Consider the following 62,497-nt stretch of genomic DNA (forward strand, 5'->3'; position numbering starts at 1 on the left):
AAGAGGTGGTAGAAACACCACCAGAGGAGGTAGAGGACAACAAGCATTCACTCCTAGAGGAAGAGGAGGCGGTTACAATAACCGTGACAAGAGGAATATCCAATGTTATAGTTGCAATCAATTTGGGCACTATAGCACTGAATGCAGAAGGAAAGCTCCGTTGGAGATACGTGAGCAAGCCAACTATGCAGAGAAGGATGACAGAGAAGCTGCATTTCTTGTCCAACAAGAACTTGGCGAGAAACAGGAAAATATATGGTATCTAGATACTGGAGCCAGCAATCACATGTGTGGCTACCGAGAGTTATTTAGTGATCTAAATGAGACCAAGCAAGGTCTAGTTACTTTTGGAGATACCACAAAGGTTCCGTTCAAAGGTAAAGGCAGCATCCCAATCAAGTTGAAGAACGGCGATTCCAGCTACATCGCCAATGTCTATTATGTCCCAGCCATAAAGCAGAACCTGATCAGCTTAGGTCAACTTTTGGAGAGAGGATATACTTTTTACTCGAAGAATTGTCATCTGACAATTAGAGACAACAATTGGAGATTAATGGCCTATGTGAAAATGTCCAAGAATAGGATGTTTCCTTTGAACATCCAATATGATGCAGCAAGGTGTTTAAGTGCCATCACCAACAGTGAAGAATGGCTTTGGCACCTGAGGCTTGGACATCTGAATTTCACGAGCTTGAAGATGCTAGCAAGCAAGAAGATGGTCAAAGGTTTGCCTCACATTGATCATCCAGATGAAGTCTGTGAGAGTTGTGTCCTCAGCAAACATCACAGATCCAGTTTTGCCAAAGAAGTCAACTGGAAAGCAAAGAGGCCATTGGAGTTAGTACACACAGATGTGTGTGGCCCAATAACGCCTATGTCGACTGGAAAGAATAGGTACTTCCTCACTTTTATTGATGATTTTAGTAGAAAGACGTGGATATACTTTCTGAAGAGGAAGTCAGAAGTATTCAATTGTTTTAAAGATTTTAAAGCAATTGTGGAGAAGCAAAGTGGCTACATGATCAGAACAGTGAGATCTGATCAAGGTGGAGAATATACAGCAAATGATTTTGAAGCCTATTGTACACAACAAGGCATCAGACATCAGACAACACCAGCTTATACACCACAGCTGAATGGTGTAGCTGAAAGGAAGAATCGCACGATTCTTGACATGGCAAGAAGTCTGCTCAAAGCAAAGAAGTTGCCCAAGCAATACTGGGCTGAAGCTGTATCATGTGCAGTGTATCTACTGAATCGCTGCCCAACCAGAAGTTTGCAAGGAGTCACTCCAGAAGAAGCATGGAGTGGTCACAAACCAAGTGTTACTCATCTACGAGTCTTTGGTTGTGTGGCATATGCAAAGATCCCAGATGCAAGAAGGAGAAAACTCGATGATAAAAGCGAGAGATGCATCTTTGTGGGATATGGTGAGAGAAGGATGGGATACAAGCTGTATAATCCCATCACGAAGAAGGTGATTATGAGTAGAGATGTTATCTTTGAAGAAGATAAATCTTGGGAATGGACTGATGATAAAGAAGCAGTCAAATGGATCAACATTGATTTGATCCTTGAAGGTGAAGAAGTACCAACAGTACTTGTCGAAGAACCGATTGTGCCAGCAGCTGAACCACAAAGTCCGGTGATTATACCAGCAGCTGAACCACAAAGTCCGGTACACAGATTCCCTGTATTCAACAGGAGGAACACACCAGGAGCATCATCATCAACACCAGCAGCAACATCCTCATCAGAAGGACCAAGAAGGATGAGAAATCTTGACGAGTTGTACGATGCCACGCAAGTCATCGAAGATACAACTCTATTTTGTTTCTTTGCAGATAATGATCCACTTAGCTTCAACAAAGCTATCACAGAAGAGAAGATAGAAGCAATGGATGAAGAAATGCATGCCATTGAGAAGAATGATACCTGGAAGCTGACTTATCCACCAGAAAGCAAGAAAGCAATAGGTGTCAAATGGGTCTATAAGACAAAGAAGAATGCAAAAGAAAAAGTGCAAAAATACAAAGCCATTGAAGAGGGAAACATTTATCAGAATGAAGTTCATGCTTGGCATGACATCCCTCGATTGAGTTTAAAGGGGAGATTTGTTGTATTAAACTCAATCCATCCAGAAGGTCAAGGAAGGCAGCCACCAGCTGTCACCGCCCAGCCACCAACCGGCCAGCCGCCAGCCGCCAGCCACCAGCTGTTTGCCGCCACAGCCGCCAGCCGCCTTCACACTTGAAGGTTGAATTTTCTTGTTTTGAATTCGTGTATAAAGAGCAAGCTGAGCTTATGCTATTTTGTGTGGAGAGAGTAGAGAGAAACACTAGAGAGAAAGAGAGAGGGCGTGTATTGTTAAGCTTTTGTGTTAAGTGTTTGTAAGCTTTTGTTCTTGAAATAAAACAATTAATGTTTGCTTAGCCACCGAAGCACTAGAAGACTTATCAGCCATGCCTCCAGAACTTTCTTTTATATTGCAATCCAAAAGGGTATGTGTTTTTGGTTCTCCAGTACCCTTTTCACTCACCCTTCCTCTCTTCTTACCACTACAAACAGACACTCCCTCATCCTCCTCACCTGTTCCTTCAGGGACATTGCCAACCTTATCAAAAGCAATCAAAGAAAGCAAAGTTAGAGTTTTGCCCGTTCCATAATCATCAGCAAAAATCCCGCCATGCAAAGGCTCCGGTTTCCTATTCGTTCGATGCCTTGTTAAAACGTTCACATACAACCCATCTTTCATCTCCCAAAAAGGGGGCAACTCATCAGAGTTCGCTTTATTCACCAACCACCACAAACCCTCCTTTTGATGATCAAGAAGTTTAGCTTTAATCACCTCCTTTGGTGGCTCTAAAGTCCTCAATTTCTCTATCCTACCCTTTTCTTTACCCCCCTTACTCTCATTTGTCTCGGGATTTGTACGAGGCTCACCAGTTAAGCTCAAAGTATTTCCAAAAATCGATTGTCTAACATTCTCTAGATCAGTTGACTTTGAAAAGACTCTAACTAGACAAGGAACAGAGTACTTAACATCTCCATTTCTTGAATGAGTCACCTCACCTTCAAGATTAATCATTTGAGCATCAATTAAAGGAGAGAAAACAGCCGAAGCTTGATCATGAAGGTAACCCACTTCCATAGAAGTAGAATTGAAAACCTTTATAGCATACTTATCACGAGGGCATTGTGGATAACGTACAAGTGTAACCAATTCATGGTCACTGGATACTATAGCAGGGTGGCTTCTGAGGCCCACAATATGGGTTATAAAAGAACAAACATGGCTGGTTTCATACCGGGTTTGTTGTGAAGAAGAATATTTCCAATCTTCAAACGAAGAAGAATCTGGACGAGCATCAAGATTCATGTAAAGGCCCAGTGCGTCTTCTTGTTCTTCCTTTAATTCTGCTTCCATTAAAGAAAATGAAAGAAAGATTCACTCTTTTCTTTTTTCTTTCTTTAGTCCGTGAACAGAGGGAGAGAGAAAGCCAGAGAGAGAGATAGGTTTTGTGTGTAGAGAATGTGAGGGGAGGAGGTAGAGCCGTTACATTTGATAAAATAGAAGAGTAAAAGCGCGGGCTGGGAGAGAGTTAGTTAAAGACAATTGGGATGTGTAATGGGCTGGGCCTTTTGGGTCAGGGTCTGGGCTCTCCCTTGTTTATTTTTTTTATTCATTATATTTTCTTGTGCACTAAAAATTATACATATATAAGAAAAAAAAAAATATAGGGGATTAAAAATAGAATTTGGGAAATAATAAAATAAAATAAAATAAAATTTTATTTATATAAAACAATTAAGTATTTATGGAAGAAATTGAAATTAAAACAAATATGATAAATATGATATGGTAGGATAAAGTCAATGGACATGGAAACTTGGCTGGCACCTGCATGACACACATCATGGAGAATCTGTCATGTTCTAGCTGCGAGTGAAGATTCCTTCAACGAATGAACAATGAATCCCTTAGTGGCGTTGGAAGCGATGCAACCAAAGCTTTCATGCAAGTTAATGCTTGTTGGGAGAGGAGCTAGCAACAATGATACTTTGTTAGCATTTTTTTTCCTCTTCTAACTCTTCTTACCGTATTTTTTTTAATTGTTATTTATTTTTTATTTTGATTTTTTTTAAAATAAGTTTTTTTTTTTAATTTTATCCTTCAATATTAGATTGGTTAAGAATTAGACTTCATGATTTAATTTGATAGGAGGATTGTGGTCTCATGATTTGGGTCACGAGTTTAAAAAATTAACTCGGACTGACATATATCTTTTGTTTAGATCTTTTTTTATACAGATTTGTTTTCGATTTTATTCTTTAATATTGAGTTTGTTGGTAATTAGATTTTGTGATTTTCTTCACTTTTCTTTCTACTGGTTTTTTCTGATTTCATGACCTAGGTTGCAATTTTGACGGGTTAGTCTAGGTAAAACCAAGTTTTTTTTTGAATATTTTTTTTTCAATTTTATCTTTTCACATTTGATTGGTTTGATAATTGAGATTCATAATGTTTTTCATTTTACCTTCTATTAGATTATTCTGTTTGCACGATCTAGCTCACAAGGTTTGACAAACTTACCAGGTTTTGTTGGTGTTTTATTTTGTTAGGGTCCTTTTTGGTAATTGATTTTGGCTCACGGGGTTCGGCAAACTTAACGAGTTTGCTGGTGTTTTATTGTTGTTGGGGTCCTTTTTATTAATTGATTTCCTTTTCAATTCTGATCCTTTTATGCTTGGATTGTTAGGAATTGGGCATCATAATTTTATTTATTAGTTTTCTGTGAGGGTTATACTGGCCTCACGATTCGGATTGCTGTTTTAGCATACTAATAACTCGGGTTAAATTGGGTCCTTTTTCTAGGTCAATCCCCCCTCTCTAATTTTGTCTTTTAGCATTGGGTTGTCTAGGAGTTGAGTTTTATATTTTTTTTTGGCAAGCATTTTTTTTTTGCAGATTATCATGATCGCCTATTTATTTTAATTTGATCCATTTATTGTTGTTGATTTTTCTTATCATATATTTAAATGAATCTAGCTTGTTGGGCCTAATCAGGTCTATGACTTGAGTAATAATTTTTTCTTTTTTTTTTTCCTTAATTATTTTTTCTTTTTTTCTTAATTATTTTTTTGATTTGATCTTTTTACATTAGAATAATTTGGAATTGTTTTTTGTTATTTGTTTTGGTTGGCTTGGTATTGGCTACTAGCTCGAGTGTTGAGAAACAAATCAGATTTTTGATTGATGTTATATTTGGAAAAATTAAATGTAATTTTATCAATTTAAAATAATTAAAATTATAAGGATTAAATTTAAATAATATAAAATGTTCAACCCCTTTCTGTTTCCATTCCCAAATAGTTTTTGTTTTTGTAATAGTCTTCAATCCATAAACGTAAAGTCATAAATAGATTTTATTTTGGAATAATTAGGTTTAACATCACTATCAGAAAATTAAAAAATACTGATAAAATATTTTAGAATAATATTCCATCCGTATTTTAATTGCCGACAGATCTGCCAATGGAAACACGTCGTCGAACAGAAAATATGTCATCGGAGTTTTTCTTTCTGTCAACATTTCCATCAGCATTTGAATACCAATGAAATAGGCGACGAACTGTGCACAAATTGCAAGGAACAAACTAACTCCAACTAATTAATTTGACAAATTCAGATTTGTTCCAGTAGGTGATCTTACGTTGCATCTAGTTCGGGTAGGAGATGATATCCATTCAAGCTAGACTGAGGTCTGCATTTAGATTGTAGAAATATTCTTAGTGAATAAAGCCATGATCCAAGCCAATTCTTACATAGGATATTTCGGATTGTTCAGGCCTTGGATATTCGGCACTTTAAGTTGTATATACCTTGTTTGATCAGGTCCAGAAGGATAAGAGGCTACAGAGATCATCTATGCTAACCTCACGTCGTTCCTTCTGTCCTTGCCTTCTGAAAGCTTCACTTGCCAGTTTCTTCCTTTCTTGCATCTCCAATATCCTTTCTTCGATGCTATTTTGAGCAATTAATCTAACAATTCTTACATTCTCCTTCTGTCCATATCGGTGAACACAGTTTATTGCCCGTTCCTCATCAGCTGAGTTCCACCATGGCTCCAACAGGTAGACTTTGGAAGCAGCTGTGAGGTTTATGCCGAATACTGAAGTCTTGAGACTGGCAAGAAGAACCGTGCCTGGTCTTGCAGATCCAAATTCCTTGATTATTTCGGCTTGTCCTCTTTCATCCGTTGATGCATCCAACTGCAACGTATTGAAGCCAGCATCTTTCAGCGGCTCTTCCAGTAATACCAACATCTTATCGAACAGTGAAAAAACTACTGATTTACTGCTTGAGTTCACAACACTAGATTCCTTCAAGAGTTCTATGAGAGCTGAGACCTTGGAAGGAGTTGTTCTTGATGTTTTTTTAGTGTTTTCAGGATTGGAAGATTCTCGAGGGGCTGAGAACAGGCCAGACTTAGAAATAGGATCACCACAACTTGGGCAGCCTTTCTCGAATTCTTTACGTGGGAGGTAGTACCAAATGCATCTTTTGCAAAAAATATGCAAACATTTCGTGATTACAGCATCAGTTGGTGGACAACCGCAAATTGCACATACAAAATCTTCACCATCTTGAAGCATATCGATCATCTTTCCAAGCAATTCTGGATGTTTGGATGCATCTGCTTGGAATCAAGTTTTCAAATGGTAAGCGCTCTATGATCATACATACTCTATGACAGAAATTAAGCAAGAACTTCCATAATTTGAAATAACTGCAGAAGGTTTTCTGTGTGAAACTCTTTGGTGATATAACTGTCTATAAAAACCATCTTCCACATGATATCACAAGACTTTCACGTAAAACCAAAATGAAGAAAAATATGAACAAGAAGAAGTCTGCAATACCTCGAATGTTGTCAGAAGGGAGCAATGATGTGAGATCCAAAGAACACAGGGCCGAATCATCACATAACTTGCGAAGTCGTAAAACTAAAAAATGCACAAATGAATAGCGGCTGCGTAGTCTATCAGCAAAAATAAAGTAATCGACAAAATCCTTGGAACTTGATTCCATCCGATCATACAGTTCACGTTCTTCTCCAGAAAGTTTTAAGGAAACTGTCTCTACAGTCTTAGATGGCAATCCAATTAAAAGCTTGTCTTTTATTCTCCGCAGAGAAATGGTTGCCATTAAAACCTGAAATTGTTTTAAAGAAAATCGTAAAAATGTAAAAGAATCCAGATGAGTGGCACTACAAGAGATCCTGGATACTGTAATCCTAATATTGCAGAATGCATTTGTCTATTCCATTGTCAATACCTTAGGGTGGACACACAAAATTTCAGAGTGCAGGAATTGAATATAATCAGCCGCATGATATTACCTGCAGTAGGTTCTCATCCCCATCAGCAAGTGGTCTCTGCAACAGGCCTTGCCAGTAGCGTTTTATAGAGAGTGGATCTAACTGGAGAAACGCCATCAGGGAAAATAAATCAAACAATCCATTCTGGATATGTGTTCCTGTAACAGCCCACCTCCTCCTAGCAGTAAATTTAGTGACTGCCCGACTTTGCCTGGCATTTGCATTCTTAATCACATGAGCCTCGTCCAAAATGACTCGCCACCACTCGATCTTCATCAAAGGGCACCGCATGCATCGAAAGCACTCAGCAGTCAAGGTTCTATATGTGGTCAACACTATATCATATTTCTTAAGCTCCTCAACATCCTTTGTCCTGCTGTTTCCATAATACTTGTATAGCTTGAGGGATCCTTTATGAGTGTGTTCCTGTAGTTGGCTTTCCCATGTTGAACACACAACAGAAGGGCACACAATTAATGTTTGCTTAGTAACCGAAGCACTAGAAGACTCATCAGCCATGCCCAAAGAACTTTCTTTCGTATTGTTACCCAAAAGGGTATGTGTTTTTTGTCCTCCGGTGCCCTTTCCCCTCACTAGGCCACCCCTCTTCTTCCCACTAGAAACAGACATGACCATATCCCTCTTACCTGTTGCTTCAGGAAGGGTGCCGACCTTATCAAAAGAAATCAAAGAAAGAAAAGTGAGAGTCTTTCCCAATCCATGATCATCAGCAAAAATCCCACCATGAAAAGGCTCTGGTCTCCTATCCGTTTGATGCATTGTCAAAAGATTCAGATACAACCCATCTTTCACCTCCCAAAAAGGGGGCAGCTCATCAGACTTCTCTTTACTCACCAACCACCACAGCCCCTCCTTTTGATGATCAAGAAGTTTAGCTTTAATCACATTCTTTGGTGGCTCCAAAGTCCCCAATTTCTCTATCATATTCTTTTCTTGAACCCCCATGCCCTCGTATGCCCTGAAACTTGGACCAGGTTGATCACAAAAACACAAACTATTCTGCAAAATCCAATTTTGAACGTTCTGTGTATCATCTGACTTCGAAAAGATTTTAACTAGACAAGGCATAGAACTATCATATCGATTTCTTGAATTAGTCACCTCACCTTCAAGATTAATTTTTTGAAGATCGACTAAAGGAGATAAAACGTTAGCAACTGGAATATGAAGGTAACCCACTTCCACAGAACTAGAATTAAAAACCTTAATAGCTGACTTATCATAAGGGCTTTGTGGATAACGTACCAATTCAAGCAATTCGTGGTCATTGAATTCTATAGCTCCGAGGCCTACAATTTTGGTGGTAATAGAACAAACAAAGATGGTATCATGCAAGCTTTGTTGTGAAGAAGAATATCGCCGATCTTCAAAAGTAAACGAATCTTTCCAAGCATCAAGAATCATGTTCAGGCTTTCATTTTTCTGTTCACCTTCTCGATTTTCTTCTTGTGAAGTACTCTGACTATCATCAGAAGTAAATGAAACTGGCTCCTTTTGACCTTCTTCCATTAGAGAAAATGTAAGAAAGATTCAGTCTTTTCTTGTTTCTTCTTTAGTCTGTGAATACAGAGAGAGAGAGAGAGAGGGAGGGAGAGATCTTGTTGTTTTTTAGAGAATGTGAGGGAGGTGGAGCCGTTATATTTGATTGAATGGTAGGGCAAAAGCGCGGGAGAGAACGTATTTTTTAGTTTGCTTCCTTCTTTCTTGTTGTGCTCACTCTTATATTTTGTCTGTGATTAGCGATCACAGTTTAAAATATTTTTTATTTATAATATATTAAAATATTTTTTAATATTAACATATTAAAATTTTCTGAAAATATAATTTTTTTATTTTAAATAAAAAAATTTAAAATTTTTAAAAATACAATGCAAATCAGTTCCCAAACTCACCCTTAATAACTGTTGATAAAGCATAGGATGTGTAATGGATTGGGCTTATTTGGGTTGGGTTTTGGGCTCACTCATTTTAGACTGGGTTGGAGTTAGTCGAGAGAACGTCCTTTTGAGTTTGCTTCCTTCTACTCTCTTTTTATTATTATTATTTTTTTAATATTCATGATATCTTCATCTACAATTATATTATAAAAAAACTAAGCCATGACACTTTTACTGTTTAATGTGTAATGCACGCTATCTCACATCACACGTAGATTGAAATAATATTTTTTTAAAAATAAATTAATTTAATCCTCGAATATTTTTTCACAATAAACCATTTTAAACCAAAATTTATATCAAATTACTTTTTTTTATTGAAAAAAAAGCTAAATTAAAAGAAAAAAGATAAAAAAAAATAGAAAATAAATAGTAACTTCGAATTTCATGTGAAGACTTCATTTTAGTCCCCTTTCATTTTCAATTAATAGGTAATCGATCCATTTAGTTGTTGTAAATTTAATTTTAGTACAAAATTTTATTTTTCTCAATTTATATAATACGTAATCGATCCATTTAGTTGTTGTAAATTTAATTTTAGTATAAAATTTATTTTTTTTATTTTCCGGTCTCTGATTTGTTTAAGGAGAGAGAGAAAGTTGTCAGATTTCCGGTGTAAAAAAAAAGTCACCCTTAACACCTATTCTAACCACTAAAATAGCTGAAATTGGTGTCAACATGTTCCATTTAACGAATGAGGTTTTATAATGGTTGCTTTGAACCTCAATATTTTCTAAAAAAGACAGATATACATATTGAGAATGAAAAATTTTATTCGATTTGATTTTTTTGACTTGGACCGCTTTTTGGATTTATCAGGTTGAAAATTTGATTTGTAGATGTTTTAAGAGTGTTTGTATGATGTTTTTAGATTGAATCTGGATTGGCAGATAACATGTCATCTGCCACAGCAAGCGACATGTTGTTTGCTATAAAAAAAAATTGTCTATCCCTTTAAATGAGAACAAAATAGGTCCAAGCATAAGGGCATAGGCTTGAATGCCCCATGTGTCTAGGCTATTCCTTTCAAAAGCCTAGGGTGCTGGGCTATATATCTGCATGCCCAAGCTCTTTTTTGTTTTTATTTTTTAATATATATCCGGTTTAAAAAAAAATATTAAAAAAAAAAATATTGAACTCAGTTGAGTCCATAACCTAAATTGTAGGTTCAACAAGTTAAGCCACAACATTCGGGTTATTATTATTTTTTTGTTTAGTGCATGTTTTGCCCCTCAATTAAAAAAAAAAAGCAACCTCACCCTTTATTATTGGTGACATATTTTTTTATTTAAATTTAAATTAAAAAAATATAATTTCACCCTTGTTATCGATGATTTCTTTTTTTATTTTAGTCTCACATGCCTATCATGATTTTTTTTATAAAAAAAATTTCATACAAAAAAGATTTCATAAGTTTAATTGCCGTATAAATCTATTAAATAAAAAATAATATTTGGGATAAACAATTTATTGTCATATACCTATAGAAATAGTGCTAGCAAACATTACCAGCTTTAGATATGGATTCATCTAAAGTCTAAATCATGGCACAACCTAAGAAATTGCTTCTGTAGATGTAAATATTCAAGTCCAAGGGTTTTCCAAAAGCTCACATCACACAAAGCTTGACACATTAGCAGTTATTATGAAGATTTAAAAAGAAAACCTCAACCTCCCAGTTCAAAGTCAGTCAAAATCTGCCTAGATAAAAACAAATCATGTTTTCGTAAAAAAAAAAGGGAATAAATTAATTAAAAAAATGCAGATTAGACTAAAGAGATATAATTTTCCTACTTAATTTATTTTAAATTGTTGAATTAACTTTTATAAAGATAAATTTACACAATGAATTGGTATATAGATTTTATTTGTTTAATTATTATCGAAATTCTAATACGAATAATTAACTGATAAAATTACTGTTTAAATTAACCCTGTTTGATCCTGGACTAGATCTTTTTTAAAATATAATGTTTCAGAAGATCTTGGCTTAATCCATTACCTGTAACACATGCTGAACCAGCAAGTTCAGAAATTGCCTGTGAGCATCTTCATACATCATGAAATTTTGCCCAAAGGGGCTCATCATAGCAAGATTCACATAAGAGTAGCAGGAAAAAACAGATGGATTGCTACATCTCCATTACAAACTACAGATGTGATTGCTACATGTCCTTGGAAGAATCATGAAACAAAGATCAAGGCATGCTCACCAGAAGAAGAGGCGACAGAGATCATCTATGCTGGCCTCGTGTTGTTCATATGGCCGTTTCCTTCCAAAAGCTTCATTCGCTGCTTTCTTCCTTTCCTGCATCTCCAATATCCTTTCTTCAATGCTATTTTTAGCAATCAATCTAACAATTCTTACATTCTCCTTCTGTCCGTATTGATGAACACGGTTTATTGCCTGTTCCTCAGCCGCTGAATTCCACCATGGCTCCAACAAGTAGACTTTGGAAGCAGCTGTGAGGTTTATGCCGGTTCCTGAAGTCTTGAGACTCGCAAGCAGAACCGTGTCTGCTCCTGCTGATCCAAATTCCTTGATTATTTCAGCTTGCCTTATTTCATCTGTTGATGCATCCAACCGCAATGTATTGAAGCCAGCATCTTTCACTGCCTCTTCCATTAATGCCAACATCTTATCAAACAGTGAAAAAACTACTGATTTACTGATTGAGTTTACAACCCTAGATTCCTTCAAGAGTTTTATGAGAGCTGAGACTTTGGAAGGGGTTGTTCTTGACAGTTTTTTAGGGTTTTCAGGATTGGAAGATTCTGGAGGGGCTGAGAACAGGTCAGGCAGAGAAAGACGACGCCGACAATTTGGGCAGGTTTGTTCGGTTTCTTTGTGTTGCAGGTGATGGCAAATACATTTTTTGCAAAATATATGCTCACAGATTGTGATTGTAGCATCAGTTGGTGGATCAAGGCAAACCGAACAGACAATATCTTCACCATCTTGAAGCCCATCAATCATTTTTCGAAGCAATTCCGGATGTTTGGATGCATCTGCTTGGAAACAAGTTCAAATGGTAAGCACGCTATAATCATACTGTCAGGGAAAAAAATGTAGCAAGAACTTCCACAATTTGAAATAACTGCAGAAGTTTTGTGTGTAAGAGTACTCTTTGGTGATAGCGCTGTCTAAAAAACTATCTTCGAAATGATATCGCAAGAGTTTCTGGTGCTCTAAGCAATTGAAATTGCAAAAACCAAATTGAACAAAAATATGAACAGGCAGAACTCTCAAATACCTCCAATATTGTCAGAAGGGAGCAATGATCTGAGATCCATAGAGCATAAGGCCGAATCATTACATAACTGGCGAAGCTGTATAACTGAAAAAAGCACACATACATAGTGGCTGTGTAGAATATCAGCGGTAATAAAACATCCAATAACATCCTTGGAATCTGCTTCCATCTGATCATACAGTACACGTTCTTCTCCAGAAAGTTCAAAGGAAACTGTCTCTACAGTTTTGGATGGCAATCCAACTAAATCCTTGTCTTTTATTCTCCGCAAAGAAATTGTTGCCATTAATTTCTGAATTTTTAAAATGAAAATCACAAAAACATAAAACATTCAGTGGAGTGGGACAAGAGATCCTGCAACTGTAATCCTAAATATTACAGATTGCACATGTCAATTCGATTTTCAATACCTTAGGTGGACATAACATTTCACAGTACAGAAATTCATTATAATCAGCAGCATGATATTACCTGCAGCCGGGAGAACCCTTTCTCATCTCCATTAGCAAGTGGTTTCTGAAACAGTCGTTGCCAGTAGCATTCTGTGGAGAGTGGATCTAACCGGAAAAAGACCATCAGGGAAAATAAATCGAAAGATCCATTCTGGATGGGTGCTCCTGTAACAGCCCACCTCCTCCTAGCGGTCAATTTACTAAAATCCCGAATCTGCTTTGCATTTGCATTCTTAATCACGTGAGCCTCATCCAAAATGACTCGCCACCACTCGATCTTCATCAAAGGGCACCGTGTGGGTTCACAGCCTTCAGCAACCAAGGTACTATATGTGGTCAACACTATATCATATTTCATAAGCTCCTCTGCATCCTTCGTCCTGTTATCCCCATAATACTTGTATAGCTTGAGTGAACCATTTTGAGTGTGCTCCTGCAGTTGGTTTTCCCATGTCGAACACACAGCAGAAGGGCACACGACTAGTGTTTTCTTAGCAACCAAAGCACTAGAAGACTCCCCGGCCATGCGCACAGAACTTTCTTTTATATTACTATCCAAAAGGCTATGCATTTTTTGTTCTCCAGTACCCTTTTCACTCACCATGCCACCCCCCTTCCTCTTCTTCCCGCTAGAAACATACACTACCCTGTCCTCCTCTCCTGTTCCTTCAGTAACATTGCCAACCTTATCAAAAGCAATTAAAGAAAGCAAAGTCAGAGTCTTTCCTGATCCATAATGATCAGAAAAAATCCCACCATGCAAAGGCTCTGGTCTCCTATCCGTTTGATGCCTTGTCAAAACATTCAGATACGACCCATCTTTCACCTCCCAAAAAGGGGGCAACTCATCAGACTTCTCTTTAGTCACCAACCACCATAGGCCCTCCTTTTGATGATCAAGAAGTTTAGCTTTAATCACATTCTTTGGTGGTTCCAAACTCCCCAATTTCTCTATCCTACCCTTTTCTTGAACCCCCATACCCTCATATGACCTGAGACTTGTACCAGGTTGATCACATAAACGCAACCCGTGTTGTAAAATCCAATCTTTAGCATTCTGTGCAACCGCTGACTCTGCAAAAATTGTAACTACACAAGGAATAGACGTATCATATTTAAATCTTGAACAAATCACCTCACCTTCAAGATTAATTTTTAGAATATCAACTAAAGGAGATAAAACCATAGCAACTGAAGTACAAAGGTAGCCCACTTCTCTAGAACTAGAATTTAAAACCTTTATAGCATTCTTATCAGAAGGGCATTGTTGATAACGGACAAATTCAAGCAATTCATGCTCATTGAATTTTGCACCACTGTGGCCTACAATAGTGGTGGTAAAAGAACCAACAAGGGTGGTTTCAGTCAGGACTGGTTGTGAACCAAAAGATAGCCAATCTTGAAAAGTAGATGGATCTCTCCAGGCATCAAGACTCATGGCAAGTAGTCTTGGTATTGGATCTTCTAGACCTTCTTCTTGTGAAGAATCCTGACCATCATCAGAAGTAAATGAAAGTACTGGGCTTTGGTGACCTTGTTGAAATTCTTCTTCTTCTTCCATTAGGGAAAATGAAAGAAAGATCCTGCCTTTTCTTGTTTCTTTCTTCAGTCAGTGACTGCAAATGAGAGAGAGAGTTTTTTTTTTTTTGTGGTGTGTTTTGAGAATTGAAGGTAGCTCATAGCTGGTAGAGCTGTTATATTTGGTTGAAAAGCGCGGGCTTGGAAGCGAGTTAGTTAGTGACGGTTAAAAAGGATAGGATAGTGTAGGATTTGATAATAGATAGGATATAAATCTGTTGTTGTTTTTATTATTATTATTATTATTATTATTATACGTAGAGCTGATCAAGCAATTCCCTATGAGATATAATAGTTTTATTATTATTAAACTTTACTTCAAGACAAAATGCTTATAAAAGAAAAAATCATGGGGAGGAAGCAAAAACTCTTGGAATTATTATTTTATACATTGAAAGAATTCATTATAGAAAATGGAAATTATAACTTTAAAATCAATAATTATATTATAAGTCAGGCATTTTCCTATTCGCATTTTACCCAGATTTTTGTTGGCAACAGCACTCTCATCGATACCCACCTGGCATCTTTTTTATTAGCTAAAGCTTGCTTTAACCTCGTTTTGCTTTGGCATTGAAAGCTCTCTACTTCCTCGTGTTCTTTGAAAAAAAAAAAATAGAGACCAGCGAGGATTGCGAAAGGTGACCCAGTTTCACCTTTTTTTTTTTTTTTTTTTTTTTTTTTTTTTTTAATATAGTACGTAGTAGAGGGCCTGTGCATCTACATCTGGTTATTTTAGAGGAATTGAATATGATAATGGTGAGTTTCTTAGCCATTTTCAGTATACAGATGATACACTGGTTTTTGCACCTATTGATTATTTCTTATTATTGATAATTAAAACAAAAACAATAATCTATAATATTCATTATATTCATTATATTATCAAAAGCCAAACTTAATTAAAATAGGGTAATAATGAAGCTTTTAAGATATTAAATCAAAACTAAAAGGAAAGCATCGCAAAACAAGTAAGATATACCGATCAAAACTGAATAAGTAGGAACACTCAACAAAGTTCACTTGCTAACAAAAACTAAGAACATAAAATAATATTAAAAATAAGGGGTAAATTCATCCAACTCAGTGATAGAAAAATATTTAATATACATTTTAGATATTAATAGTTTGCAAGTCGATTTATCTTGATATACATATACATACTAAACATATTATCATAAAACAGTGGAATACATGTCAAAGGTAACCAGATGACACTCGAAGGTGACCAATGTGGGAGGATCAGTCGCCACAGGCAAGTGCCTCTCTCACTAACTAGGTATACAAAATACTATGTGCACATAGACTAACTACTCTTCGTTAGCATGAAGTTACTGACAAATCTTATATCAAGGCATAACAAATATTCACATAATTATCAAAACAATGTATATCATATCGAATATAATTTAGTTCAATAGAATGCGAGTGCAAATTCAAGAATAGATAAATACTCGAAAAATAAAGCAACAAATATAAATATTCAAGAAATTAACCAGTCATATTCATTATATAATCAACATACATATTGATTTATATTACATGCATATTAAAGATTATCCCACTCATCCGGAAAAAATATAAAAGTAAAAGGAATTTTAGATAAAAGATCTGAAAAATCCTATTAAGGATCATTAGAAGTACATTCAATGAAAATACAGAATATACTAAGTTTAGGGATTGAAACGATAATTTTTAGAAATCAGGGACCAAAACGTAATTTTACCAGAATTGGATGACCAAACTATAAATGTCAGAAATACATAACCATACTGAAATTTCACCCATGATCCATCTTCAATTATGTCCAGAATCACAATTTACGTTATAGGGACCAAATTGTAATTTTTCCAAAGTTCAGGGACTAAACTGTAAATCTCCAAAATGGAGGGACTAAACTGAAAATTATACAAATCAATTATCAAACTGAGATTAAGAATCCTTAACCTCATAAGAATGCTGCCCAGAATTCCAAAATACATTTTAGGGGTCAAATTATAATTTTCCAAAGTTTAGGGACTAAACTGTAATTTTCATAAATCAAGGACCAAAATAAAATTTCATCATCTTCAACCTCAAGATCATTCTGTCCAGATTTCCCAGCAAAGTTTAAACAAATTTCTTAACCCATAACAAATCAATTTAATAAATTAATTAACAAATTCTTATTTCTAACAACATACTCAAAATCAATCACTTAACCTTAAATTCATAATAATCATGAATCAATCTTAACAATATAAACTCATTAATTTTCTCGATTATATGCTCTTACATAAAAGCCATCAGCTAGGATTGAAGAAATGAGATCTTAGAATTATAATCCTTGGTCGTGAAATAATACAAACCTCATGGATATAAAGATCTAGAAACCGATGAGCAAGATTGACACAATCTTAATTTAGAATAAAGTCCAAAGTTAATAATTTTCAACATTAAAATAAATAAATAAAAACATCATAAAACAAAGTTCTCTTACTTGAAATCCCATGCATGGTCAAAACTCCTCCTTTAGCTTTTTCTCGGAAGCTTTGCCGAAACTTCATACTCCAAATTAGCCTAGAAAATTTGTTTTTAACTGCTGAATTTACCTCCTCTTAGCTTTTTTGATGTGCTTGGAAGTCCTATAAAATAAGAAAAAAATAATAATAAAAGAATATCAAGCCTCCTTGCCACTATATGCATTCCATAATGAATATGAAGTCTTTACAAACTATGAATAATAGTCGCCTTAGTTGACATGAAATCCTTATAGAATAGGTAAGTCAATATTTGTCACACATGTTTCCAAGAGCATTAATGAATCCTTGTATTGACTGGAATGCACAATACACAAGGAAACAATGTTTCTGTAATTTTCGTACATTCTTTGATAGATTCTAATTCTGACCTCAAATACATCTTTCTTTTTCTTCCGGATAAATTAGCAGGTTTATAATATATCGTCGGAAAGGTATGAATGTCTTCTTTCCAAAACAATTAAAATCTCAACATAATTCATATTGTAGCTCTAGATATAATCCAAACAATAGACGAAGGTCCACATAGATATATTTGACAAGATTCATCCAGTAACTTTGACCATCTGAAATAATATCTTACTGAAATTGACCTGTAATTTTTACTCAATATGGAAAAACTGGGTCCTATAAAAATATCAGCTCAGTCCAACTGTCGAGTTGAAAGTTATGTTCGACAAAATAAAATTGGACAATATAAAATTTTATGTCAAAATTTGATTCAAACCTTGTTTGGATCATATAAGTTTCCTTGAATTGAAATTTTTTTATTTTAAATTAATGATGCAAGAAAAACACCGAACAAAGTGGTACCAATGCTACTGCAATCTAAATCGTTGGTGTCCATTACATCTGTCCAAGTCCCACAACATGTGATGAAAATCAACAATCCTTGTCATGTAATGAATTTGATGGAAGAAATAAAATAAATTTATCTGTGAGTTAGTTTTGAAGTAAATTACTATATCAAAACAGGAAGTACAGGGTAAATATCCCCTCTGTGGACACATGAGCTATAGATTAACTAGAGATCATAATTGTTTAGTTTATATATATATCATGCAATTATACCTAATCAACTTAATCTTGCAATAAAATTAAACAATAAACTTGCATGCATTTTAGACATATGAAAAATTAATTTATATGTAAACTTGAATCCTTACACGCGTATTATAACCAAAAGCAGAATATAACAATTGTACATACTTATAGAAGAAACTTAGAAGTAGAATAAGCTAGCAATCTTTTGTTGTTAAGGATAGATTCATTAAGGTTTTATTCTTGTCATGCAAACAAGTATAGAAATCAAACTCCAAGAATTCCAAGAACACTTGAAAAGATGCACGTTTTTTAGGTCTACAAATAAAGGAGAACCTAAGCTATAGAGATTTGAGATTTGGCCTTCTTCTACCGCCTTGAGAACACCATGTGCAGGGTGCAGGCATGCACATGGGAATGTTATTCCAAGGATAAGAGGCTACAGAGGTCTTCTAAGCTAACCTCGCGTCGTTCCTTGGGTCCCTGCATTCCGAAAGCTTCAATTGCCTGTTTCTTCCTTTCCTGCATCATCAATATCCTTTCTTCAATGCTATCTTGAACAATCAATCTAACAATTATTACATTCTTCTCCTGTCCATATTGGTGAACACGGTCTATTGCCTGTTCCTCCAATTCTGAGTTCCACCACGGCTCCAACAAGTAGACTTCGGAAGCAGCTGTGAGGTTTATGCCGGCTCCTGAAACTTTAACGTTCGCAAGCAGAACTGTGTTTTGTCCTGCTGATCGAAATTTCTTGATTATTCCACCTCTCCTTCTAGCATCTATTAATGCATCCAACCGCAATACATTGAAGCCAGCGTCTTTCAGTGGCGCTTCAAGTAGTACCAACATCTTCTGGAATATTGTAAAAACCACTGATTTACTGGCTGGTCTCACGTCCCTAGATTCCTTCAGGAGTTTTATGAGAGTTGAGACTTTGGAAGGAATTATTGCTGTAGATTTTCTAGGATCTTCAGGATCGGAAGATTCAGGAGGAGCTGAGAACAGGTCAGACATAGAAAGACGACCACGACAAATTGGGCAGCTGGTTCTGGTTCTCTGCAGGCAAGTCCGAATGCATCTTTTGCAAAATACATGTTTACATATTGTGATCACAGCATCGGTTGGTGGACAATAACAAATTGCACAGTCAAAATCTTCATCTTTGCGAAGCACATCAATCAACTGTCGGAGAAATTCTGGGTGTTCTGATGCATCTGTTTACAATCAAGTTGAGATGGTAAGCGCATTATAACCTTACTGCTAGGAAAGAAATGTTGCAAGAACTTCCATAACTTGAAATAATTGTAGAAGTTTTCTGTGTACAAATGCACTATCCAAAAATTTATCTTCCAAATAACATCAGAAGAATTTATATACTCTAAGCAATTAAAAATTCAAGACCATATTGAAGAGAATATTAACAAGTAGAACTCTTCAATACCTCCTATATCGTCAGAAGGTAGCAATGATTTGAGATACAACGAGAACGGGGTTGCATCATTACACATCTGGCGAAGTCGTATGACTGCACCGCGTATAGATGCATAGCTTCTGTTTAGTCTACCAGTAGCAATGAGTTTGCGGACAACTTTCTTGGATTCTGCTGCCATCTGATCATACAGCTCACGTTCGTCTCCATAAATTTTAAAGCGAACTGTCTCTACAGTTTTTGATCGTAATCGGCCAACTAAAACCCTGTCTTTCGTTCTCCGCAAAGAAATGGCCGCCATTAAATCCTGAAAGTCTAAGAAGTTGTATTACATGTTGTGACTTAAAACCAACATAACTAATAAACAAAAACAGTAATCAAGGCAAATATTTATCAGTATGATATTACCTGCAGTCGCGAGAATCCATTCCCATCCTTCTTAGCAAGTGGCCTCTCCAACAGGCTTTGCCAGTAGCTTTTTTTAGAGAGTGGATCTAATCGCAAAAATGCAATCAAGGCAAATAAATCAAACGATCCATTCTGGATGGGTGCTCCTGTAACAGCCCACCTCCTCCTAGCGGTCAAACCAGAGACTGCCTTACTTTGCATGGCATTTGCATTCTTAATCACATCAGCCTCATCCAAAATGACTCGCCACCACTCGATCTTCAACAAAGGGCACCACCTTTCAAAGGACTCATTAGCGAAGGCACCATACGTGGTCAATACTATATCGTATTTCTTAAGCTCCTCAACATCCTTAATCTTGCTATCCCCATAATACTTGTGTAGCTTGAGCGATCCTTTTTCTGTGTGCTCCAGTAGTTGGTTTTTCCATGTTGAACACACAGAAGACGGGCACACAATTAATGTTTGCTTAGCCACCGAAGCACTAGAAGACTTATCAGCCATGCCCCCAGAACTTTCTTTTATATTGCTATCCAAAAGGGTATGTGTATTTGGTTCTCCAGTACCCTTTTCACTCACCCTTCCTCTCTTCTTACAACTACAAACAGACACTCCCTCATCCTCCTCACCTGTTCCTTCAGGGACATTGCCAACCTTATCAAAAGCAATCAAAGAAAGCAAAGTTAGAGTTTTGCCCGTTCCATAATCATCAGCAAAAATCCCGCCATGCAAAGGCTCCGGTTTCCTATTCGTTCGATGCCTTGTTAAAACATTCACATACAGCCCATCTTTCATCTCCCAAAAAGGGGGCAACTCATCAGAGTTTTCTTTATTCACCAACCACCACAAACCCACCTTTTGATGATCAAGAAGTTTAGCTTTAATCACCTCCTTTGGTGGCTCTAAAGTCCCCAATTTCTCTATCCTACCCTTTTCTTTACCCCCCTTACCCTCATTTGTCTCGGGATTTGTACGAGGCTCACCAGTTAAGCTCAAAGTATTTCCAAAAATCGATTGTGTAACATTCTCTAGGTCAGTTGACTTTGAAAAGACTCTAACGAGACAAGGAACAGAGTACTTAACATCTCCAGTTCTTGAATCAGTCACCTCACCTTCAAGATTAATCATTTGAGCATCAATTAAAGGAGATAAAGCAGCCGAAGCTTGATCATGAAGGTAACCCACCTCCATAGAAGTAGAATTGAAAACCTTTATAGCATACTTATCACGAGGGCATTGTTGATAACGTACAAGTGTAATCAATTCATGGTCACTGAATACTATAGCAGGGTGGTTTCTGAGGCCCACAATATGGGTTATAAAAGAACAAACATGGCTGGTTTTATACCGGATTTGTTGTGAAGAAGAATATTTCCAATCTTCAAACGAAGAAGAATCTGGACGAGCATAAAGATTCATGTATAGGCCCAGTGCGTCTTCTTGTTCTTCCTTTAATTCTGCTTCCATTAGAGAAAATGAAAGAAAGATTCACTCTTTTCTTTTTCTTTCTTTAGTCCGTGAACAGAGGGGGAGAGAGAGAGGTTTTGGGTGTAGAGAATGTGAGGGGAGGAGGTAGAGCCGTTATATTTGATAGAATAGAAGCGCAAAAGCGCGGGCAGGGAGAGAGTTAGTTAAAGACAGTTGGGATGTGTAACGGGCTGGGCCTTTTGGGTCAGGGTCTGGGCTCTCCCTTGTCTATTTTTTTATTCATTATATTTTCTTGTGCACTAAAAATTATACATTTATAAGAAAAAACGAATATAGTTTCATTCTTTTAAATTGTTTTTATTTGGAATTCGAGGGTTAAACAAATGATCAGTTCTTCTTTTCTAGTCATTCAATTTTTTTTTAAATTAATTCTTTTACATTGTTTTTATTTGAAATTTGACTTAATAGTTTGTTTTTGTTGTTTATATATATATGAATATTTTGCAATATCAAAAGGAAAATTTAGTGCTTGGTTAATGTCTAAATTAGAAAAATAAAATAAAATTTTGTTCATATAAAACAATTAAGCCTTCATGGAACAAAATTGAAGTTAAAATAAATATGATGGGTTGAAGTCAACAAACATAAAAATTTAGCTGGCATGTGCATCACACGTATCAATGGAAGCTGCCACTTTCTATCTTGAAATTGGTCCGAAAGGATTGCTATCTGTCCAAATATTACGCAAAGAAAAGAGAGAGTAGCAACCAGAGGGCGTTCTATGTGAAACAAACTACAGATGGGATTGCTATCTGTCCAGATATTATGACAAGAATGCATGTACTGTGCCTAAGCACTAAACACACTTTCATTTTGATCAGGTCCAGAAGGGTAAGAGGCTACAGAGATCATCTATGCTAACCTCACGTCGTTCCTTCTGTCCTTGCCTTCCGAAAGCTTCACTTGCCAGTTTCTTCCTTTCTTGCATCTCCAATATCCTTTCTTCAATGCTATTTTGAGCAATTAATCTAACAATTCTTACATTCTCCTTCTGTCCATATCGGTGAACACAGTTTATTGCCTGCTCCTCATCAGCTGAGTTCCACCATGGCTCCAACAGGTAGACTTTGGAAGCAGCTATGAGGTTTATGCCGAATACTGAAGTCTTGAGACTGGCAAGCAGAACCGTGTCTGGTCCTGCAGATCCAAATCCCTTGATTATTTCGGCTTGTCCTCTTTCATCCGTTGATGCATCCAACCGCAACGTATTGATGCCAGCATCTTTCAGCGGCTCTTCCAGAACATCTTATCGAACAGTGAAAAAACTACTGATTTACTGCTTGAGTTTACAACACTAGTGTGATGTTTTGAAATAAATGAGTAGGAAAAGGCAACTAAGCCTTTGAAGGCTTAAAAGTGATATAAATGAATAAGGGGTATTGTGGTAATTTAATAAAACTTGATAAATATAAATAGAAAAAAGAAAGAGATATCTGAAATTAAGAGTGAAAAACTGACAGGAGAAGAGAAGAAAAGGGAAAGAAGAAGAAGAGAAAAGAGGGAAAGATAAGGGAAGGAGAAGAGAATTGGAGAAAATAATTTTAAAGGTAAGATTTGGGTTTTGAAATGTATAAATGTGTTTTCTTTAGCTTTAAATTTCTGTTTTGTCGAATGTTAGGGTTTTGAAGATCTTATTTTGGGTTGATTGATGAATTGATTTGAATGTTATGGGTTGATTGTTATGAGTAATGAATTGTTTAATTGTTTTTGAAAGATTGTAGATAAAGATGATGATTTTGAGTTATGATTTGTATAAATGGTGAATTTTGAGTTAGGATGAATTATGAACATAATTCCACTATAGTCATGAATTTATGATATTTTTAGATTGATCCTCCAATTTGATAAAGTTACAATTTGACATTTAAAAATATGATAAATTCTAGATTGATCTCTAGCTGTAATATTAGCTTTTGCATATTTGTTTGATGAATTGAGGGTTATTTAGTGAATTATTATCAAGTCTTATTATTTGTTTTATTATGAATTAGATTTTGGAAAAACCATTTAATTTTGGGGTTTTGAAAAAAATAACTAGTTAGTTCAAAAACATATAGGGTTATAGGGTAGACCCTTAGTTAAATGTATTAAATAGGTTGTATATTCTTTCAAGTCGTTTTTGAATATGTTTTCTTTTTATTCAAATAATCCTGATATTCTATCGGTGGGACATTAGTATATAGGATTTTTTTCGGTATCTGCTTTCAAGTTCTGTTTGCTTTCGAGTCAGGTGAGTGGATAATTTTTCATATGTATGAGAAATATTATAAATATTTTCAGTTGTTAATATGAATTGGATCATGCTGCTTGATAATATATATGTTGATTATTATCTTTGTTATAATAACGCATGATCAATTGTTGAATCTGAATTCTTGATATAAACTAATATATATTTTGAATTGACTTCTGAATTGATAACTCCTCATTTGATTGATGTTATGAGTTGAGCCTTGAGATATGAATATGTCTGTTTGATTATGATTATGAATATATGGTATGCCAGTCAGAATATCCATGCTAACAGGGTAGTGTTATTCTTTGTGCACATCGTATCTGAATCCTAGTTGGTCGGTGGAGTCACCAACCTGTGTGGACTGATCATCCCATAGAATGGAGCCTCATGCTCATTGCATTTTGATTTTCTGACGAGTTTTACCATATGATATTCTTGTTAAGGCCTATTTGAGAAACATTCTTATAAGAATCTAAAGTCATAATTGAATATATATATTCCTCATTGTTGTATTACCTCGTGTATGTATATTGAATATTATCTACTCACTAAGTTGTTGAACTCACCCTCTCATTATTTATCTTTACAGGCTTATAGTTTGTTAGCGGGTCATTTTTGTTAGACTTTCAGAACTTGCTCTTTTGGTTGAAATTTGTACTTTTTCTTTATGTCTAGTTAGTGCTCCATAACTATGAATTTGTATTAACTCTTATATTAAAACAATCAAATTATATTATAAAGTTAATTTTGTTATTAGCGCTGCGTTGAATTCTGATTAACTTATTTAAATGATAAGTTAGTATGTAAGTTTAGGTTCACATAGGCGTGGAACCTTGGAGGGAAACCTTGCATATATGCCGGTCATGGATCCGAAATTCAGGTCGTGACAACTAGATTCCTTCAAGAGTTCTATGAGAGTTGAGACCTTAGAAGGAGTTGATCATGATGTTTTTTTTAGTGTTTTCAGGATTGGAAGATTCTCGAGGGGCTGAGAACAGGCCGAATCATCACATAACTTGCGAAGTCGTAAAACTAAAAAAAGCACAAATGAATAGCGGCTGCGTAGTCTATCAGCAAAAATAAAGTAATCGACAAAATCCTTGGAACTTGATTCCATCCGATCATACAGTTCACGTTCTTTTCCAAAAAGTTGTAAGGAAACTGTCTCTACAGTTTTAGATGGCAATCCATTTAAAAGCTTGTCTTTTATTCGCCGCAGAGAAATGGTTGCCATTAAAACCTGAAATTGTTTTAAAGAAAATCATAAAAACGTAAAAGAATCCAGATGAGTGGTACTACAAGAGATCCTGGATACTGTAATCCTAATATTGCAGAATGCATTTGTCTATTCCATTGTCAATACCTTAGGGTGGACACACAAAGTTTCAGAGTGCAGGAATTGAATATAATCAGCAGCATGATATTACCTGCAGTAGGTTCTCATCCCCATCAGCAAGTGGCTGCAACAGGCCTTGCCAGTAGCGTTTTATAGAGAGTGGATCTAACTGGAGAAAGGCCAATATCAGGGAAAATAAATCAAACAATCCATTCTGGATGTGTTCCTGTAACAGCCCACCTCCTCCTAGCAGTAAATTTAGTGACTGCCCGACTTCGCTTGGCATTTGCATTCTTAATCACATGAGCCTCGTCCAAAATGACTCGCCACCACTCGATCTTCCTCAAAGGGCAACGCATGCGTCGAAAGCACTCATTAGTCAAGGTTCTATATGTGGTCAACACCATATCATATTTCTTAAGGTCCTCAACATCCTTCGTCCTGCTGTTTCCATAATGCTTGTATAGCTTGTGTGATCCTTTATGAGTGTGTTCCTGTAGTTGGCTTTCCCATGTTGAACACACGACAGAAGAGCACACAATTAATGTTTGCTTAGCAACCAAAGCACTAGAAGACTCATCAGCCATGCCCAAAGAACTTTATTTCGTATTGCTACCCAAAAGGGTAAGTGTTTTATGTCCTCCAGTTCCCAGTCGACTCACCAGGCCACCCCTCTTCTTCTCACTAGAAACAGACATTACCCTATACCTTTTACCTGTCGCTTCAGGAAGGATGCCAACCTTATCAAAAGAAATCAAAGAAAGCAACGTGAGAGTCTTGCCCAATCCATGATCATCAGCAAAAATCCCACCATGAAAAGGCTCTGGTCTCCTATCCGTTTGATGCATTGTCAAAACATTCAGATGCAACCCAAAAGGGGACAGCTCATCAGACTTCTCTTTATTCACCAACTACCACAGCCCCTTATTTTGATGATCAAGAAGTTCAGCTTTAATCACATTCTTTGGTGGCTCCAAAGTCCCCAATTTCTCTATCCTACTTTTTTTCAAGCCCCAAATCCTCATAAGACCAAAAACTAAGAATTTATACTATAAAAATTATACTCCATGAACCAAAATCAATGAAGTGTTGATCTAGCGGTTAAGACACCGTTATATCCCTACAAGGATGAGAACACAAGTTCGATCCCCAAGAAGCGCATTTGTTAAGAGGGACATCTACGAACTCCGAATAGGACTAGTCTCACCTTTTAAAAAGGGTGTGATACCCGGGTTAGCACACAAAAAAATACTCCATGAACCAAAATTGATTGGTTGGTATTATAGAATTTATTTGTTTAGTGATCAGTGAAATTGTAATTCTAGCAATTTAGTCTACAAAAAAGATTTTGAAAACATAAACAAGGAAGTTGACATTCTATCATTTCATCCTTATTTGCCACTGTTTAAATTAACTGATAAAATTATTTGTGATAATGTCTTATTACTAACACTGGTTTATTATCCATGTTTGATCCTGATCTAAAACATGGTGTTTCGGAAGATACCATCTTAAAGGATGGATCTAAGAGATAATGTTTCAGAAGATCCTGGCTTTAATCCATTGCCTATAGCACATGCTGAATCAGCAAGTTCAGAAATTGCCTGTGAGCAGAGAGCAAAGGGCTCTTTATAGAAAGGTTCACATTAAAGGAGAACTTAGTAGCATTTCCTTTCGAAGAGGATTGAAAATGAATTATTCTTCTTCTTTTTTAGTGCTAACTGATAGAGAGTTCAAACTAACGGTTAAGAAGAATTGCAGCAGAGAGCGAAGTCTGAAATCATTAGCAAACCTGTAACTATTAAGCAAAGAAAAGAAACTAACAACCACTGGCACCTAAAACAAACTACAGATGGATTTCTATATGTCCAAAAAGTATACACTCCAAAAAAACCAAGGTATACTCATCAGAATAAGAGGCGACAGAGATCAAATATGCTAGCCTCCTGTTGTTCACTTGGTCGTCCTTGCCTTCCAAAAGCTTCATTGGCCACTTTCTTCCTTTCCTGCATCTCCAATATCCTTTCTTCAATGCTATTTTGAGCAATCAATCTAACAATTCTTACATTCTCCTGCTGTCCGTATTGATGAACACGGTTTATTGCCTGTTCCTCAACCGCTGAGTTCCACCATGGCTCCAACAAGTAGACTTTGGAAGCAGCTGTGAGGTTTATGCCGGTTCCTGAAGTCTTGAGACTGGCAAGCAGAACCGTGTCTGCTCCTGCTGAACTAAATTTCTTGATTATTTCAGCTTGCCTTATTTCATCTGTTGATGCATCCAACCGCAATGTATTGAAGCCAGCATCTTCCAGAGGCTCTTCCATTAATGCCAACATCTTATCAAACAGTGAAAAAACTACTGATTTACTGATTGAGTTTACAACCCTAGATTCCTTCAAGAGTTTTATGAGAGCTGAGACTTTGGAAGGGATTGTTCTTGACAGTTTTTTAGGGTTTTCGGGATCCGAAGATTCTGGAGGGGCTGAGAACAGGTCAGGGAAAGAAATAGGACGCCGACAATTTGGGCAGGTTTGTTCGGTTACTTTCTGTTGTAGGTGATGGCAAATGCACTTTTTGCAAAATATGTGCTCACAGATTGTGATTGTAGCCTCAGTTGGTGGATCAAGGCAAACCGTACAGACAATATCTTCACCATCTTGAAGCCCATCGATCATCTTTCGAAGCAATTCCGGATGTTTGGATCCATCTGCTTGGAAACAAGGATCAAATAGTAAGCACGCTATAATCATACTGTCAGGGAAAAAATGTGGCAAGAACTTCCACAATTTGAAATAACTGCAGAAGTTTTGTAAGACTCTTCGGTGATAGCACTGTCTAAAAAACTATCTTCCAAATGACATCGCAAGAGTTTCTGGTTCTCTAAGCAATTGAAATTGCAAAAACCAAATTGAACAAAAATATGAACAGGCAGAACTCTCCAATACCTCCAATATTGTCAGAAGGGAGCAATGATCTGAGATCCATAGAGCACAAGGCCGAGTCATTACATAACTGCCGAAGTTGAATAACTGAAAAAAGCACAGATATATAGCGGCTGCGTAGTTTATAAGCTGCAATAAAATATGCAACAACATTCTTGGAATCTGCTTCCATCTGATTATACAGTTCACGTTCTTCTCCAGAAAATTCGAAGGAAACTGTCTCTATAGTTTTAGATGGCAATCCAACTAAAACCTTGTCTTTTATTCTCCTCAAAGAAATGGTTGCCATTAATTCCTGAAAATTTTTAAAGAAAATCACAAAAACACGGAAGCATTCAGTCGAGTGGGACAAGAGATCTGCATACTGTAATCCTAAATATTACAGATTGCATCTGTCAATTCGATTTTCAATACCTTAGGTGTACATAACATTTCACAATACCGGAATTTAATATAATCAGCAGCTTGATATTACCTGCAGTCGGACGAACCCTTTCTCATCTCCATTAGCAAGATGTTTCTGCAACAACTCTTGCCAGTAGTACTCTGTAGAGAGTGGATCTAACCGGAAAAAGGTCATCAGAGAAGATAAATCAAACGATCCATTCTGGATGGGTGCTCCTGTAACAGCCCACCTCCTCCTAGCGGTCAATTTAACAAGTTCCCGACTTTGCTGTTCATTTGCTTTCTTCGTAATCACATGAGCCTCATCCAAAATAACTCGCCACCACTCGATCTTCATCAAAGGGTACCGTTTTTGCTCACATCCATCAGCAACCAAGGTACTATATGTGGTCAACACTATATCATATTTCATAAGCTCCTCTGCATCCTTCGTCCTGTTATCCCCATAATACTTGTATAGCTTGAGTGAACCTTTTTGAGTGTGCTCCTGCAGTTGGTTTTCCCATGTCGAACACACAGCAGAAGGGCACACGACTAGTGTTTTCTTAGCAACCAAAGCACTAGAAGACTCCCCGGCCATGCGCACAGAACTTTCTTTTATATTACTATCCAAAAGGCTATGCATTTTTTGTTCTCCAGTACCCTTTTCACTCACCCTTCCCCAATTCTTACCACGAGAAACAAACTCTAACCTGTCCTCCTCGCCTGTTCCTTCAGTAACATTGCCAACCTTATCAAAAGCAATCAAAGAAAGCAAGGTCAGAGTCTTGCCTAATCCATAATCATCAGCAAAAACCCCACCATGCAAAGGCTCTGGTCTCCTATTCGTTTGATGCCTCGTCAAAACATTCAGATACAACCCATCTTTCACCACCCAAAAAGGGGGCAACTCATCCGACTTCTCTTTATTCACCAACCACCACAGCCCCTCCTTTTGATGATCAAGAAGTTTAGCTTTAATCACCTTCTTTGGTGGCTCCAAAGTCCCCAATTTCTCAATCCTACTCTTTTCTTTAAGCCCCAAATCCTCATATGAACCAAAACTTGCACGAGGTAGTTTATGTAAAAGCAAGTCGAGTGGCAAAATCTCTTTTCTAACACCCTGTACATCAGCTGCCTTTGCAAGGATTCTAACTGCACAAGGAATAGACATGTCATGTCTAACTTTTGAAAAAGCCACCTCACCTTCAAGATTAATTTTTCGAAGATCAACTAAAGGAGATAAAACCTGAGCAACTGGTGTAGAAAGGTACCCCATTTCTCTAGAGCTAGAATTTAAAACCTTTATAGCATACTCATCATAAGGGCATTGTCGATAACGTACAAATCGAAGCAATTCATGATCATTGATTTCTGCATCTCTAAGGCCTACAATAGTGGTGGTAAAAGAACAAACAAGGGTGGTTTCAGTCCGGATTGGTCGTGAACCAAAAGATAGCCAATCTTGAAAAGTAGATGGATCTTTCCAAGCATCAAGATTCATGACAAGTGGTAATTGTTCTTGTCGAATTTGTTGATATTCTTCTGTTGGAGCATATCGCCTATCACCAAAAGCAAGCAGAATACGATATTCTTCTTCTTCTTCTTCTTCCATTAGAGAAAATGAAAGAAAGATTCTGCTTTTTCTTGTTTCTTTCTTCAGTCAGTGAACGCAATGAGAGAGGGGGGGGGGGGGAGTTTTTTTGTTTGTGCTGTGAGGAATGAAAATAGCTGGTAGAGCCGTTATATTTGTTTGAAAAGCGCGGGTTCGGAAGCGAGTTAGTTAGTGACGGTTATCGGTAGGATAGGATAGGATGGGCTGATTGGAATGGGGAGGACCAAATTGGGCTTCCTTTTTTTAATATTTATAATATTAAAACACATGCAGGAGCCTATGAGGCCTTGAACTCCCAGAATACAAAGACAAGTTACAGCAGTTTACCGCTCTAGTCATTCACAAAGCAAAAGCCATTAAAAAGGAGATTCAGACTTTTTGGCTAGCAATCCACCTACAGCATTGAAGCGGGTGGAGTTTTTGAAGATAAGTTAACAAACTCCAGGGCCTGTTCTCGCACTTCAGCTGGGTAGTCTGCAATACTACCAATTCTCGGGCCAGCTCCAGTTGACCACTTGTTAAGATCAAATATAGTTGCCTTCGGTTCCTCAAGACCCTCCGACAACGTCCTTTTGTTTTCATCTCTGGTTTCCTTCTCAACTTCTTGTAGTTTAGAATCCTTCTCTTCATGGGGAGTTCTCATCGTAGGAGGAGGCTCTAAGTTAATATTGGCAACTTCCATCATCTTACCGCTCCCACTTCCACTCAGTTTGGCTGCATAATCGCTGGCGCTGGAATATTCAATAGCCTGGTTTACCTGCAAAAAGAACAGAGATACCAGAAACATAACACGAGAAAAAATAATTTGCTACCATGGATAACAGCCCAAGCCTTACAGTAAAGTTACCTGGACTTCATCAAGATTCACTCCATTGTCCTTGAAAAATGATAGAAAGCTTTCAAATTTTTCTTGTGTTGGTCGGTAATGTCCACTCATTGGAGAAATGAACTGCAGAGTTAAAATCAATGAAGAAAACATCCCAAGAATTCGTCAACAGAATCTCCCAAAAAAGAAAAATAATTTCACAAAATCTTTCAAATAAAATTCCTCAAAAAAATTTTATAATAAAATCACTCTAAAATATATATATATATAGTAACATGTCTCAAGGGCTTCACTGATAAAAGTTTTTCTACCATGCCTACAACACTACCAAAAATCAATGAAAACTAGAGAGGTTTTCTGCTTGGTCAAGCTATCAAACTTTATTCCATATTTCTTAAACCCGACTTAAGAATCGACCCGGGTCATGGGTCAAGTTTAAATCTCGAATCACCTAAGTCATGAGTCAACCCATATAATTAGATCGGGTCCACTCTCACCGCACCAATAATCCAATACGCGGTAAAGCTAAAAAAAATGGATGCCAGAATTTAATAGGGACAATGATACTAACTTTCGTATTTCTTAAATCGACCTGTATACAATGTGTAGAAAATTCAATACCCATACTCCATTGGGGCAACATTATATGTCCAAGAGGATTTTTTATTAGAGAATATATTATAAAACTATTCTTAAAACCTATATTCTTTGTGGATTGATTGATAAGGTGTCCGAATTTTAATGATTAAGTTGTCAATAATTCATAAATTTTAAATTCAAAAAGCATTATTGCAAGTTAAGATGATTTTCTGACTTTGACATACCTTAAGATTTCCATTCTCTATGATCACCGTTCCAGCAGCTATAGTAGCACCTCCGGCCAGGAAACTCGAATGATGGAACTTGCCCCTCTTTTTCTGCAAGCAGCAAAAAATGCATCAAGATGCTTATGAATATACAAGAAACAGTAGAGTTAAAGAGAAAACTATAGCTATATCAATTGTTTCTGCACAATTTATGACCTCTCACCTGTCCAGCATACAGTCTCTTAGCGGGGCTCAAAACAAATATCCACTTTCCCTTTGTATCAACAAGATTTCTGGACTGTTTGTGAAAAAACTTCCCTTCAATGATGATGCATTCATATTGTTCTCTTTCCTTCTGATTCGCAGAAAGAAATAGATGGCATGCAGACTGTTAGGAACTTCAAAAAAAAAAAAAAGAATTTATGACTCAAGCTATAATTATGCTGATAATAAAAAATTGCATACAGGTCCTAGATACTTTATGCCGTTTTCTTGAAGCTTTGACCTAGGACATTCTTCAACTTCAACCTCTTTGCCATCTCCTACATCCAACCTAAAAGAGTAGCAAGCTTGAAATCCAAAATGTCTTATGAAATTAAGAAAATTGTAACGATGAAATAAAAAAAAAACAAAAAAAAAAACTTCCAATATCAGAAGATGGAAAGGAAAGGTACATCACCAGTAAAAAAATGGCTGACTGGAGTTTGTCTCGGACCATTTCTTGAAATACATATACAAGAATGCCCCGTAACGATGCCTTGGATCAATCTAAATTAATGTACAATTATTTAAAAAAGATAAAAATAAATCACAATATCAGATTTCAACAAAATTACTGCAAATTAATATCAATAATCCAAATGATAGAATAATTATTAAGAAAAAAAATGGAAAATTGGCAGTGCGAAGAGAATGTAATTACAGCTTCAATCCAATGTTCGAAATACAATTTCTCTGATTCTGCGTTTTTGCTTAGGCCCTTGCCCACCTGCCATAAAATAGTCCAAATTTCCACGAATTAAACATAGTATATCTTCTTAATTTTTTTTCTTTTTTGGTAGCATAAAACTATGTATATTGTAAAACAAAATAGCAACTAAAAACCTTGTTCATTTTTTATTAATTGATTAACAGCCTTGTGGCTTATTGGTATTTTTTTATATTCATATATAGTTCCAAAGTTATTAAATCTAACCCGATTTGTAACTCGAATCATGAATTTAACAGGTTAATTTATATTAATAGAAATAAGTTCATTTTATAAATAAAAAAGGTTAAAATGAGGTTTAATTGGGTTATTAGTTAACCTATCAAGTCATCCAGATTTAAACATATTAACTCTCACTTGTTTTTTTTAAAACCCAATCCATTCTTAAGTTTTAGGTCAATTAAGATAGTAAGTTGATTTATTATCTCCAATCTGATTTAATAACTATACCTAATTCAATATTCATTACATCTCGTGGGTCACCATTGAAGATTGTTGAGTCCACGACTACCCAATTCAAGATTGTTGATGTTCATCACTATGCTTGGTGTTTATTGCATCATTAGTCGAAAAATAAAAACTTTTTAGAATTTCCTTGTCCTCAACAAACAAAAGACAATTTTTGATAACACATAATCAATGAGTAGAGACTATAGAGAGACCTTAGAAGCATGAGATCCAACACGTTTCCACCTTGAAGCAGCACTCTCTGATTTCGAGTTTTTGAAGAAGGAAACCGTATTTTCATTCAAGTCAGCATGGTATATTGCTTGCCACCTTAATTTAATTAAAATCAATACAAACCACAAATGTTAATTAGTGTCCAGTAAAATTTAGCCCTAATTCTAGTACATCACATATAATACCAGAAAAACACCAGAAACCAAGTTTTTGATGGACTAACCAAAGTTCTTGAGCAACGACAGCAGAGTCTGCCATCCTGCGGCGAGTGCGATAACCCCTGTACATCTGTTGCACCTTCACCACGGCAGCAATCTCATTAAACATTTTGCGATTCCTCCCCTTTAGGGATCCCTCACATTTTGCAGACATATCAGCACATTGCGATTTCAGAATGTCCATGGATGATGTGTTTTTGTTTGTGTGTGAGATGTTTATCCACGGTATTACTATTTTAAAAAGCTTCGTACTTTATTCAGAACCGGGTAGTCCTTATAGTAACAAGCATGGAATGTTTTTTAAAATATTTTTGTTTAAAAATATATTAAAATAATATATTAAGTGTTTATAAATGTAAAGTTTTATGTGTTGGTGCTTGAAGCCTTCCAACGTTTTTGATAGTGTGGTAGTGGTTACTTTTCAAATAGCTTTTCATGCTGAAATACATGTCAATGATGTTTTTTTATTTTTTAAAAATTATTTTTGACATCAGCATATCAAAACAATCCAAAAAGTACAAACTACACTTAATTTTAACAAAAAAAAAAATTTAAAATTTAATCAAACACAGGTTGAACCAGATCGCCAGTATCATACGCTGACAGCTAGTAAGTTGTTGGATGTCTTCACGCTTTGATGGTGTTTGAGGTGGGGACGAGCAGCAGAATATTTTGGACCTCATGTCCCTTCTTCTTCTTCCTTCTTTTTTGTTTTTTATGATTTTGTTATAAAACAGCCAGTGGTTTAGGATTGTTCAGAAATAATTAACAGAAGCTAATGGAGGAGGACTCTGTTTTTTTTTTTCTTTCTTTTTTTTTCTTTTTTTTAATTATGGATGAAGATTTATAATTTATTTTAATTTGTTTTATATGGAGTTATTATAGTTAACTCAGATCACGACTTCAACGAGTTAACCCGGTTAACTTGAGTTTTTTTTTTGTAATTGATTTTTGATATGTTTTTTTACGAGATTATCACGGTCATATAACACGGTTTGTAGACTTTACATGTTAACCTGAGTTAACCTAAATCAATTCAATATGTTGTAATTTTAATATTTTTTAAAAATATTATTTTGAATTTTTTTTAGTCAAATTATGTTTTTTCTAATTGTCCAGATTGCCTTTTAATTTACCAAATTAACTAGGATATATTGTGTTAATTCATATACAATTTTTTTTCTCATGAAAACACATAACAATGCCTAAATATTTTCTTAATATTTTTTTTAAAAATTGAACGACTCTTCAGCATAGGGCAAGTAAATGATCTAATTATCATGTCAATATTATTTAAAAAATATTAATTTATTTTTTCACAGAAAAAAGCACCTAAAAAACACATGAATTCGTATCTTAATTTATATTTCATTAATCGGCGTAGGGAAGTAGAAATATGTCAAACCTTTCTAGGGACAAAAAAAAAAGTTTTGTTATTAAGTATCAAAATAAAAATTAGTTTTTTTTTCTTATATAGCCAATTTTCTATCTCTAAGAGATTAATTTGTTAAGAAAGAAATATTTTTAAGCAAAAAGATTAAACATTTCATCTTTTACAGGGATTAAATTGAAATTATCTAAAGAAAAAGAGTTAAATATCATTACCAAAAAAAAAAACAAATAGAATTAAATATGCTATGTATATTACAAAAGGCAAGACGACAAACTTTTTGAAAGGCAAACTAAAGATTTATATTCTCCACGTGATGAACGTGGATATCACCATCTGATGTGACTCATTAACAAAACAATTATTATTATTATTATTATTATTATAGAAATCTACTTATGAAAATATTTATATTAGAACTCTTTATTTTATTTATTTTTTCTGTCGTATCACTGCTAGGGGTTAGCTACGCCTACCACTAAAAAGAAAACCTAACGATTTTTATGTTTTCTTGTGTAAATTAATTTTAAACTATTAAATTCATGTGGGGCAGCTTTCTTGGGTTTTTTTTGGATTGGAGGAGTGCTTTGCATATGGTTATTTATTTAATTTTTCCTCTCATCAATAATGAGTTTTTATATCCAAAGTGTATGTCATTTAGAGAGTAACTTTTTAATTACGTTTCCTGTCATTCGCCTTTTTATTTGTTTTTGGTTTTGAGGATAATTTTAAAATAAAAATAAAAAATACCTGCAAAACTAACAACTCAATACCACAATTATTAAAACTTATTTGAAAATTAATTCAGGATAAGACTCAGTTCACATATTTTTTATATTAACTCAAGTTAATTTATTTTTTTTATTTTTTAAAAAAAATCAATAATTTTTACTGCTAACATGTGGTTAATTATGGATTAGACTTTATCATTTCTTTTGATTTATTTTTTATGAAGTTATTCTGGTCTTATGACTTGGATGATAGGTTTTGTAAGTTAACTCGGGTAAACTTAGGTTTTTTTACAGTTTATTTTTTTTGTATTGAATTTTTTCTAATTTCATCATTTAACAATGAATTTATTGAAAATTAAGCTTTACAATTTGTTTTGATTTGATTTGTATGGAGTTATCATGATCATATGACCTAAATTATGGATTTGAAAGGTTAATCTAAATAATTAACTCAGGTTAATTCAATATATTATCATCTTAATATTTTTTTAAAAAATCATTTTAAATTCTTTATAATATCATTCTTTCAAAGTATTTTTATGATGTAGATTATTATTATAAGAGTCTCATGTTAAGATCTAAAAGAAGAAGAAGATATTTTGGACTTCTTTATAAACTAAAAAGAGAAAAAAATAAAAACAAATTAAAAGATCCTCAAATATTCCCAATTCTATTTATTTTTAGCTCGAAAAAGTACTTCTGCAAGGAAATTGACATTACCAAGGCAAATGCAGCTTTAATCATGTCGGTGGCAGAAAAAAAGTAAAGAAAATATTCGACTATGCGAGGCCGTCTCCTGTTTCCGACGACCCATTTGGGGACCATCAGGTTGAGATGAGGAAGGAAATACAGTGAAAGCATTATGACGTTGAAATCATTATGTCAGAACCTGGTGTGATCCATTGATTCAAGGGCCGTTTCGAACGCTTGCGTTACAATGTGCGTTTCTTTAAATTTTGATTTTTTTATTATTTAAAATTAACTTTTTTATATTTTAAAATTATTTTAATATATTGATGTCAAAAATAATTTTTAATAATATATTTTTAAATAAAAAACACTTTAAAAAACAACTACTACTATACTCCCAAAGACCATCTATATACTGGCTTTATATTGTGTTTGAAACTACATATATATGCATTGAAAAATATATTTAATTTGAAAAAAATATCAAGTTAATTTTTTAATATTTTTTTTATAATTTTAATATTATAATGTTAAAAATAAAAAAAATCTAAAAATTTTATTTTAATATATTTTTAAGTAAAAAACACATTTGAAAAATACTTTACATCGCAATATCAAATATACACTTAGATCGTTTTGTTTCAAATTAATTTTTTTTATATTTCAGATCGTTTTGATATCCTAATGTCAAAATAATAATAAAAATTATTTTAATATATTTTTAAATAAAAAATATTTTAAAAAATAACCGCTATTAACTAAAACCCAAATTTACTTCAAATTCTTTTTTTTTTAATATAACACAACATAAAAAAACAACAAAATTATGGATGTGTTGAGCTGGATGTTTTTCTTGTGTTGCAAGTTTTTGACTATGATGATATCCATATTGCATACACATGAGGCCTCTTTCTACACTTGCACATACAACCGAAATAATTAGATTTTGATGCCCAAGAGCTTCATTCCATCACAGGTTTATCCAGATATAACAACGTTGACACCGGCCACAAAAATTTCAGCACATAAAAGTTATGCAATCTCAATGCATTTCACGCATAAAGGGGTGGTGAAGTTCCAAACACAGCATGTGTCATAGATCTAATGGAGAGGAACATCTCAAGCATAGCTACAGAAAAGCTTCTGAAGCAGAGGTGAAGAAAATCTAAAACTTCCAACAAGGTAAACTATCAACAATTGCACTTCAGCAACTTCAATATTTGCGAAATTTGATCTGCGCTTGCTGCCTAGAGAAAAGCTGCAACTATGCTTCAGTCAGATTTGGATTTCCTTAACCCAATGGTCCTGCTGGGTAAAGCCATACTGGAGGTCAGTCAACGCATTTAGTGTCATGGAGATGCAAGAACTCCATAGCATAGAAGTAGAGTAAAAGGCATAGATATATAATGCACGGTGCAATGTTAGAGTAAAAGGTATAGAAATATAATGCACGGTGCAATGTTCAGAATAAAATGCATTATAAAATCCAAAACATGAGCAAAATTAGTTCGGCAAGGAAATTCGAATATTCACAAAACCTTACAAGCATTCGACAGACTACAGTAGCACAGACAACAGACCTGCATATAATTAGAAATGCATTTTCCCAAAATGTATTGGTAATTGAAGAGGCTGCAACAAACAAAAGGTGGAACACTAACTTGCTAGATCAGAAGGGCAGGTTTCTTTAAATAAGCTGACAAGTACGATCCCTACCATCTTTCACAACTTATAGTAGAACAATAGAAAGCCAGATTGCACACAACAGTTTCTGCTGGCACAACATGTGGAGGTGTTTAGAATAGAACTTTCATAAACAAACCAAGTAGGAGAGGCAAATCAGCCAACAACAGTGGAAAACAAACTAAAATTTCTCTTGCTAACAGGGCAACATGAATGAAACAACCGAAACAACTTAGATTCAATCAAAACGCATGTTTGGTCAGGAACACACAGGCTTTAACAAGAGGAAATCACTAAAGTACAGTGGACGCTTAGACAACAAGTTCCATCTTTAGCACATAATTGTGTTTGAGACAGAGCTCTCCACTCCTCTACAAATGGTACCCAAATTTCTACAACTCATCAAGTCAGGGAGGGCAAAAAAAATACAAGTGGTTCGCTGCATTTTGAATTTCAATACAAAAAGAAAAAATCCGATCAACAAACAAGCAAACATCATATTACCTTACATTGCATTCTACCGAAATCATTACAAATCCATTACCTAACTACGGTTTAGCTACCGGAGCACTAGAATTTGGCAGTGAAGATGAAACAGGTTCTCTCCGGAGTTCTTTCACAACAGCAGCAAGTGCTTCTGGGTTCAAACCCAAATCACAAAGGGCAATAAGAACCGAAAGGGTGTGTCGATCAAGTCCTGTATCAAGAAGGTTTGACATATGAAATGCCAAATTCAAAGAGTCCCTTGCAGTCTTTGCAGCCTCTGGATCCATGACAGCAACAATTTTTACAATATCTGAAGAGGGAAAATTCCTTCGTGTGATCTCAACTCCAATATCCAGCACTTCATTCAAAATAAAATGAATAAAAAGATTAAACCCATGATTTATAAACTAAATATCACGCCAATAGCCCTAACAAAAATTCGAATCTTCCTAAACTGCGAAAAAGATTAAAACTTTACAGAAGACATGAAAATAAGAACCTGGAAAAATGAAGTCTTTGAGGATAAATCTCACGTCTGCTTCAATTTAAGAATACCCTTTTCCGTTTCCAGTCAAATGCGTTCGATCGAAGTGAATTTGAGAGAGAATCAGATGAGAATGGAGTGAAGGATCCCTGCGAAGGAGGGAGAGGGAGAGTCATCGGTTGCTTCTATTGGCAAGCCCATGAAACTACTCAAAGATTTCATAGTAGCCCAATGGGCTTTGTTGACACCCTTTGCCATTTGTCAATGACTTATTTTCTCCAATTTACAACTTCTTTTTTTTAAAAAAAAAAACAAAAAATTCTAAGGTAAGCACATTCGAAATTTGGATCAAAATTTTAATGCAAGAAAATGAAATTTTTTAATTTTTTTTTCTGGAGAAGAAGCTTCACTACGTTTCAACAAGCCTCCACCCTCTAGGATTTTTGTTCCTTCTTTTGTTTTTGTTTTTATCTTTTTTTTTAAATATAATTTCCTTCTTGTTATGGAGGGAATTTTAATGTAAGCAAATGAAAGTTTTAAAATCTCTGTTTAATTCTATGCTTTAATTATGTTATATATTACTAATCAATTCCCATTATAGTTTTAATATGTATTTTTGATCATATGCTATATTTTCTTCACCATATAGTTGAACAACATGATCCACGGATCCTAGAGATACCTACTACAAAGATACAGGCAAGTGAACAAGCTTTCATCTCTTCTTCCAAATGGCAAACGATACTGTGAATGACAACAGCATAAAGTTAAAATTATACAGTGGAGATCAGGATTCATTTATCCCATTTACCGGCGGGACTTTGGAGGATGGTTTGATACGAGGATAAACAGGCTAGCCCTGTTGGCCTGACTTGTGATCCATGTTTTGATTTGTCTAAGATCATTGGATCTCAGGATGGCATAAAGGCTTAAGGAATTGACTGTTAACACCACTTTCAATTTTTGAATGCTGCCACATAAAATATGAATCGATCCCTCCTGAAAAACCTAGTTAAGCCTACAGTAAACTTGTACCCAGTAGACATTTTGGGTCAAGCAAGCAAGATCATAGAACTGCTTATAAATACAATCTCCTGGATTATCTACTTCCAAATCTCAACCAATTAATCGGTTGATGTCCTGAAGTATTTATCCTGCTTAATGGTCAATTCAAGGAAAAAACCAATTAATGGTGCCCGAACATATTCTTCCGAGGTTTTCCAAGGACGGCACTTTGTCTTTGGGCAAGCTTATGAAAAGCATGAGTTAATTCACCTGGCTGTTAATTCTTGTAATGTTTTGATGTCATATATTATTTGACCGTGTAAGTAAAACTTTTTCCCTGAAAATGTTTTGGATAAGGTTTCGATGATTGCCATGCTACAAGTAGAAGTGAAGTTGCAAAACTTCGATATAAATCACAGAATTGAGGCATAATTTGAAACATTGCGGCTCTCTTTCTCAGCAACATGGGGGCTCAGTCATGGATAATTATGGTAGTGATATCAGCAACTTTCATGCAAATATGCAGAGCTGTAGATGATAAACTCCTGAGTTTGCCAGGGCAACCAAGAGTCAGTTTCCAGCAATATGCAGGATATGTAACTGTAGATGAAAATCAAGACAGAGCTCTTTTCTATTACTTTGTCGAAGCAGAATCAGACCCAGCTTCAAAGCCTCTTGTGCTCTGGCTAAATAGGGGTGCTTCAAATTTTCTTTTGTTTTGTGTTTTTCTCCTACACTCAGAAAGGCGGTCCTCTATAAGATTATGGCTTTTCCTTCGACAATTCTAACCACAGACATATATCCAGTGGTCTGTGCTTGGAGTTGCTTCGTGTGGCCAACAATGTTTTGCTTGAACGGTCGCTTGGAAGCATAAATTGGCCAGTTAGCATCAAATAAATGGTGAAATGACATCTAAACAAGAAATTTCAGTGAAATAGTAAATATTGGGATATCGCTGTCGGAACCGTGACAAAATTTTAGAATTAATTGTTGGACGATTCGTAATAAAATTCATAAAATTATCAAAAACAGAGCTTTAAATAAAAAATTTAAAATTTAAAGATCTAATAATTAAAGCAGAGATTTCATGCTATTTTTTAAAAAAAATAACTTTCAAAAACTCCTATAAAAAATTAAAGTCAGATTCAATAATTATATTAGAAGTTATAGTTTTTTTAAGTCATTATTCAAGTTTGGCGTAATTAATTTTTCTCTTATACTTGAACTTATCTTACTGGCTTATAAATATATCTGTTAGATCATCCATATAATTTTTATGGATTAGATCATCATCTAATTATGATAAATCCCACACCTAACTGCTCAGAATCACTCGTGAGAACTATTGTGTGAACAATGACTTCTTAAGATTATAATTGAAGTCTATTTTTGAGTTTATAGGTTGGACAAAGAAGTATATTTTTACTTATAAAATATATTTAGTAGAAAAAAATCATAAAATTATAATTTTTGTGTGGAATGATCGATTAATTATACAACTATATCTAATCGGTTGATAGTTGTCACGCTTTAAAAGCACAATATATTTAAATGTCACTATTTTAAAACATAACAATTATCTTGTCGCGTTTAGAAATAGCTAGTGACATATAGGAAAAATCAAATTTTAGAAATACAGCAAGATAAAAGTGTGATATTTTACTAAATCCTTTGCAAATAATTATACCAAGACTTTTAATTTGCTGTACTAATTTTTTTTTTTAAAAAAAAATTCTGCTTGGAAGTGTAATTTTTATTTTTTCAATCACTATGTCTGTCAAAATTTCAGTGTTTTGTCTCACAAAATAATTATTTTTCATGTATGATAGAGATTATTTTGTACTTGAGTTTTTTGAAAGTCATTCCTTTATCCTTGATGATTTTCCCCCCTCGTTTTTTTGAAGTTGGGATGGTAATATGAAACGAAGATTTATATCCATACTCAAACATCAGTCGACCAGTCTATATATACAGTAAGAATGGAAGAAAAAGTTGTTAAAAGACTCTTGCTTACTATCTAATGCCATTTATTTGAAAAAAATAATTGTAATTTATTTTAGAATATGCATGCATAATTAATACGAAAAGATAGCATTTCTCAAACAAAAGATCGATTCATGTATTGAAATTTAAATGCAAGGCAATGAGTTTCTTAATTTAAGCGCAATAATGAATGAAATTTTAAATAAGTAATAAATGTACATATATATTAATTGAGGTGTAAAATGTAATAGCGACAATTTTTTTAAAAAATCCTTAAATAAATGTGATTTTAGAAATTCCATTTATTTTTTAAAAAATAAAAAAATAATACAATCTCATATCCTAAGGATTCTAAAAATGTTCTATTTATTCATGTTGCATGTTTATATTAGAGAGAAAGATGATGATGTTGGATGAATGTACAAAAATTTGTAAATTTGTTGATACATGGAATACTTGAGTTCATGTTTTATAAAGAAATTTCATATCAAAAGCTTTGCTCACTACTATTATTTTTATATAAAATAACTTTATTATCCTATAAATATAATAAAATTGAAAACATATACTCAATAACTATATAGTGGTTTTTAATATCAATTATATATGATTGATTATTTATGTTTCTAGATTATTAATTTGATAATAAGTATTTTTCACGTGTATTATATAAGTCCCAAATCCAGAATGAAATTTTTATATCAATTAAAAACATATTAAAATAAAAAAAATATATTTTTATTTTTGATATTAGCAAATCAATCATTTATAAGTTTCTTTGGACCGCCTTTCTGTCTGTGGTTAATCAATAAATATTTGATCCATTGTTCAAGCAAATAATTGGAGCCTATTCTCCTTCTGTGACATAAGATTTATTAGAAAATTATATAAATCATATCTTGGGGGCTTAATCTAATAGTTTAATTAAGTTTTTAGGATGAGATTATTATTTAACATGGTATTAGAATTTTATTGATCAAATGGTCACGAGTTCGAATTTCCAAACTTAAAAGGCTTTTACTTGAGAAGAGGTGTTAGAGAATTATATAAATCATATATTAGAACTTCATATAACAACTTGAAAATAGCATAACTAGGTTCTGAGCTCTCATAGAAATTGTAGGCCTATGCCTTTTCTTTCCATAATGGTAAAGAACACATGAAATCGAGTTGTATAGCTTAGTTATAACCTGAAAATTAATCGGTGTCCTAGCTTGACTAAAATAGATAAACTAAGATTTGATCTTTAAACTCAACCTATTATCTGTCTCTTCACATGGTCTCATTTTCAATCTAATTCAATAGTTAAATACCTGAAAATACCATGAATTTTCAAGAATTAAATAAATACCAAAGATACCTAGAATTATGGATAAACAAGGTAAAAGGCATCTAAATACTCTGAACCGAAACAATTAAAATTAAAAAAATATGTGAAATAAATTTCTTTATCAAATACCCTCAAATTAACTTGAATGTTTGCTTACCCTTAAGGAAAAAAAAAACCATAAAACAAAGGACCATGACCATATTTAGGCTCAGTTTATCACACCCAATCGACCTAATATGCTAACATCCCACTCCAACTTAGTCCATAAGCAATAACAAATAAAGAAAAATTATGGATACCCACTTTCTCTAGTTCAAGTATCTTTACATAATTTCAAATTCAATCATATTTATCATGCAACCAACATAATCAATCATGCAAAACTTATCCTATAATCACCCTTTTTCACTGCTAAAAACAAGGAAGCAAGCTAAAGAGATATTTATTCATTCACTTTTCTATTTTGTTTTTTTTCTCCAATCCTTTTGATCTTTAAAATGTCACTTGTTTTTTGATACAAATATAAATATTTGTGATGAATACACCCAGTTACTTAACAAATTACACACATAAAGTGTTTTGCATACTCATATTTCAAGCTGTTGTTTGATGTAAAAATAAATATTTATGACGAATACCCTTAATTACTAAACACCTCAAAATATTGAAGTAGATAGAACTTCTTATGTATTTATCTAATTATCTAAACATTATCACTTTATTTTCTTAAACCTTGTTTAATACTAGATCAAAGGATAATGACAAAAAAAAAAACATTACTCATCTTTTATGCATATTCACATAACTTAACTTTGCAAGAAAAGGTGTATTTATAATTTCCAAAAAAAAACAAGTATTCTTAATCTTGCTTTATAAGATATTGTCTATTCCAAATAAAAAATGAAATGCTTAGCATAATAAAGAGCCTAAGAGTGTAAAGTTAATCCTAAATACATGTCACACCCATACAAATGCAAGTTCACTTTTCGTATCTCTCATAAAAAAAATTGAATAAACATAGCCGACACTAGCATTAAACATAACTGGATATCCACTCCCCCAAACTTAAATTTGAATTGTCCTCGATGTGAAATGAAAAAAGAAGAAGGTATGAACACTTCCCTTTTTAGCAAGCTAGTCACCATGAACGTATGATTGCGTTGAAATAAACTTGTATCTTGCTCAATTGTTTTTTAACCCGCACACACAACTAAAAGAAAAAGGGTTAAGTTAAGGGTTTGTGTTTTTTTTTCATCTTTTTCATCTTTTTTTTTTTTTTTTTTATGTTGGGTTGCCTCCAATAGCGCTTAGTTATAGTCAATAGAATGATTATTTCTTTCATTTAATTTGGATCAAGGAGGATGTCACTCTCTTGCCGACAAGTTCTCCACTCACATAGTGCTTCAAACATTGACCATTCATTGTGAATATCCCTTTCTCATCTTGAGTGACTTTCATTGTTCCATGTGGAAAAACTTTAGCAACAGTGAAAGGACATGACCATCGTGATTTTAGTTTTCCTGGAAACAAGTGAAGTCGTGAATTGAACAACAAAACTTTTTGATCGTGCCACTTCTTGGTTCTTTCCTTGTAGATTTTTGCATTTTGATAAGCTTCATTACAAAACTCATCCAACGGCTCCTTTTGTTGATTTAAACCCTTCGATGAACCAAGTAATCAATTGCAGGGATGCTAAAACAACTCTCACCGAGTCACCAGTATAGGATGCTTGATGGCTCTAAAACTTCAAAGATAACCTCTTCCTCATTCACCCTCAACTGCAATTCTTCTTTTTGAATATTTTCTCGATGCCTCGAGATCTTCATATACATGCTATCTAGACCATTTGCAAATCAAATCAAATCAATTTTTAAGGATCAAATTAGAAGGCAAAGAAAATGAGGGATCAAAGTGTAAAACATTAAAGGAACTAAAGAGAGATGAATCACTGTGCATATCCACACTGATTCTCCTCTCAGTGTACAGTGAAACACTGGTGAGGATTAGTTTTTCTTCCTCTTTTTTTAATTTAATAATAATTGTTTGAGGGTTTACTTGACTAGTATGCCTTAATTAACAAATGAACCATTTGCAATATACCTGGGAAGGTTAATGGCCCTAGCAGCAAAAGTGAAAAGTACTGGTGCCTCTAGTCCACACATATTATCAGAATTATATCGTTCTAAAGACTGCTAGGAACCCCTGGTAAGTTATATCCTTTTAAGGAACCTCTTGGATTTTGAACATTCCATCTGCAATGAAGATTATTCTTGCGACTGATAGATGATATTTTTCAAACGCCTATATTCTCCTTTTTCCTTACCTGATGCAAGCATGTCAGCTAGAACAACCAACAGATATACACGAAGAAGAAGGTAAATGGGGAAGGCTTCTTCTCAATGATGCTCAGATGAAAGAGATGAGTGAGATCAACGAGCTACATCCCCCTACTTTCAGTTTGAGTGACTTCTCTATTGAACTCACTCAGAAGGGATATATAGAATCTAAGGGAATCCCTCAATTTGTTGCTTCGTTAATAAGAAAGTCAGACATCAAGATCAAGATCAAGCTTTGATTTACCGTTGTTTCCTTTGATGATTTCATGGCTAATCAAGTATACACTGTCGCATGAATACTGGGGTCTTCACCTCTCTCTCCCCCAAAACGTTTTTTCCGAGGATGGCATTTTGTCTCTTGGCAAGCTTATGAAATGCATAAGTTGATTCACCTGGCCGTTTTTTCTTGTTATGTTTACGTTGTCATATATTTGACTTTGTGTAAGAGTGACTTTTCCCTCGAAACGTAGACAATGTTTCGATGGTTACCACGCTAGAAATAGAAATGAAGTTGCAAAGTTGTCTTAACTGTAAACTGCTATATAAATAACACAATTGAGGCTTGATTTCAAGCATTGTAGCTCGCTATCTCTCTCTGTGACAGCATGGGGGCTCATCAATGGATAGCTATGGCAGTATTATGTGCAACTTTCTTTCAGATATGCAGAGCTGTAGACTCCTCTGCAGATGATAAACTCCTGAGTTTGCCAGGGCAACCAAGAGTCAGTTTCCAGCAATATGCAGGATATGTAACCGTAGACGAAAATCAAGACAGAGCTCTTTTCTATTACTTTGTCGAAGCAGAAACAGACCCAGCTTCAAAACCTCTTGTGCTCTGGCTAAATGGGGGTACTAATTTTCTTTCATCTAGTATTTGTCTGGTCATCATTTTCTGTGTTTTATTTATAATATTGTTTAAACGCTGTTGTATTTTTATGTTCCTTTTGCAGGGCCTGGCTGTTCCTCTGTTGGAGCAGGAGCTTTCTCTGAGCATGGCCCCTTCAGACCGAGTGGTGGAGGGAGTCTTGTTAGAAATGATTATAGCTGGAACAAAGGTTGTCACATATGGCTTTCTTCTGTTTTTGTAGTAAAAAGAAATGCTAAAAGTTATCTTTCCTCTACTCTGCAGAAGCAAATATGCTCTACCTAGAATCACCAGCAGGAGTTGGTTTCTCTTATTCTGCCAACCAATCTTTCTATGACTTGGTGAACGACACCATCACAGGTTACCACAATTCTTAATCTAGCTACTTCGTCGCCTATATTTCTGACATCATAACATAACCTTTAATCTAGTTACTTACCTTTTTCACTGCTTTCTCTTCAGTGCAAGACAATTTTGTATTCCTTCAGAATTGGTTTCTGAAATTTCCCGAGTACAAGAATAGGGATTTGTTTATCACAGGAGAGAGCTACGCAGGTGAATTTAATTCAATGAAAGAAGTACATTGCAGAAACAAGTAAAACATTTGTGCCTGTTGGTCTAAGTGATCAGTGATCTTGAACTCTGTTTCTTGACAGGACACTATGTTCCACAGCTTGCAGACCTCATAGTGAAGTCAGGACTAAAATTCAATTTGAAGGGCATAGCAGTGAGTAGCAACACAGAAACATGCATTCTGATAGTATTACCTTTTCTTCCCACATATTTTAAAAGATATTCTCTGAGCTATCTGATTTTTGGCATTTCAGCTAGGAAACCCTCTATTGGAGTTCAGTACAGATTTTAACTCGGAAGGCGACTTCTATTGGTCTCATGGATTGATATCAAACCCTACTTATGAACTTCTCAGTGCAGTTTGTAACACTTCACAACTCTGGAGAGAGCGTATAGGAAACTCCCTTTCGGCTTCTTGTTCGAAAGTGAATGATCAACTTAATGCAGAAATTCCGGACGCTATTGATAAATATGATGTCACTGCGAATGTTTGTCTGTCATTTGGTGCATCGCTATTGGGAGTTCAAAATAACCCATTAACACCAAGATTCCGACTTTTCTCATCCGCTGAATCATTGCAGGAGGCTCTCAGTCAGCAGGTAAGTTCTTTAAGAGATAACAATTCATCTCAAGACATTACATTTTTTTCTTTGGACTTATTATTGGATTTTTCTTCCCCTTATGCAGAAAGCTCAAGAGAACATTGATCCGTGTGTACAAGAAGAAACTTTTGTATATTTGAACAGGAAAGACGTGCAAGAATCTTTTCATGCCAAGCTTGTCGGAACTCCGAAATGGACTTTCTGCAGTGGGTAATTAGTGATTGATTCCAACACTTTGACTTGGAGCATTTAATTATTGTGTTTTACCATTATGTGTTTTTCTGTACACGATGAGAATAACTTGTTTTGATTTATTACTCCATTTTAGTGTTGTAAACTATGATCTTCGAAACCTAGAGATACCTACAATTGATGTCGTGGGCTCATTGGTCAATTCAGGCGTCCGGGTCCTAGTATACAGGTACATGAAGCAGCTTTAAATCTCTTCTTACCAACTAGCACAAGAGACTGTCATTGGTGATAACACAAATTTAAATACAGTGGAGATCAGGATTCGGTTATCCCATTTACGGGGAGTAGGACTTTGGTAGAAGGCTTGGCAAAAAAGCTGGGATTGAATGCAACTGTGCCCTATACCCCTTGGTTTGAGGATAAACAGGTTAGCCTGTTGCTGCAGCTTAAGATAAACCAAGTTACAAATCATTAAGAAGTAAACATTGTTTTGGTTCCTGATCTCGTGCTCTTAAATTTTTGTTCTCAGGTTGGAGGATGGACACAAGTCTATGGTAACATCCTGACATTTTCCACCATTAGAGGAGGCTCTCACATGGCACCATTTTCATCACCCGGAAGATCACTGGCATTGTTTGCAGCGTTTCTATCTGGGAAACCTCTTGTCTAAATTTATGGACCTTTTATTTTAAGTGATGCATCATCATATCAATAAAAATAGCACCAAGGAAAGATTGTTTGACAATCGAAATAATGTGTACCTGATGAAATTTTCATTTTTCATTCTTCCATTTGAAGATTGATTAAGTTTATACAAGTTGAATAAGTTTTTGTAAGCTTGAGCCATTAATGAAGTGTTCGAACATTCAAGGGAACAATGATTGTCTCCCATGGTCATTTTTCTTCTAGACTCCATACATTTTAAACTGTTCATAGATTCTGACCTAAACAATATCACTTCTAAACTGCTCCAGAGATTGCATTCTTGTCATTTGAAAGGGATCTCGTATTTTAATATTCAGATTGATTTCGTCTGGATGCTTGTATTCTGTGGGTCATTGGAAGGTTTGCCACAAGTGCGGACTAACTATCCTTTCAGAGTTTTCTAATAAAACAAAATTGAGGCAATAAATCTTCTTATAATTCCAGCTGTATGGCTCTTCCAAGTAAAAGTTAAGACTATGCGACGATACAATCAATCAATTATTTGCACAAGGAATTCTTTAAAAAAAAGTACACATATTTTAGATTAACTTGATGTAAAAAAAAGATTTGCTTCTTTAAACACCATGCGTCCTCAATCATGGATAATTGTTGCTGTACTGTGTGTAACTATTATCCAAATATCAAGAGCAGTAGCCGCATCCTCAATTGATGATAAAATCCTGAGCTTGCCAGGGCAGCCACAAGCTGGTTTCCAGCAGTATGCAGGAGATGTAACTGTCGACGAAGCAACAGGGAGCACTTTTCTATTACTTGACTGAAGCAGAATGTGACCCAACATCAAAGCCTGTTGTTCTCTGGCTAAATGGGGGTACTAAGATTTTATTCTCACTCAAGTAGGATAATTCAGAAGATATTCATTTTTGTTGAATGGTTTAATCACTGTTGTGTTAATTCTTCTGTTGCTTTTGTAGGGCCTGGCTGTTCTTCTTTTAGATTAGAAGCTTTCTCTGAAAATGGCTCCTTCAGACCCGGTGGTGGAGGGCTTCTGGTCAGAAATGATTTTAGTTGGAATAAAGGTTCCTCATAATTGTTAACTCTGTCCATTTTAAATCTTTTCCCCACTTCTGATGCAAGTGGAAGGCTTAAATACAGTAATAAACTAATAACACATAATTTTTTATGAGCGAAATGGGTTATATATGTGCTTAAATTTGCTAGTTTATTCTCTTAAGAATATAATACTGAAGTCTTCTTTTTAGGAGGTTTATAGAGCCTTAAATAGATCAAAAACCATACCTTAACTAGAAAATCAAAACAAAAATATGAAATTACAAAGGAAAGAAATAGGAAATCTAAAAGAAGCAAGAAATCTGAAAATAACAAGGAAAAATACAAAAACTGTCAAAATCAAGGGGCTTGGGAAAGATTTTCAATATCTAAATAGCCTTCAAAAACTCTTGTAAAAATTTAAGCGCGATCCAACGATCAGATTAAAAATTATAACTATTTTGAAACATTACTCTTGTCTGGCGCGACTAGATCTTTTTTTAGACCTAAATCTGTCTCACTGGTCTATAAATATATCTGCTAGGCTATCCGTGCAATTTGTCTACGGCATATTCTCATATAACTGTGGCAGACGTCACTGCTTAAAATCATTTATTATCGCAAGCTCGACCACATCAACTTCTTTCTCCATCTGAATCTGATTCAACATTGGGTGTGGGAACCTCTAGTGGTTGCCTGAAAAAATCTTCCGCCAGAAGTTCTGTTGACTGCAAAAGGCCTAACCCTTGGCAGCCAAGTGATGGTTTATAAGCCGGATGGATATGTTCTCTACAAATTATGGCCTGCAAAGAGTTTGAACATTCCTTTCTTTTGTGCTGCAGAAGCAAACATGCTGTACCTGGAATCGCCAGCAGGGATTGGTTTCTCTTATTCTGCCAAGCAATCTTTCTATGCCCTAGTGAATGACACTATCACAGGTACAAGTTTCTTGCTGCAACTACTTGGTTGCTTAATATGTTAACATCTTACCTAGTCTTTTGATAAAATCCATGGTTTTTATCAATTTATCAGCCTTATCGTTATTCTTTCTGTTTATATATATATTAAGCCTTTCTTCTCTTCAGCACAAGACAGTTTCATATTCTTGCAGAAATGGTTTGTCAAATTCCCTTAATACAAGGATAGACATTTCTACATCACTGGAGAGAGCTATGCAGACACCTTGAGTTCTGTAAAGATTGAAAACATGCAATTTTTCAGGAAGAAACAACTATGAATTTGTATCTGTTGGTTAAAGTGAGTGATCATCAAGCTCCCTAACTTTAATCCTATAATAACAGGACTAAAATTCAATCTGAAGGCCATCGCTGTGAGTACAGAATAGAAACACGGAATCTTGATATTATCAGCTTTTTTCCTTTCATATTCTCAAATCATATTTCATGGAGTGCTAATATTTCACTTTTGATATGTTTTCAGGTAGGAAATGCTTTATTGGAGTTCAATACGGATTTTAACTCAGAGGACAACTACTATTGGGCTCATGGGTTGATATCAGATGCTACTTATGATCTCCTCAATTCAGCATAAGAGGCTCTAAACTTGCTGCTTGTGTGGGTGTGAATAAGAAACTTTCAGTAGAAATTCCTAATGCAGTTGATAATTACAATGTCATCGGCGACTTTTTCATATCATCTAGTGAATCACAGCTGGATATTCCCAGTTACCCTTTTAGACCAAGGTTTCAAGTTTCATCATCCACAAAATCAGTACAAGAGGTACTCGATAAGACTATAAGCTCTCCCTGTGTCACCCTATCGGTGAAAGCTGTTTTACCTTTGCTTTTAACTTTAAAGTGGGGCTATTTTTTTCTTAATTCTCTGTGTATGCAGAAAGATGCTGAGAATATAGATGTTTGTGTGCAACGAAAGCCATCTGAATATTTGAACAGGAAACATATGCAAGAAGCTATTCATGCTAAGCTTGTAGGAGTCACCAGATGATCAGGTTGCAGCAGGTAATATAATTCTCTCTGCTTTGAAGCAGGATAGCTTTCTTGATCTTGCAGGTTCCACCTTACTGTTCTTCTTTTTTTGGTGTAAATGACAATAGGGTGTTTCAATAAGTCATTTACTTCTTGAAGCGTGGTGAATTATGAAATGCTGAACTTAGAGATACCTACAATTAATATTGTAGGCTCACTGGTCAGTTCAGGCATCCGGGTCCTAGTCTACAGGTAACTCAACAAGATTTTTATCTCTCATTTACAATAGCAAATGTGACTACAATTCAGTCTATCCATTATATAAGTTGAAATTCCCTCTACAGTGGAGATCAAGATCCAGCTGTTCCCTTTACTGGGAGTAGAACTTTGGTTGATGGGTTGGCAAAAAGAGCTAGGATTGAATGCAACTGTGCCTTACTGGTTTGAGGATAAGCAGGTTAGTCTAGCTGTTGCTGTAACTTAATGTAACTGCAGTAAATTTCGTCTGCAATAAAACTTGATCCTTCATTTCTGTTCAATTTGATCCATTTTTCATCCCAGGTTGGTGGATGGACACAAGTTTATGGTGACATCCTTACATTTGCAACCATCATATTTAGCACCATTGACTTCTCCCAAGAGATCCTTAGCCTTATTTGCAGCGTTTCTGTGCAGAAAAGATTAATGCAATTTATGAACTGTCAAAGCAAGATTATTTAGACAAATCATCTCTAGTGATTCCAGGTTTAATAAAGCCAGCAATGAAATTTTCATGAACGCGACAAAAGAAGGCCAGCCAGACCTGTTGCAACTAACAAGTTATTGGTTCAGTTTTTCTTCTCAGGTTGGTGGATGGACACAAGTTTATGATGACATCCTAACATTTGCAACTATCAGAGGAGCTGGACACTTGACACCATTGACATCTCCCAAGAGATCCCTGGCCTTATCTGCAGCATTTCTAGCTGGGAATCCGCTGCCAGAGAAGTTATAGAATTATACATTGATAATTTGTTTGTAGAACTAAATTGCATCTATGGATTCATGCTTTGATCAGCAATGCCACGTTCAATGCCTGGTGGGAGGAATAAAGAGTGTCTACAGTGCCTTTGCATTGAGCTTTCCTGGAACAGTCACAGACTTTTATGTTATCCCCACGTCACATTCTTTAGCGCAAATCTTCTTCCTTCTTTGGAACTTATATGGAGGCAAGATCAGTTGAACAAAAAATTATAAACAAAAATCTAAGACTAAGAGCTGGAGCCAGAATTTTTTAAATAAGAAGGTAAATTATTAACAAATATTTGATATTATGTATTATGAAGACATGCATTATATTAAGAAATCAATTTGAAATATATGTACTAACTCATATCAAACAAAATTAATTTAAAAATACTTTCAAAATAAAAAAACTTGTGTTATAATTGTTTTTTTCGAGTTTTATATTTTAAAACCGCTTCATAATAACTTTATTATCAATCTCATCAAAGATATTTTTCTTAATATATACAATCAAACTGTCATTAATCTATTTTTAGTTTAGGATGGGTTCAATGCTTGTGTTTTCTAAATCTTTCAAGAACTAGTGAAGTTCTTGACAACAATTTTATGCTGACATATGATAGAGAGTAGCTAAAACCATAACTTAAAAGGATTGTCATAACAAATTGATGTTGTTATTGTTGACTTATTGTTTTATACATGTGGGTTAAACATAAATGTTAAATATTTTTTTTATTTTTCTATTGTGTCCTTAATTTTTTGAGTTGTCCTATACTTTATTTTTAATCACTAGTAAGTTTATCGCCATCCATTTTCAATATGAAATTCATAGTAAAATACTTATCAATTCATTAAAACTCATTTCAATTCATATCTACATACATATAATATTACTCATACACATTAATTCAACAAACTCTTAAATTATTATAAATCCTAACATTTTCAATAACTATTGTAAATGAATAAAACTAAAATTAAACAATGAAACAAATAGAAAAGATGAAGAAAACTTACCTAAAGCATAAAGCATAAGAGGTTATTTACTTAATTAATTAATAGCTTAAGACTTGAAGAGAAATTTTATAAAAGAAAGAGAGGTAGCTCGAAAGAAAAAAAAAAAGCTCTCGGTTAATTAATGAAAGAAAAAAAATTTAGTGAAATGTGCTAAATATATATATTATATTTACCAAGTCAATATAGTATCTAGTCAACTAAAAACTTGTTCTGAATTAAACTTATAATATTGGAATTTTCATATAAACTCTCCAAGTTAAACCATTTTTAAAAACACAATGCTCGAAACAAGATCTGAGCTAATCGTGGGTTCCATCAATTGGATACGAATTTAATATATTATCTATTTCAGCTAAAAACTTAATCTGAATTAGACTCATAGTCTTGGAATTTTCATATAAACTCTCCAAGTTAAACTATTTTTAAAAACTATGCTTGAAACAAGATCTGCGCAAGACAAGACCGTGTTTAAAAATAAATAAAGCTATATTATCATTTCATAGCACAACTTCCCTCAGCATGGGCATGGCTACTAGGAACGCGGGTTGGACTGCATCCCCATGCTTTTTCTGCGGCTGATTTCTTTGAAAACAAGGGTTGAATCACATCTCCAAAAGAGACCTCAGCCTGTAAAAAAAAAAAAAAAGCATCGTTAAAGCTTGAAAAAGGTCAACCTTCATAGAATTAAAAAAAAAATGGCAAATGAAGCAACTGAGAAGCTATTGTTTGAATAATTAAACAAAATGATAACAGAATCCGTGACTCGGTTTTCGTGGATTCCTCCCGGTACTGTAGCCATAATTGTTAAACTTGAAGTAGGGCGTGTTAATCTAGAAAATTCAAGAACTAATATTAATTCAAACTGGATCCTAATTCAACTAAATAAAATATTAATTGAAAAAACTTGATTAATCCAGTTAGAGATTTTTAATGATACGGTGGAACTGTGGAGTCGTAATCCAAGTACAATTGGGTTAGCATCGAAGGAAAAAAACAAGATAAAAATGAAACGCTTTTGTTTTGATAGTTTTAATAAAAATAATATGTATCCTTTTCTAGATTAATTCTCTCGTTTTTTCTTGTTATGTTTACGTTGTCATATATTGGACTTTGTGTAAGAGTGACTTTTCCCTCGAAACTTGGACAATGTTTCGATGGTTACCACGCTAGAAATAGAAATGAAGTTGCAAAGTTGTCCTAACAGTATAGAAATGAACTTGCAAAGTCGTCCTAACAGTAAACTGCTATATAAACAACACATCTGAGGATTGATTTGAAGCATTGTATCTCTCTATCTCTCTCTGTCGACAGCATGGGGGCTCATCAATGGATAGCTATGGCAGTATTATGTGCAACCTTCTTTCAGATATGCAGAGCTGTAAACTCCTCTGCAGATGATAAACTCCTGAGTTTGCCAGGGCAACCAAGAGTCAGTTTCCAGCAATATGCAGGATATGTAACCGTAGACGAAAATCAAGACAGAGCTCTTTTCTATTACTTTGTCGAAGCAGAAACAGACCCAGCTTCAAAACCTCTTGTGCTCTGGCTAAATGGGGGTACTCATTTTCTTTCATCTAGTATTTTTCTGGTCATCATTTTCTGTTGTTTTATTTATAATATTGTTTAAACGCTGTTGTATTTTTATGTTCCTTTTGCAGGGCCTGGCTGTTCCTCTGTTGGAGCAGGAGCTTTCTCTGAGCATGGCCCCTTCAGACCGAGTGGTGGAGGGAGTCTTGTTAGAAATCATTATAGCTGGAACAAAGGTTGTCACATATGGCTTTCTTCTGTTTTTGTAGTAAAAAGAACTGCTAAAAGTTAGCTTTCCTCTACTCTGCAGAAGCAAATATGCTCTACCTAGAATCACCAGCAGGAGTCGGTTTCTCTTATGCTGCCAATCAATCTTTCTATGACTTGGTGAACGACACCATCACAGGTTACCACAATTCTTAATCTAGCTACTTCGTCGCCTATATTTCTGACATCATAACCAAACCTTTAATCTAGTTACTTACCTTTTTCACTGCTTTCTCTTCAGTGCAAGACAATTTTGTATTCCTTCAGAATTGGTTTCTGAAATTTCCCGAGTACAAGAATAGGGATTTGTTTATCACAGGAGAGAGCTACGCAGGTGAATTTAATTCAATGAAAGCAGTACATTGCAGAAACAAGTAAAACATTTGTGCCTGTTGGTCTAAGTGATCAGTGATCTTGAACTCTGTTTCTTGACAGGACACTATGTTCCACAGCTTGCAGACCTCATAGTGAAGTCAGGACTAAAATTCAATTTGAAGGGCATAGCAGTGAGTAGCAACACAGAAACATGCATTCTGATAGTATTACCTTTTCTTCCCACATATTTTAAATGATATTCTCTGAGCTATCTGATTTTTGGCATTTCAGCTAGGAAACCCTCTATTGGAGTTCAGTACAGATTTGAACTCGGAAGGCGACTTCTATTGGTCTCATGGATTGATATCAAACCCTACTTATGAACTTCTCAGTGCAGTTTGTAACACTTCACAGCTCTTGAGAGAGCGTATAGGAAACTCCCTTTCGGCTTCTTGTTCGAAAGTGAGTGATCAACTTAATGCAGAAATTCCGAACGCTATTGACCCATATGATGTCACTGCGAATGTTTGTCTGTCATTTGGTGCATCGCTATTGGGAGTTCAAAATAACCCATTAACACCAAGATTCCGACTTTTCTCATCCGCTGAATCTTTGCAGGAGGCTCTCAGTCAGCAGGTAAGTTCTTTAAGAGATAACAATTCATCTCAAGACATTACATTTTTTTCTTTGGACTTATAATTGGATTTCTCTTCCCCTTATGCAGAAAGCTCAAGAGAGCATTGATCCTTGTGTACAAGAAGAAACTTTTGTATATTTGAACAGGAAAGACGTGCAAGAATCTTTTCATGCCAAGCTTGTCGGAACTCCGAAATGGACTTTCTGCAGTGGGTAATTAGTGATTGATTCCAACACTTTGACTTGGAGCATTTAATTATTGTGTTTTACCATTATGTGTTTTTCTGTACACGATGAGAATAACTTGTTGATTTATTACTCCATTTTAGTGTTGTAAACTATGATCTTCGAAACCTAGAGATACCTACAATTGATGTCGTGGGCTCATTGGTCAATTCAGGCGTCCGGGTCCTAGTATACAGGTACACGAACCAGCTTTAAATCTCTTCTTACCAACTAGCACAAGAGACTGTCATTGGTAATAACACAAATTTAAATACAGTGGAGATCAGGATTCGGTTATCCCATTTACGGGGAGTAGGACTTTGGTGGAAGGCTTGGCAAAAAAGCTGGGATTGAATGCAACTGTGCCCTATACCCCTTGGTTTGAGGATAAACAGGTTAGCCTGTTGCTGCAGCTTAAGATAAACCAAGTTACAAATCATTAAGAAGTAAACATTGTTTTGGTTCCTGATCTCGTGCTCTTAAATTTTTGTTCTCAGGTTGGAGGATGGACACAAGTCTATGGTGACATCCTGACATTTTCCACCATTAGGGGAGGCTCTCACATGGCACCATTTTCATCACCCGGAAGATCACTGGCATTGTTTGAAGCGTTTCTATCTGGGAAACCTCTTGTTTAATTTTATGGACCTGTTATTTTAAGTGATGCATCATCATATCAATAAAAAAAGCACCAAGGAAAGATTGTTTGACAATCGAAATAATGTGTACCTGATGAAATTTTCATTTTGCATTCTTCCATTTGAAGATTGATTAAGTTTATACAAGTTGAATAAGTTTTTGTAAGCTTGAGCCATTAATGAAGTGTTCGAACATTCAAGGGAACAATGATTGTCTCCCATGGTCATTTTTCTTCTAGACCCCATACATTTTAAATTGTTCATAGATTCTGACCTAAACAATATCACTTCTAAACTGCTCCAGAGATTGCATTCTTGTCATTTGAAAGGGATCTCGTATTTTAATATTCAGAATGCATTTCGTCTTGATGCTTGTATTCTGTGGGTCAATGGAAGGTTTGCCACAAGTGCGGACTAACTATCCTTTCAGAGTTTTCTAATAAAACAAAATTGAGGCAATAAATCTTGTTATAATTCCAGCTGTATGGATCTTCCAAGTAAAAGTTAAGACTATCCGATGATACAATCAATCAATTATTTGCACAAGGAATTCTATAAAATAAAGTACGCATATTTTAGATTAACTTTGATGTGAAAAAAAGATTTGCTTCTTTAAACACCATGCGTCCTGAATCATGGATAATTGTTGCTGTACTGTGTGTAACTATTATCCAAATATCAAGAGCAGTAGCCGCATCCTCAATTGATGATAAAATCCTGAGCTTGCCAGGGCAGCCACAAGCTGGATTCCAGCAGTATGCAGGAGATGTAACTGTCGACGAAAAGCAACAGGGAGCACTTTTCTATTACTTGACTGAAGCAGAATGTGACCCAGCATCAAAGCCTGTTGTTCTCTGGCTAAATCGGGGTACTTAGATTTTATTCTCACTCAAGTAGGATAATTCATAAGATATTCATTTTTGTTGAATGGTTTAATCACTGTTGTGTTAATTCTTCTGTTGCTTTTGTAGGGCCTGGCTGTTCTTCTTTTAGATTAGAAGCTTTCTCTGAAAATGGCTCCTTCAGACCCGGTGGTGGAGGGCTTCTGGTCAGAAATGATTTTAGTTGGAATAAAGGTTCCTCATAATTGTTAACTCTGTCCATTTTAAATCTTTTCCCCACTTCTGATGCAAGCGGAAGGTTTAAATACAGAAACAAACTAATAACACATAATTTTTTGTTAGCGAAACAAGCTGCATAATCCCAAATTTGCTGGTGTATTCTCTTAAAATAATAATACTGAAGTATTTACAAATCCTTAAATAGACTATAAACTCTACTTTAACTAAAAAACAAAAACAAAAATATAAAATTACAAAGGAAAAAATTATAAAATCTGAAAAAAGAGGAAATCTGGAAATAACAAAGAAAAATAAAAAAAAGGGTCAAAATCTAGGGGCTTGGGCAATATTTTTAATATTTAAACAGTCTCTAGAATTCTTGTAAAAATTCAAGTGTAATCTAACAGTTAAATTAAAAATTATGATCATTTTGAGATATCATTTTAGTTTGGCATAATCAAACCTCTTTTTAGGCCTAGACCTGTCTTATTCGTCAATAAATATATCTGTTAGGTCATTCATATAATCTGTCTAGAGCATATTCTCGTCTAGCTATGATAAATCCACACTTGATTATTTTAAATCACTCGTTATTGCAAGCCCGACTACATTAACTTCTTTCTCCCGCTGAATCTGATTCAACATTTGCTCTTTCTATGATAGATTTGGAGTGATTTGCTCAAAAGTAATTAGAGACCAAATCTGATTCAACATCCATACAATCTGTCTACATCCCCATGCTTTTTCTGCGGCTGATTTCTTTGAAAACAAGGGTTGAATCACATCTCCAAAAGAGACCTCAGCCTGCACAAAAAAAAAAAAAAAAAAAAAAGCATCGTTAAAGCTTGAAAAGGGTCAACCTTCATAGAATTAAATAAAAATGGCAAATGAAGCAACTGAGAAGCTATTGTTTGAATAATTAAACAAAATGATAACAGAATCCGTGACTCGGTTTTCGTGGATTCCTCCCAGTAGTGTAGCCATAATTGTTAAACTTGAAGTAGGGCGTGTTAATCTAGAAAATTCAAGAACTAATATTAATTCAAACCGGATCCTAGTTCAACTAAATAAAATATTAATTGAAAAAACTTGATTAATCCGGTTAGAGATTTTTAATGATATAGTGGAACGGTGGAGTCGTAATCCAAGTACAATTGGGTTAGCATCGAAGAAAAAAAACAAGATAAAAATGATATGCTATTGTTTTGATATTTTTAATAAAAATAATTGTTAGTCGTTTAATAATTATGCATTTTATTATCGGTGGTTTATTTATTTATTTATTTATTTAACTACTCTCCTAACAAAATATGATAGCAGAAGCTGGGTAGGGCCCATAAAGTGAATAAAGCTCAGCCACGGTCGGTTGAGGGCTCTAAGCCCACAAAAAAAAATGGCAAAATGAGATCTTAACAGATCCAGTCCAGCAAATACAATAAAACTCATCAGGTATTCCCACCTTGTCCAATACTTCCATTTTTATTTTAACAGATCGTGCATTCAGAAATTATACTGTAATAATACAAAATATCTGAAAAATCAATTTGATTCATAAATTTATTCCCTTAACCCTCTGTTAAGACTTCTTCTGCATCTATCTTATGATTATGTTATGGAGCTTCTTTTTCTTCTTCTTCTTCTTCTTCGTTTTTTGGCATTTTAAATGATTTTTTTAATTCAGTTCTTTTGTAGTCTAATTGAATGAAACTAGCCTGGAGATCTATAAAATTAAAAGACAAATGAATGAAATGAAATGTAAGACATGGAGATAATATATGTCTAATTCTAAAATTTTGAAATTTTTATTTTCATAATAAAGTTAATTTTTGTTATTTTTCAGTTCTTTGATGAGAAAGAAACTCGTTAAAAAAAATATAAAAAGAAAAGGTATCTGATTATCCCGATTCCGACAATCAAAATTGTTAAATTTATACTATCTATTGTTCTACAATTAGATAAAAAAAAATTAAAAAGCTCCACATGACATGAGATCAGATATTTTAATATGCATCATTATTTTAACTTCATGACTCAATTTTTGGTTTAGATCAATAAATTTTTTATCACTTATTGGTATACATAATTCTTGATTTATTTTATTATAAATAAATATATATATATATATATATATTAAATTTTTATTTAATAATGAAAACTCATTTTAATAAAAAAAAATCAAAACAATTGTATTTTCATGATGATCGGCTAGCTAGTCAAAACACAAAAATAGAATTCAATTGTTACTATTTTACTAAGAAACAAAATATGAGGTGTGTGAATTAATCAGATGACTGGAGTTTGTAGCCATGTCACGCTCCATCCTAATCATAGTACTATGATTGGATTTGAAATGATGATCGAAGGCTAGCTTATATTTCCCATCTTAAGAACAAATATTTGTAGTAAAGTACCATAAGATTCGGAGGAACCTCCCGATAAAGGATATATAATTAAAGAGCACAGGATAAAGTTTCCCCATAACTATTAGCTAATTCTCCTTTGAGTCCCATAACGTTACTCGATTGTTATTAAAAAAATAATAATAATAACGCCTGGTATATATAAAGGATTCAATTGGGAAGTAATTTTATAATATTCTGGTATAAATTATATAAACCCTCGAGGTTTAATGCAAATTAATTACACTTTCAAGAGTTTGAAGATGTTAAAGAAACACCTTGTTATATATTAATAATAATATTTTGGTTTCAAGAATATTATAATATTTTTTTTAGCTTGTAAGAGTGAATCATAAAGGCATTTTATCTTGGACAGTTTGACTATGATCACAAGTTAGGTTACATTAATTAAAAAATCGAGGCCTATCATAGCCTATAATTTTAATCAATTCACATTACAATACCAACTCCGCAAGTAATATGTTCACATCAGTGAGTAAAAATAAATAATAATAAAGTCAAGAAAGTTGCTTGTCACACGCTACGCGACGGGTGATAGCTATTATTTTAACAATTATTGTATTTTCACACTCGCTTGTTGGACCAACTTGAACACTTCGATCGTATATAAAATTGCTGGTCAACTTGAATACTTCCTGTACAAAGTTAATTGGACTGGACAAAAAAATCGTAGGTCAACTTGAATACTTCCTGTACAAAGTTAATTGGACTGGACAAAAAAATCGTAGGTCAACTTGAATAATTCCTATATAAAATTAATGGACAAAAATAATTGCTAATTGTGTACTCATTTATTTGACTTGGTACGATCGAGAGGCGTGACAATAGAAAATGTCACCCAAAGATGGAAGAAGTGGATGTATTTTATTTTTCTATTTTCAAATGGAGAAAAAATCTTTCAAAAAATACTATATGTTACGTTTTTTAGGAACTAATTAACGTTATATTTATGCCATAATTGATTTTTTCTTAGACTCAAAATCTCTTTCCTCACCTTATTATTTACCATCAAGCATTAATAAATAATTGATTTTAAAAAAAAACCAATAAAAAATAATTTTCTTTTTCTGATAAATATATAGATCATCTAAATATATGTGTTTCGTAGAGGGATAAAAAGGGTTAAATTTTATGAGGATAATTGTTAATTAATGATGCATGATTGGTGCAAATGATAATCATTAACAAATAGTGCAAAATGGGATTCAAAATTTGAAAGCGAAAATATTAATTTATTTTCTTCATTTTTTTCAATTTGACTTGCACCTTACTATAAACGTTGTGTAATATTTATTACATATTTATGATCATGCTAATACTCTTGATTTTTAAGGTCTTAGGAAACAATTTTACATCTTTTCACACCTTCAATCATTATCTTTGTAATAATTATTACTATAACAAATGCAACTTAAGTCACACACTCTCTTTCAATATACTTTTTTCTCTCCCTCTTAATCTCAATAGACTTAATTTCTCTCAATCTTTTTCAAAAGAAAAAAGAATGAAAAAAGAAGGAGAAAAACAACACAAATTAACTTTCTTTATGTTTATTGGACTTTGAGTCTCATAGACACAAATTATCAAGTTTTTTTGTAATCATATGATTTTTTTTTAATTATATAATGTTTGTTGTATTTGTTTTAGTGGGATTAAGCTAAACTTATAAGATTTAATTAACTAGACTTGTCTTACCTGTTAGGTAGACCGTCAATTAGATATTGATTTCGCTGGCTCATCTTGAGTTCTAATGTTCAATATAATCCAATATTATTGATTTAGAGATAAGATTAATTATCACAATCCCATCTAGCATTTAAATACCAGCTTAAAA

The 62,497-nt window shown here is 34.5% G+C and overlaps 6 protein-coding genes, 2 long non-coding RNA genes and 1 pseudogene across 11 annotated transcripts; 2 read left to right on the forward strand and 7 right to left on the reverse strand.

The window, feature by feature from the left end:
* Nucleotides 1–5,614: 5,614 nt before the first annotated feature.
* On the reverse strand, nucleotides 5,615–8,994 carry LOC18109857 (putative SWI/SNF-related matrix-associated actin-dependent regulator of chromatin subfamily A member 3-like 1). Its single transcript, XM_052447968.1, has 3 exons — nucleotides 7,404–8,994; nucleotides 6,925–7,216; nucleotides 5,615–6,698 (listed from the first exon to the last, which is right to left on the reverse strand). The coding sequence occupies exons 1-3, from the start codon at nucleotides 8,910–8,912 to the stop codon at nucleotides 5,893–5,895; spliced, it is 2,607 nt and encodes an 868-aa protein (XP_052303928.1). The 5' UTR covers nucleotides 8,913–8,994; the 3' UTR covers nucleotides 5,615–5,892.
* A 2,319-nt stretch (nucleotides 8,995–11,313) lies between these two features.
* Nucleotides 11,314–14,687, reverse strand: LOC18109855 (putative SWI/SNF-related matrix-associated actin-dependent regulator of chromatin subfamily A member 3-like 1). Its single transcript, XM_024587563.2, has 3 exons — nucleotides 13,066–14,687; nucleotides 12,595–12,886; nucleotides 11,314–12,349 (listed from the first exon to the last, which is right to left on the reverse strand). Exons 1-3 carry the CDS (start codon nucleotides 14,605–14,607, stop codon nucleotides 11,550–11,552), a joined length of 2,634 nt encoding a protein of 877 aa, XP_024443331.2. The 5' UTR covers nucleotides 14,608–14,687; the 3' UTR covers nucleotides 11,314–11,549.
* Nucleotides 14,688–18,418: 3,731 nt separating this feature from the next.
* LOC7464076 (putative SWI/SNF-related matrix-associated actin-dependent regulator of chromatin subfamily A member 3-like 1) lies at nucleotides 18,419–21,560 on the reverse strand. Its single transcript, XM_024587564.2, has 3 exons — nucleotides 20,025–21,560; nucleotides 19,629–19,923; nucleotides 18,419–19,401 (listed from the first exon to the last, which is right to left on the reverse strand). Exons 1-3 carry the CDS (start codon nucleotides 21,489–21,491, stop codon nucleotides 18,605–18,607), a joined length of 2,559 nt encoding a protein of 852 aa, XP_024443332.2. The 5' UTR covers nucleotides 21,492–21,560; the 3' UTR covers nucleotides 18,419–18,604.
* Nucleotides 21,561–22,329: 769 nt separating this feature from the next.
* Nucleotides 22,330–26,109, reverse strand: LOC7464085 (putative SWI/SNF-related matrix-associated actin-dependent regulator of chromatin subfamily A member 3-like 1; annotated as a pseudogene).
* Nucleotides 26,110–26,811: 702 nt separating this feature from the next.
* On the reverse strand, nucleotides 26,812–30,091 carry LOC7464086 (putative SWI/SNF-related matrix-associated actin-dependent regulator of chromatin subfamily A member 3-like 1). The gene is made up of 3 exons (XM_002323199.4): nucleotides 28,502–30,091; nucleotides 28,030–28,321; nucleotides 26,812–27,791 (listed from the first exon to the last, which is right to left on the reverse strand). The coding sequence occupies exons 1-3, from the start codon at nucleotides 30,023–30,025 to the stop codon at nucleotides 26,992–26,994; spliced, it is 2,616 nt and encodes an 871-aa protein (XP_002323235.4). The 5' UTR covers nucleotides 30,026–30,091; the 3' UTR covers nucleotides 26,812–26,991.
* Nucleotides 30,092–30,230: 139 nt separating this feature from the next.
* LOC7464087 (IQ domain-containing protein IQM3) lies at nucleotides 30,231–33,824 on the reverse strand. Its single transcript, XM_002323200.4, has 9 exons — nucleotides 33,550–33,824; nucleotides 33,308–33,422; nucleotides 32,580–32,645; nucleotides 32,337–32,425; nucleotides 32,123–32,210; nucleotides 31,881–32,012; nucleotides 31,676–31,768; nucleotides 30,873–30,974; nucleotides 30,231–30,782 (listed from the first exon to the last, which is right to left on the reverse strand). The coding sequence occupies exons 1-9, from the start codon at nucleotides 33,726–33,728 to the stop codon at nucleotides 30,420–30,422; spliced, it is 1,227 nt and encodes a 408-aa protein (XP_002323236.3). The 5' UTR covers nucleotides 33,729–33,824; the 3' UTR covers nucleotides 30,231–30,419.
* Nucleotides 33,825–37,371: 3,547 nt separating this feature from the next.
* LOC7464088 (uncharacterized) lies at nucleotides 37,372–39,239 on the reverse strand. 2 transcript variants are annotated; one of them, XR_002978351.2, is made up of 3 exons: nucleotides 39,024–39,210; nucleotides 38,583–38,882; nucleotides 37,372–37,660 (listed from the first exon to the last, which is right to left on the reverse strand). It is a non-coding gene; the product is annotated as an uncharacterized LOC7464088 (long non-coding RNA). The 2 variants fall into 2 exon arrangements; XR_008057581.1 differs by lacking the exon at nucleotides 37,372–37,660 and having other exon boundaries at nucleotides 38,253–38,882; nucleotides 39,024–39,239.
* A 6,114-nt stretch (nucleotides 39,240–45,353) lies between these two features.
* On the forward strand, nucleotides 45,354–57,409 carry LOC7458913 (serine carboxypeptidase-like 45). 3 transcript variants are annotated; one of them, XM_052447910.1, is made up of 10 exons: nucleotides 45,354–46,511; nucleotides 55,233–55,337; nucleotides 55,412–55,507; nucleotides 55,610–55,702; nucleotides 55,804–55,874; nucleotides 55,975–56,319; nucleotides 56,408–56,532; nucleotides 56,649–56,741; nucleotides 56,822–56,939; nucleotides 57,042–57,409. In XM_052447910.1, exons 1-10 carry the CDS (start codon nucleotides 46,268–46,270, stop codon nucleotides 57,180–57,182), a joined length of 1,431 nt encoding a protein of 476 aa, XP_052303870.1. In that variant the 5' UTR covers nucleotides 45,354–46,267; the 3' UTR covers nucleotides 57,183–57,409. The 3 variants fall into 3 exon arrangements, with proteins under 3 accessions (XP_052303870.1, XP_024442829.1, XP_006373742.2); XM_024587061.2 differs by lacking the exons at nucleotides 55,233–55,337; nucleotides 55,412–55,507; nucleotides 55,610–55,702; ... (4 more) ...; nucleotides 56,822–56,939; nucleotides 57,042–57,409 and adding exons at nucleotides 46,613–46,717; nucleotides 46,792–46,887; nucleotides 46,990–47,082; ... (4 more) ...; nucleotides 48,204–48,321; nucleotides 48,424–48,791 and having other exon boundaries at nucleotides 45,399–46,511; XM_006373680.3 differs by lacking the exon at nucleotides 45,354–46,511 and adding an exon at nucleotides 54,725–55,130.
* On the forward strand, nucleotides 50,253–52,798 carry LOC112324436 (uncharacterized). The gene is made up of 7 exons (XR_008057595.1): nucleotides 50,253–50,545; nucleotides 50,693–50,937; nucleotides 51,048–51,346; nucleotides 51,461–51,585; nucleotides 51,681–51,804; nucleotides 51,897–52,009; nucleotides 52,114–52,798. It is a non-coding gene; the product is annotated as an uncharacterized LOC112324436 (long non-coding RNA).
* Nucleotides 57,410–62,497: the final 5,088 nt, after the last annotated feature.

The sequence above is a fragment of the Populus trichocarpa genome, chromosome 16, assembly GCF_000002775.5.
Source record: "Populus trichocarpa isolate Nisqually-1 chromosome 16, P.trichocarpa_v4.1, whole genome shotgun sequence".
Classification (NCBI taxonomy): domain Eukaryota; kingdom Viridiplantae; phylum Streptophyta; class Magnoliopsida; order Malpighiales; family Salicaceae; genus Populus; species Populus trichocarpa.

Coding starts and splice junctions, on each gene's coding strand:
- LOC18109857 (XM_052447968.1), bottom strand. CDS start 8,912: ATGGAAGAAGGTCAAAAGGAGCCAGTTTCATTTACTTCTGATGATAGT. Junction 7,217..7,403: donor GGGATGAGAACCTACTGCAG/GTAATATCATGC, acceptor AAACAATTTCAG/GTTTTAATGGCAACCATTTC. Junction 6,699..6,924: donor CCCTTCTGACAACATTCGAG/GTATTGCAGACT, acceptor GATTCCAAGCAG/ATGCATCCAAACATCCAGAA.
- LOC18109855 (XM_024587563.2), bottom strand. CDS start 14,607: ATGGAAGAAGAAGAAGAATTTCAACAAGGTCACCAAAGCCCAGTACTT. Junction 12,887..13,065: donor AAGGGTTCTCCCGGCTGCAG/GTAATATCATGC, acceptor TTAAAAATTCAG/AAATTAATGGCAACAATTTC. Junction 12,350..12,594: donor CCCTTCTGACAATATTGGAG/GTATTTGAGAGT, acceptor GTTTCCAAGCAG/ATGCATCCAAACATCCGGAA.
- LOC7464076 (XM_024587564.2), bottom strand. CDS start 21,491: ATGGAAGCAGAATTAAAGGAAGAACAAGAAGACGCACTGGGCCTATAC. Junction 19,924..20,024: donor ATGGATTCTCGCGACTGCAG/GTAATATCATAC, acceptor TTAGACTTTCAG/GATTTAATGGCGGCCATTTC. Junction 19,402..19,628: donor ACCTTCTGACGATATAGGAG/GTATTGAAGAGT, acceptor GATTGTAAACAG/ATGCATCAGAACACCCAGAA.
- LOC7464086 (XM_002323199.4), bottom strand. CDS start 30,025: ATGGAAGAAGAAGAAGAAGAAGAATATCGTATTCTGCTTGCTTTTGGT. Junction 28,322..28,501: donor AAGGGTTCGTCCGACTGCAG/GTAATATCAAGC, acceptor AAAAATTTTCAG/GAATTAATGGCAACCATTTC. Junction 27,792..28,029: donor CCCTTCTGACAATATTGGAG/GTATTGGAGAGT, acceptor GTTTCCAAGCAG/ATGGATCCAAACATCCGGAA.
- LOC7464087 (XM_002323200.4), bottom strand. CDS start 33,728: ATGGACATTCTGAAATCGCAATGTGCTGATATGTCTGCAAAATGTGAG. Junction 33,423..33,549: donor GTCGTTGCTCAAGAACTTTG/GTTAGTCCATCA, acceptor AATTAAATTAAG/GTGGCAAGCAATATACCATG. Junction 31,769..31,880: donor AGAGACTGTATGCTGGACAG/GTGAGAGGTCAT, acceptor TGCTGCTTGCAG/AAAAAGAGGGGCAAGTTCCA.
- LOC7458913 (XM_052447910.1), top strand. CDS start 46,268: ATGGGGGCTCATCAATGGATAGCTATGGCAGTATTATGTGCAACTTTC. Junction 56,320..56,407: donor AGGAGGCTCTCAGTCAGCAG/GTAAGTTCTTTA, acceptor CCCCTTATGCAG/AAAGCTCAAGAGAGCATTGA. Junction 56,533..56,648: donor AAATGGACTTTCTGCAGTGG/GTAATTAGTGAT, acceptor ACTCCATTTTAG/TGTTGTAAACTATGATCTTC.